General features: G+C 35.7%; 1 long non-coding RNA gene across 2 annotated transcripts; it reads right to left on the bottom strand.

Moving 5' to 3' along the window:
* Positions 1 to 43,692: 43,692 nt before the first annotated feature.
* On the bottom strand, positions 43,693 to 59,638 carry LOC131088355 (uncharacterized). Of its 2 annotated transcripts, XR_009115103.1 has the most exons (3): positions 59,400 to 59,638; positions 46,295 to 48,274; positions 43,693 to 45,004 (listed from the first exon to the last, which is right to left on the bottom strand). It is a non-coding gene; the product is annotated as an uncharacterized LOC131088355 (long non-coding RNA). The 2 variants fall into 2 exon arrangements; XR_009115096.1 differs by lacking the exon at positions 59,400 to 59,638 and having other exon boundaries at positions 46,295 to 49,517.
* Between the last annotated feature and the right edge of the window lie 12,451 nt (positions 59,639 to 72,089).

Below are 72,089 nucleotides of genomic sequence, written 5' to 3'. Positions count from 1 at the left end.
CCCTATTGAGAGAGTTCTAAGTGAGAAAAAGTCAAGCTAGCTGCAAGTTTGAGGTATTCTTATGGCCAAAGTTTTTCTTAACTCTTACTTGAGCATGTGCATCTGGGGGCAGAGTACAGAAGATCAAGGAGAGCAAGACTACTCCTAAGGTTCTTACAGTAAGCAGCTTAGAATTTCAAAGAGAAAGTTTGGAGGAGCTGGGTTTTATTAATCCTCTCCCACTGTGCTGCTTCAGACAAGTGAGCTGAGAAAAGCACATGATTCAGCCTTAAGTCTTCAAAAGGAGGTGCTCTCTCCTCCATCCCCAACTTCACATATCGCTCCTACTTTGAGGGTAGCTCTGCAATACTCATGAGAATGTGCTTTTACTCTTTATAGGAAGGGATCATCGACATAATGGGTGTGAAAATTTTTAGCTTAAACCCATGGATAAGCATGAAGAAGCAGAGGTCGCTTTTGAAGATTAGAAGCAGTTTGATTGTTAAGTGCTACCTTCAATTAGACTAATCCTCTTTTTCCTTGGACCATGTTGGAACATTCTGGATAATAAAGTTTAAAGTCATGTTTGTCAGCTGGCCTTCACAGAAACCTTTTTTGCAGGTTTGCTAACCATGGGCAAACAAAATAGTACTTTTTGGATATCTGTAAGTATAGGAGAATGCTACCTAAGAACTGCATTTAACAAATATTTGGAAAAAGACCTCTTGATAATCTTATTGGAATGAGAAGGGTTCTAAGATGAAGGACATAGAATAGCAGTACATCTGGAATAAGTATTAAAAGAACAAATACAATTATATAATGTATAAACTAGACTGCATTGCTTGGTGGATAGGAGATATTATTCCATCTGTTGTTAACTAGGCAGGTACCGAGTATGTATGAGAAGGCTTGCATTACCTAGATTTTCAAGACAGCCCAAGTTCTTTCTTCTGACAGACTTTCATCCCTCATTTAACTGAGTAGAACTGTGTGATTTATTATTATTTGGAGTGGATTTATGTATTTTACTGTGTTCATGAGATTTTGTTTGGTTACAAACAGACCTGAACAGCAGGTTATCTAATACTTTCCCATGAGTATAAGGAATAGTTAGAATCAAAATAAATATAAAATAAAAGATCCCAGCTAGGGGACACAAATTAAAATGAAGTTATAACATTTTTGGATCATCGTTTACTTAATTAAGTGCACTATTTTTCCATTTCCGTGGGGAAAAAAAGATCCAGACTATTGATATACATGATATTCATAAAATTTGTTTGTTGGTTGGTTGGTTGGTTGGTTGGTTGGTTGGTTGGTTGGTTGGTTTATTTGTTTGTTTTTTTATAGGGTTTTTGTTGCAAGCATACCACCTAAGTATAATTTTGAGAGTCAATCAGTAGAAGGTCTTTAAAACTTCAGCACTGATTACTAGACTGGACTTTGCAGACCCTTGAAGAAATAAGTTGCAGCTGATGCCATAGGTATAAGCACGCATGCCTCATTATTACATCTTCATTTTAACACCATGTTCTGATTTCGCAGGCTAGTATCATTAAATGCAATTAGTGATCTTCTATGATTTAAAGAAAGAGAAAACTATATCCTGACAGTTCACATTGTAATACTGGTGCCACACAAGACAAATTGGAGTTCTGAGGACAAGGAATTTAAAGAAAAAATTCCTAATTCAGTATTTTTAGCTTCAAATTTCAAATTCTCAAACACAGAATTGTAATTAAGGACTTTTTTTGCATTAGATATCTGTAGTTGTATGCTACCCAAATTTTGGATATGGGGAAATGGCTGTGAATAGAATTTGATAAAATAACAAAAAGATTGGTTTGAATTTATTTTTTCCTTGGACTATGTAATGTGCAGAATGAGATGCAGTTGAACTACTCCCTAATATAAAGTTATATCATTAAAAAAAGTTTTACAGGCTGCATTTACAAAATGTAGGTGTGAATATTTACCAAAAAACAAACCAAACCAAACCAAGTCTGTATGGTTTGAAGATAGTCAGATGTTTATTGGAACAGTAGTTTGCACTATGAAACTGTTTTTTACAAAAAGCAGTAAATACTAGGGAAAGCTGAGTAAGAAAACTGAGTGCTCTGTGTATCTTGCTATTCTGGTTCCAAAGGAAATACTCTGGCTTTTTGTGTCTATGCTCAAAATAACTGTATTGAAAATTTAGGAGGTACAGAGAAGAGGCATTAGTTCAAAAGGAAAAAAAAGAGAAAAAACCCCCAACTTGGTGAGTTCAAACTGCCTGGGTTTTTTGGGGGCTTTTTGTGGGTGTTTTTTTTTTTTTTTTTGTTTTTTGGTTTTTTTTTTTTTTGTTTTTTTGTTTTTTTTTGTTTTTTTTTTTTTGTTTGGTTTGATTTGGGTTTTTTTTTTTTTTTGTTGTTGTTTTGTTTTTTGTTTTTGTTTTTTTTTTTTCTGAGAGAGAGCTGCTCAGTGATTGGTCTACAGGTAGTTCAGTGTGAAGTGATCTTTTGGATAGCAGTAAAATATTGTGAATGCCCACGTTTGGAAGCTAGACTAAGACAAAGTAGAAGTAAAATATAAATATGATGAGTACATTTTAACTGTGAATCTTTGATTAAGTATGATTTTGGTGGATTACTCATCATTTGAATTCTATAATTGAAGATGGTATATTCCTCTGCCAGACAGTGTTTAGTCCAAAGGAAAATTACTTATGATTTATTCTTGTTACAGAAACTCTTCTGATTATCTCTGTACTTGAAAAATATTAATACTTTCTTATACCTCTAAAGTGGAAGACACTTTCTGAAATAGGACCAGGAACGAAATATTCAGCCCAATTAGGCTTAAATAAATTAATAGAATTATTTAGAATTATTTAGAATAAATGTAGCTCTTTAACTTACTGTGAGGCTGTGAGGTTTTTTTGTTTTTTTTTTTTTTTTTTGGTACTATATTGTCCTGGACAGCTTTTGTATCTTAGGCTGATTTTAAGAACTGAGAGAAAGAATAAAATAATCAGGGATCCCTGTGCCAATCCTTACAAAAATTTATAGGAACAAAGCAGACTGGTGTTCATTGTATAAAAGAAAGCTCTTTATGCAGGTAGTGGTTATGTGTGAATTTAGTCACATTTGCTTTGACCTTTGGTGCAAAACACTTTCAAAACAGACACAGAGAACAAAGCTTCTAGGCGGACTATTTTATGTTAAAAACCCCATTAAAGTGCTTCTCAAGTGCATTTTTAAGAAGAAAAATTAAATTACAAAAAAACTTTCTGATTAAAAAATTATTTTCCTGGGTCTTCTGAAGAAATTTGAGTGGATTATTTTGAAAAACTGGCCAATTTCAAAGAAGTAGTTATCACAGTGGGAAAGGCTATAACTTGTAACTACAATAATATCTCTACAGGCATGATAAATGTATCTGTGATTGGACCAATTGGGATTTCATGCTCTGAAGCATTATGAATTTGTCAGTTCTGTTCAATTGTTTCCAGCAAAGTGACTCCATCATATTGTTCGTATTATTTGAAAGAAAAAAAAATGTAAAAATCAAAATGAAAGGGTTTAAAATTAGATTGTGTTCTGACTCCAGGCAATCAGTCCTTGTCCAGAATCATTTTCCTATCTGTTGATAGATTCTTGCTGTAATATTCACGATCCATTTGTGGCTAGTCACAGCCCATTAGCCATCTGTTCTCCTATTAAGCAACTTTCTTTTTGTAATGTGAGTATTTAATTTTAATAAACTCTATCTGCTGAGCATCTATCTTACACATAATAAGGAAGTGTTTCAAACAAGATTACTGGGCCTTATAAAAGAAATATTTTTTTATGTACTTCCTCAGATATAGAATGGAAAGACATAATTAGAATACCTTGAAAATTGAAAATATTTAAAATACAGATTATTGTAAATAAATGCTAGCTCTTTAAAGAGTGATATGAACAACAAATTTTGCATGCTGAAACATTGCTAGCTGTAACTTTGATTTTATTTTGATTTTATAAGTTTGCAACAGGCAGCAAAAGATCTCATAACAGCAATGTTTATAAAACACTTCAAACATAAAGTATAGATGACTAGTATGTTTTTAAAAATCCAGTTACCTGCCTTTCTTTCTTATGACAGTTTGGCAAATATAATGAATAATATGAACCAACAACTATGGAATTATATCTATGAAGTTTAAAAAGCATAGTAGAAAATAAGAGGATTCTCAGAGTGATAGTTTCAAAATGTACACATGGGCATTGCGATAATTTCTAATTACCTAATTATAATTAATTTCTGGCAAATTTCTGAATGAGATAGGACTCCCACAGAAATTCACATATGGGTCAACCTATAAGATAATGGAGGAACACTTGGCTTCAAGTGTTGAATTTTACAGCAGCAATAAAATTACCAGTTTTAGTGGAAGTGTTGTTACTAAAGGGGGAGGGAGGGAAGTAGAGGGTGGGGTTTTTTTTGTTTTGTTTCTGTATTTATTTGGCTTTGTTGGTTTTGTTTTTGTTTTGGGGTTTTGGTGTTTGGTTGGTTTTTTTTTTGTCATACTGTTTGTCTTTGGTTACAGTGTAAGGTGTAACCAAAGTATGTGTTCTACCACCATCCTTATTACCTTCTGATGAGCTGTTAAAATGGGTGGAGAACTGCTTCTTTATCTTTACCATGACTCAACTGTGATAACTCCCTCTGGGAAAGCAGCCGCCACTCTGAAGGGGCCATCTCTGCTAATGGACCTCCAAGGACCCCCTAGAACAACTCACAGAATTACACCACCCCATTGTGAAATTCCCCACCCTGGGGGAGGTACCAAACATTCCTGTCTGTAGATAATCTGGGGCTTGGGACACCAAGATCCCACCATTGGATATCTAGAGGACAAGAGGTCCTGACAAACCACCACTAGACCTCCAGAGAAGAACCAGACCTTTCGACAGAATCACTGCTTCAAACAGATCACATTCCATCACTCCAACAGGACTGCAGCCACCCTTCAATCAGACTGCTACCACCACACTGACCAACAGATTGTCAGGTCGTATTCTGGCTTGGGCAGTTTAGGCCAGTGTCTCTGTGCTATTGCCTTTCTTGTACTTGTTCTATGAAATTGTAGTTCTGACTTTGAATCTATCAAAGGTGTTTTTGTGGGGATAATTCCTCCTGCTCGTTAACCTTGAAACCAGCATACTGCATTTTTTTAAATTGGGTTATGAAGTACAATAATAGAACTCACTCAAGCTGTGAAGGCTATAGGTCCTACCTGTGATTTGGAATTTCAGTAAATAGTTTGTGGGGAAACTTGGTATTTTTTGTCCCAGTCTCCCCCTTTTTTTGGTTGTTTTTTTTTTTTTTTTTTTTTTAATAGTATTGAAATCATCTGCTTACCAGTCATCTTGGAGAAAACACTGGTTACCCTATTCTTCAATTCATTAGTGTGTTGGTTTCTTTGTTTTTTCCTCTCACTCACTTTGTTTCTTGGTTCTTCATTTCTTTCACTTAGGTGAAAAATGTTCCCCTGCAGTTGGTCTGGTTAGCATAAATCTGAATGTTGCTCTCACTCCAGGAAGTTTTTTTTGCTTCATATTTTGGATTTAACAGGAAATAGGAAGGTGATGGGGATAATGTTATTATTGTGCTATGTATAAAATAATGAAGTTTAGACTAAGAAGATGTACTTTAAAGATAAACAGTTTGGTTTAAGTAAAAGAATGTCTAAAAGAATTCCTGTAGCAAGACAGAAGGATCTTTCTTGTAGAAAGAACTGAGGAAACTATGGCATTCATGTTCTCCAGAAATGTCCTGAAAATGCATATGCTTTTAAAATTTTCTCTTGAAACAAAAGAAAAGTTTTCTGTGAGGGAAAATTCCAGAAGACTCTGCATTTAAAATTAAAATATGTTCATATGTTTTTAAGTGTTTGGACATATCTAGGAAAAGAAGTTACTACAGCAAAATTTCCTGAATAACTGAATTTTGTTCCACTCTCTTTGTGACATGGAACTTATTCTTCTGTAACTTCTGAATTCAAGTATCCAATCTGGATGGAATTGAACAAGGGATAGTCTTAGTCTTGAAGGCTAAGCTCCAGCACATTTTATTAAAGGGCTGCCAGAGAAGCTTCAACAAAGATACTGCCTACAGAGCTTATTGCTTTATTTTGGTTTCAACTGTGATAGAGTTATTGTCTTCTTACTAGCTGCTACAGTGCTCTGTTTTGGATTTGGTATGAAAATAATGTTGATAACACATTGATGTTTTAGCTTTTGCTGCGTAGTAATGTACACAAATCAAGGATTTTTCAGTGTTTCATGATCTGCCAGTAAGGAAGTGCACAAGAGACTGACCTGAACCAGCCAAAGGGACATTCCAGGGCATAGGACATCATGCCCAAAGTGTAAATTGAGAAGTGTTACCTGGAAAAGGCTGATCTTTCCTTGGGGCCAAGCTGGACATTAGTTAACAGGTGGCGAGAAATTGTATAGTGCATCACTTGTTAATAGTATCATTGCCATTATATTTAACCTTATTTCAATTATTGAACTCTTTTTATCTAAACCCATAGATGTTACTTTTTTACCCTTATTCTCCCCCTATCCCACCAGGTTGGAGGATGTGGAGAGAAGTGAGTGAGCTTACTAAATGACATGCTTACTTGCATAACAAGCTTGCTAAAAATAAAATAATATGGAAGATTAACTGTATTCCACAGAGGAATCCAATCTCCACTTGTTTGTTGCTAATGGAATTATTAAGTTGATTGTTTTCAATATTTTTGCTTTTTACTATTGCCAGTTGCAGTGCCTTCAGAAAGTACAGAAATTGGATGGAATTTCAAGAAGCTGTGCTCTCAGCTGTAAGACCATTTAGTGGTTTAGAGATTTTAGTTTCTTAAATTTCATCTAGTGTACAACAAGTTTCAGAAGAAAATCCCTGTCATTTAAAGCTGAATTTCAGTATTTTTAAGCTTGTATAGACTTTCAGCAGTGAAACATTGGTGTAGTCTGATTTAAAGGTTACATGGCAGCCATAAGATTTTGAGTTAATAGCAATTAAAAATACTAGGAGAAACCAATAATACATTGGGAAAGCCACCATATCTGTCTAAATTTCAGAAAATATTCTCTCCATTCATTGTTCCTGACCCCATTGTATTGTGCTTTTGTGTTTATTAAGAACTCATGTCAGACCCTTTATCTTCTCAATGCATATAAACTTGTGAATGTAAAACATTCTTCTTTACAACTGGGTACTCTGGTCAAAATCACCTGCCTATTTTGCTGCCCAAAAATTTTTGCATCAATTTTTCACAAAGGTACAATATACATTGCTAAAGAAATTTTGAAGCTGTACTGCTATGCTCATTCCATCTCTCTTTCTCTTCAACACTGTATTCAAAAAGAAAAATAAAATAAGTTGCCATCTCTCAGCTACATTTAGATCAAAGCAATACAGGTAAGAAGGAACATGATACAAACGGTAATTAAATATTGCAAACAATTTCAGACAAAAGGTGAAAATGGATGGGTTTGTGAGTATCTTTCCAGCTCTCTTTTTCTTACCTTATATATCATTCCACTAAGAGGGGAAGAAAGCTGAAAATTGAAAAGACAGAGTGCACAGTATCTGGCCTAATCACTTTTGACATCTGTGGGAATATACATGCTTCAGTTTTACTTGGCCACTGAAGGTAATGTTGGAAAGTTCTGCATTGGACTGGACTGCCAGCAGTTTGGAAACCAATTCCGAATCTGTAATTGAAGTACTATGTGTTTGGAATTAAAATCCATAGCTGATGCTAAAGCCCACTTCTTATATAGATTTTTTCATGAGGAAAACTATTTTTAGCAGCAAGGCATAAAAATATGTCAGCTAATTATTATCAATTCAACATAAAGTGTAAAATAAGTAGTTAGATAGTTTTGTTTTTTGCTTTTTTGATTTATTTTTTTTATTTTTTTTTTTTTAATATATATTCAACAATGAGCCTTGACATAAAATATTTTAGATCGCAGTTTGGAAGCTGAGCATGTAGATGTGCATTTATCAATGTCAGGACAGGAACTTCATCTTGAACATTCAACAGGAAAAAATGTTATGATCCAAATTCAATTTTACTTGGGTTAATATTGATTTAAACATTTGCCATCGTCTTGCTTTCAGAGTTGCCCATTCACTTCAGAGAGTGTGATCAAAAAGTTCTCTCATCCTGAACGAATGTACTATTCATCTCACACAATATGAAGGGCCCCAGCAGGTGTAAATTGGCTTTGCTCCATTGAATTCAGTGAAACTGTGTCAGTTTTCCATGACTGGAAATGTGGCCATTTTAACTTACAGAATAGGTTACGTTCAAAGAGGTCTTTAATCACAAAGTTTAATGAAGAATTATTCTTTCATCTGAATGTTGCCCTAACTCCAGCCTTGACTGTCCTTCCCCTAAGCTCTATAGGCAGCACTGGCTTCATGATACAGGCAAAGATCTTTTATTGCTTTATGTAGTTGTTATAATCAGGTATTTAACCACTAAAATAAGAAGATCTTTTGCTTAATTTAGAGAGTGTTTATAAATGAAGTAGAGTTGTTTTTTTTTGTTGAAGGTTGCTTAATAGACTTCTCCTGGGAGTTGCTATAGTAACAGAGTACAATAATTGAACCTTAAAGGCGATGTCTCATTTACGTGGAAGATAATGCATACAAAGGGAGAGAACATAGAAGTTTTTTTACTAAACCATTTAAGGTCTGTTTAAGAAGGGGTATTAAAATGGCAAAATTCCTAAGTTGTTTTTTATTTTTTTCCCAGGTTTTATTTAAGGAAAATGTGAAAGATAAAACCCTGCTCAATCTTTTTTTTATTCTCTTAGGTGTTCAAGTGAAAAGGAATGCAAATATTCCTTTAAACAGAATTTAAAATTTTTATTTAACCTGTAAATGCAATTCAAATTTGACTAATCAAGAATTAAATCTGCTTTCATTATAAATGCTGCCATTCCAAAGGACTGCATTTTCATACAGAAATCTGTAGTCATTCACTTGTTCCCAAGACCATGAAAGAAAGAACTTTGTGGGGAATGGTGGTATTCAGAAATTTCTTGAATTTTGCATAGCTGGTATCAGTGATAAGGCTTAAGCATCATTTCTGGCTCAGCTAGGACACAGCTGAAATTATTTTCCAGGTTTGACATCTAAGGGTTACACTGTGCATTAACATCAATATCAAAGCTAGGCAGTAGAATTCTGAAAGAATGTTCTGTCATCAATTATTCTCCAGCTGAATTACAGTAATCTATATATCTTGGTAAATTTAATTAATATTTAGTAATTCCTGTGCAAGCCATTAATTGATTCCTTTCCATAATCTCCAGTGTATGTAGTGCCAAACAATACTAAACTTTGTTAAAGGAAGTTTGAGGATACAATGACAGAAGAAAAAGCGGATTTTGTTTCCTGGCATTTCACCTGCTTGAGCCATTGCTGAGATAGAAATTGCAAGTTTGGTTTCATTTAGCTGCCTTTCAGACGTGACATTTTGGATCTGGTGCGTGCTAAAGGACATGACTGTATGGTTCACATCATTTAGAAGCACTGTCAGAGAAGTGAGGTTTCTATCCTTGCAAGCCATGAAACTAAAGATATGAATTGAGGGATATGCCAGGTCACAGCTGGAAGGAAGGGCAGAGCAGAGATACATTAGACGGTGTTAAAGTTGTGAGAAACATGGAGTATGAGGCATCAATTTATGTCACTTTGAACTTCTTTTTGCACTCAAAATTCAATCATCCACATTCAATAAAGAATCATGAGGCTGCAACTCATACACCTGTAAAAATAGGAAATATACAGGTCTTCTGAGAGGAAAATCACAGTGTTTTACTGTACTATTTCATAGATTAAGGGTATGAGTGGAATCTCTAAGGAAGTTAAAAGAAGAAAAAGGAATTAAAATACTTTTGCTGATATAAGAATTATCTGAGAATAATATTACGAGGTTAAATCTTTCTCATTCTATTAATTTAAACCATGATTCCTATATGTGAATGGGATTTAAAATTAATACAAGAAGATATGAGAATTTTAATAAGGCTGATACTAAGGTGAAATGATGTGGAGACTCTAAAACTTATCCCTAATAACCTGACAAAATCGTCATTTTTTTTCTACAACACGACAAAAATGATAATGTATTTTGCTTTGAAATTGGTTCTGATGGATGCTACCTGCATACAGACAAGATTTTTCTCTTCAACAGAAAGCTTCAAGTAATTTTGTGATTTTTCTGAGTTGTGTTTGTTTGTTCCCAGGCTTCATTTAGGTGCTGGAAGATTGCTATAATTTATCCCTAGAGCCTTCTCTTCTCAGGGGTTGAACAACTCCAAGTCTTTCAGCCTTTCCTTGAAGGAGAGATGTTCCATGCCTCTAACAGTCTCCATTACCCTCCTCTGGACTTGCTTCATCAGGTCCACAGCATGATACCAACGTCCATCAGGATATGAAGCTGTTGACCACAACCCCTTTAATAAGAGCTAAATTGCCAGTGCTGTTTAAGTGCCCATGTTCTATTTAGAGTCTGCTCACCATTGATTTTCAGTGAGATGTGGGCACCAAAATTAGAATTTTTTCCTCGTGAAGAAGGGCCTAGCAGAAAGCTTTGCCACTAGCAAGACGCTACAGGCATCAGAACTGTACCAATAAACTCAGTTCAGTAAGGTATTTAGTAACAGGAATGCAATGGTAGATAAATGCAGAATGCATATGATGTTGAATGTCCAGATGTGGCATTTCAAGTTGATTGCACAGTAACCCTTCCTGGCCAGTTGCTCTGACTAAGCCACAGCTCTTCTGAATAGACACAAGGAGAAATTTAGCCTGAAATTTTGAAATTTTGAATTTGGCATGAGAAGGAAAAATGAAGTGGTTTTGTCTGTGGTTTTGTGTTGGTTTTTTTTTTTCCCTAATGTATTTTTATTTTAACACAGGCACAGCAGCAGGTTGGTCAGGACATTAGAAATATGATGTAGGTCAGGAAGGAGATGAGCACAGTTCTGCAGCAGAATGACCCCACGCAACTGCACACACTGGGACTGACTGGTGAGTTAGCAGTTCTGCAAAAGAGTAGTGGAGTTTGACCTGAATATGAGAGGGCAGTGTTCACTGTAGAAGACAGACTGCATACTGAACTACATTGCTGTGACTAACAGATCAAAAGAAGTTATTAGCTCTTTTTGCTCAGTCTTACTGAGGCTGCATACTTCCTATGCCTTTTATTCTCCCAGTTCAAAAAGCTGTTGAGAAAACCAAGTGCAGTGGTGGAAAAATCAAGATAATCAGAACCAACTAGAATAAGAAGTTGAGAAGATTGGACTTTTTTTAAGATGATGTAGTTTTTGGTTAAGGGTAATTGGAAGCTACTTGAAGAGGAATTACAAAGGTCACAGATAATTCTCAGTAGTGGCAGGAGAAGTGATAAAACAATGGCCATGAGCTGCAGCTTGGAATTAGATATTGGCATATTAGATATTATCCTTCCCTAGCCAAGTTGAAGGGGATGGGAGTACAGATATATATATATATTTATAGATATATGTAGGTATGTGTGTACATAGATATAGATATATAGATATATATACACATATATACATATATACATATATACATACATATATATATATATATATATATATATATACACGTGTAGCATTGTGTCAGTTTACCTAGAGATGTCATGGAATCTCCTTGGAGATTTCCAAGACTTCAGTAGGCAGAGTCATGGCTGATCTGACCTAGTTCTGAGAAAAGTTACTCTTCAAGTAGAAATAAAATTAGGTGACCTCCAGAGACCTTTTACAGACAAACCTTTATGACTCCATCAGCTGCTTAAAGTTCTTACATCAGCTGCTGAACTACATCTGAAAGGACTAAAATATCACAATGGGGAAATTGCCAGGAATGTAAAAATGGCTGAGGAAAGAGTAGCCTCTCCCTGTGTACTCCACCTACTTAAGTAGTACTAACCACAGGAGTGTGTCCTTTCCCTCTGAAATGGCACTCAGTTTATGTACAGATGCAACACGATGTAGTACAATTTATATAATGGATAATTTTGCCCTCTTACAATTTTTAATTTATTTTTTAACTGGCCAGTTGCTTTAAAATATATGTGAAAGAGACTGTATGGTTAATTATTGCTTCTTCCAGCAATTTTCTTCCTGTGGGACAAGTAGTCTCATTTTTTCCTTTTGAATGTTGAACCTCCTTGAAAGAGAGAAAAGGATGTAAGTGTAAACTTCCTTTAAATAAGCTTCCCCTAAATAAACTCAATTACATTTTCATTGAGAAAAAAAAATCAAACTCTAATAGGTTTTGAGCTTTTCTTATTAATTTATAATTCCATTTTTCTTGTTAATCTAGGCCTGGCAATACCTGGGTTTGATAGTTCAAGGAAGAACTAAAAACTTTTGCTTCCTGTATCCAGAGACAACTGAATGAAAAAAAAATTAAAAAGAAGATTTTCTGGTATCTACATTTCGACTTCTCTCTGAAGGCTGAAGACAAAGGCTTTTTTCTCTCAGTAATTCTCTGACTGATATTTCCATCTGTACTGTTAGTTTGAAATACTTTTAGGTTTTATTACATTGTATGTCTAGTGTCTGGTCATAATGAACAAAGACAAAGACCCATTGAGGATCAGATGATCAGACACATTAGAAGGAATGCTTGTGCCTTTCTCCTGAGGCTATCAGAGGAGAACAGTCAGCCCCACTGTGACCCACCAAGAGAGTTCCATGAAAGACCCTTCTTTCCTGGACCGCCTTGAAGACTACAGTAAGCTACTGATACAGTAGCCAGTATGGGGCAGAAAAAGATTTGGGGAATGTGTAAAATTCATTAGAGGATATTTTAGGCGGGAAACTGAATATGGGGTTCTTAAGTGGGGGAGCAAAGGCAGGGAAAGGGACAACCAGAGGTAGATAAAGAAGGAATGAGCACATGAAAACATGCACATTAACAAGAATATGAAAAGGCACAAAAGAAAACGTTACTGCCAGTTGACTGTAAGCAGATGGCTAGCCAGCAAATTTATCCACATTTATACCCTGTGGCTGTGACTGTACTGTGTCATGTCTTCTTTTTAAACCCTATCCTTCTTTTCCTGGGTGGAATATTCTGTGTTTGCACAGCACTAGTGAAATAATGAAGAGACAGATGTGAGAGTTAGCTGCTGCAGGCACCATAAATCCAAAACAGCTCCCAGAAAGACAAAGGGACCTGAAGGTCAACATCAGCAAAGATCATCAGTCTGGACAACTTATTGGAGAGAATTGTTGAGAGAAGGAAGTGTAAATGCACTGTCTATGTATATGTTGGTAATGACAAGAAATCCAAATACCATCAGCTGCAGTGGGGCTGCAAATCTCAAATTCTTGCATGTCCTGGTGAAGGAAGCCAAGGAGACTCAAGATGTCTGGGGGAAGGCCATTGGATAGACTTGAGCACCTAAGGCTGCTCAGCCTCTGGAGTGGTCCATATTGTCTGCTCACTTTTGTGCAGTAGCTGACCTCAGTACTGAACAGATGGACAGGAGGAACAGGATTTGCCCATCTGTGCCATTCACATTTGTGGGAATGTTACTTTTATTCTCCTGTGTGTTCTGCTAAAGTAACATTTGCTACATGTCCAACTGTGTAGCCACATATGGGTAGTACTTGAAGTGCAATTTTACATATATTTACTGTCATCCTCACTATTGGCCAAACCTGGGGACGTGTAGCTGCAATGTCATTGCATCTTTTAGTCCATCATTTTTTTTTTTTTGTAAGATACAAGATGACAAAGTAAATATAAAATGCCATACTTCCTCAAGTTTGAAACAAGTTAAAATGAAACCAAAGCAATAAAATATTAGCTTGCGAATGCTCCAAAAATTAAATACCAGCCAAAGACGACTGTCAGAGTTTGAGACTCCTGAAATTTGTAATAAGAAAAAATTTAATCTCAGAAGAATGAGAGGGAAAGGAAAAATAGAAGTCACAATCAAATTTTCATCTATTTTGCCTAGATATATAGACTATTTATAAATACTGGAAGAAGGCAGGGGGAGAACCCTTTAATATTATTGCATACTACATCAAAGAGTCATCTTAGACATTGCAGAATCTTGTTGTAAAATTATTTCAAGCATATATGAACCAGGTGTGCTGAAAATAAGCAATGGACCAAATTATGCCTTTCAGAACCCCTGGACAGTTGCAACTTCATAATCAGAAACGGGAGTAGAGACTGTAGCCTCTGTTCCCAAAATATATGGGTAGCGTTTGATGTCTTGTGGGAAGTTAAGGAGTAGTTCCAGCTGAATGGCTGGGTGTGTAAAGACTCAGCAAGGACTCACTGAAAATGCCAGTCAGACACTACTGGGCAGTGGGGACAACAGACAGGGAATGACTCAAAATATATTGGCATTAGGCAATGTGGGCCAAATGCACACACTCTTTAGGTAAAAGACTCCAAAACCTCACATTACAGTTTCCCCTATGCTTCTCCAAGTTCAGGTGTGATGATGTGCTTTTTATTATCTGACAGTGGTACTGGCAAGTGACTCTAGTTGCCAGTGCAGATTTTATAAATTCATCTTTTCTGTGTGAGTTTCAGATTGACACTTTTGCTTAGGAGTAGTTTAATTTAAATGTTTGTTTCTAGAAGTTTATATTGTTTGCATCTCTCCCATTAGCAGCTACGCTAACCCAGAAGGTTTGTTCCCATCTGTTAACCAAAAATTAAGAAAAGAGAAAAACACTTCTCAGGTCTGAGTTCCTTGATTCCTGAGGTCCCTCTCTTTCTCTGTCCAGCTCACATAATTGACTTAGTTTCCTATTTTTTTACCTTATAATATGTGATTGAGGCCCTGGGTTACAGAGATAATTCCATTTATTATGGTTTCTCTCATGGAATGAAGTCGCAACTACATTCAATCCTCTTGACCAGTCCTTCTGGCTTGTATTATTTAGCTGTCAAAGTCATTATAAAAATATTGTCAAGGGCAATTAACAATCAGTTGCTGCATCCTTCTAGGAATTTGGCCCTGTGATAAACTGGTGAGGAAATTCCATTAGCATTTTGCGAATTTAATTTCTCATGACAAAGCAGTTCCAGTATTAGTCTCTTTGATAACATAAGCACTCTCAGATCATATTTTGGTCTGGCTCTAAGATTTTGTATCAGATTCCTACTACTGCATTAGCACTTTATTCTTGATTATCGTTGTACAAATTATATAGCCGTATCTGTTACATCTATTAAGCCTAGTTTGTAGTCTTAGGCATCATGGACGTAAAATGTTGATTCACTCTCTCTATCCTTTCATTGGCTTGCCAGGATGGAAGAGTATCTTTCAATACTCGGTTTTGTCACAATTACTTCTCAGCATGATTTGTCATGAAATGTTGCCATGAAATTCATAATGAAAATTTTGTTGGGTACACTTGACTCACAAAACTCCTAGATGATACTTCCAGTTACTTCCCTTAAATTCTATAATGTCTGCTATTGTTCTGACAATTAATGCAGTAATAAAAGGAACAAGTGTCTGAAAACTGAATATTTTGCATAGATGACTTAAAACTTATTATATTTACGGAAAGGATTTTTTAATATTATGTAAGTTTCAAGTTTAAAACACAAATGTACTTGGTTTCTCCACTTATAAAATTCAAAAGGAATAATAATAAAATAAGGATTTCAAGAGGAATAATTACAAAATTAATGAGAATTGTGCTGGGAACTACCTTAGCTGAAGGAAATACATGTTTAGCTCAAGTATTAGACATGAATATTATTTTGCTAATAAAAAATTAGTTTCCTATTCAGTTGAAGTTAATAGGAAAGTTATATTGAAATTCTTTGGATCATGACTTTCAAATGTTGTCATACTTAGAAAAATCCTGGGTCATGTTTTGGCGACATGTAAATATTTCTTTGCTTGTGCTGCTTGCTAGCCAGAGGCCATAGATGTGCACTATTTCAATCAAAACAGCAAAGTTACTTTTTCTGGTTATGTACACCTCTTCTAGAAGGAATTTCCCCATAACAATTCTGTAATATCAGCCTCCAAAATTAATTAAACAAAGCTTATGAGATAATCTGGGAGAATGAGAGAACTCTTAAAATTATAAGAGAAAGCCAGAGGAAAAGATATGAAATAATCTGCTACCAATTTGGAATTTCTTTAAGTGTTTCCTTATGTTACTAGTGCTTCATTATGTTATTATTTATGTGCATTATTGTTTAAATATAACTTTCTTAAATGTCTGTAACATCACTCTTTCATAATACAGCCATACCATATAAATTAAACACATGTATGGCATATTTCACTTTATCCTTACAATGGAGAAACAGAAAATTCTAATAAATTTTCATACAATCTATGAATTTTATAGATAGATAAATATCATATATATAACACATAATAGGTATATTATGATATGTACATCCAATTCTTATTTCTTAGTTGAACTTGCTGGAAACGACTTTTTAAAGATTTTGTGGTTAAATTGAAAAAAATAGTGTTGGAGAGAAAGAGGAGTAAGGTATTCCCAAATCTTTTGTAGTATTGCACTGATTCTGGACAATGATGTAAACTTAGACACTATTCATGTCTCAGAGTTCATAGGCAGTATTGTGTCATGCAATTTAACCTCCTCCTTTTACCCATGGAGGAGAATTTTACAGATTAATTAAAAAATCTTTCTACCAATTTGGTTATTGAATTACATGTTTATACAGTGTATAAGGTTTTTGTCACAAAGTCATTTGTAAAATAAATAAGTTTAATTTTTTTTGGCCAGTCCTTCAGGTGGGTAAATTAGTCATCACTCAAACCCAGTACTTTCAAATGAATTGCAGTGATTTAGACTTGTATTGTGGGTTACATTTTGAAAAGTGTAGAGCTGCATATTTTTAAGAGAGTCTGTGGGTGCACAGATTTCTATCTCTTATTGAATCCTTATAATAGGATTTATAACTGTGAGTCATGCTGGTGCCTTATGAAAAAGGTTTAATCATCCCTGGAAATATGTGTACTGTCTGACTATACAGTGACACAGAGGCCAGAGATTCAGGGTGAAGAGCAGAAACAGGATATGACCTGGTCAGATCTGCTACAGTTTCTGGTGACTGACTTATTCATTACTTTATCCAAGAGCACAGGGGCAGACCTCTCTGAAGTCAGGGGGCATTCAGGCTTTGTGCAGCTGCTGACCTGCCCCGAGAAGGAAAGGGTCAGAAGTGTGCCTTCTTCTGTGTTCTGATTTACAGAGTGGACAAAGAGGTGTTGGAGACAGAGCAGAAAGTATTTCCAGCATGCTCAGATGGGAATCAAGCAGTAGTTGAGGTGTATCAGGGCCGCATTGTTGTTCCAGGCCTGAGAACAGATTGCTCTGGCAGGACTCTAGTTGAAACTACAGCTCCTTGTGTGACCTTCTCAGCTACAGAGAGTAGTGCAGCAATTGCAGTTCATCCCAGGGACAAACCAGCGCTGCCAGATGAGGCCATTGTCTGACTGGCAATGTTCCTCTTTTGCTCGGAGCACCAGCTGTGCTCCTCACCTCTAAGACAGTTTCCCTGTTAGAACCAAGAAAAGGAGGAATCTTATGCTGAGAGACAGTCCTCTCATTTGGGAGCAGTGTCAGTGTAATGCTGGTGCATCCCAGCCATGCCCAGTGCTGAGCAGCTGAGCTGTTCTGCGAGGCGTGCTCCTCCTCCTGCCTGGCACACACCACCAGTAACCACCCCCTTTGCCTTCAGGCTTGAACTTAAGCAAGAGCTCTGTCTTTGACCTTTAGGTAGGCTGTTTTCAAGTCAGCATTGTCTACCTGGTACTTCTGCACATGGTCTGAGCAAGATGGGGCCGTTTAAGCAGGCTCTGACATGAAGACTTACTCTGTTGTCTGGTCAAGATACCTGTGAAGGTATCCCTTGCCAGCTACTTGGGAACTCATGGACAAAAAGGTATCTTGTTTGGGGTAAAAGACTGCAGAATTTTTCCTGAGGGATGGAAAGGTGTTCCAGCATCTCAGAACAAGCTTTCAGTTTATAAAATGTCTTTGCAGTAATTGTAGACGCTAGAAGGTTAGACAGTGTTGTTCAGGAAAAGAATGTGATGCATTCCACACTTGAAATAGAAGGAGTAATAGGCAAAAAATCAGAATTTACATGGCATAGTCTATCCTATTTTGGCACATGTTAAGAAGAAAATACAATACTAAAGAGTTATTCAGATCTACCATTAATAGCTACTGCTCCAGCCCAGGAGTTTAATTACGAATTGATGCTATGCAGTGTGGTGGTGTTCACAGGGATCCCAGGAAGAGGGAAGAGACGAGGCTCTGACTCCATGTTTCAGAAGGCTGATTTATTATTTTATGATATATATTATATTAAAACTATAGTAAAAGAATAGAAGAAAGGATTTCATCAGAAGGCTTGAAAAGAAAGAGAAGAATGGAATGATAATAAAATCTTGTGACTGACCAGCCCATCCACGAAAGCTGGACGGTGATTGGCCATTAATTAGAAACAACCAACATGGACCTATCAAAGATCCACCTGTTGCATTCCACAGCAGTAGATAATTATTGTTTGCATTTGTTTCTGAGGCCTCTCAGCTTCTCAGGAGAAAAAATCCTAGCAAAACGATTTTTCATAAAATGTGTCTGTGACAATGCAGGGGCATAGAGGGCCAGGACTCAAGTCAAATGTGGATTATGGTCCTATTATCCCTCTGTTTTTGTTTGCTCCTGTTTATTTTAGAGATTCCAATAAAATCATCTGGAAGGAGATGGGAAAATGCTCTTCTTTTAGAGGCTATTGAGGTGTCTCAATATGCAAAGTACTTAAGAATTTAAAGCGTAAGGCTAGAGAAGAATTTCTATTTGCAGTTTGAAGCCTGAAGCTCAAGGATATCAAGAAACTTTTCAAGACTGGGAACTGAGAACCAGACTAGGGATGACATGAGCTATGCAAGTATCTGCAACTCTGAAAACATTTCCCTGAACTGGCTGTGATAAAGACCTTCCCTCCAAGGCTGCAGTGTGCAGTACTTGTCAACCCTCTTGTTTCCCTGCATTGGCTGGTGTTTTGTCTATTTAAAAGTTTAGAATTTTTAATTCAAATAATCTGTGGGGCTTTGCTGCTTTAGAAACCTTTCAGTCTTTTGCAGAAAGTCTAGCCAAAGTTATCAGTAAACCTGCAAACAGCACAAGAACCACTTGTCAGTAAAATTCCCAGTGCTCGCTATGCTCGAAATTTGGGTAAGCTTACTTTTGTCATGAAACACAAATTTGTTGGAAGCAGCAGAGATGGAGCTCAGGCTCTTTGCCTCATAGAGAAATGTGTGATGCCTGGAACCAGAGTTCAGCTGAAGGATGCGATGAGATCAGAGAGCTGCAAACAGGGAAAGAGGTTTTATCTGCTTTATTCATACACACTGCATGCTCCTCTGTTATAGCTCTGCTGTCGTGAGTGATCCCAGTGGTACCAAAAATATGAAACCCACTGAGCTGATGAATATTAAGGGTTAAAACACTTTTACATCCCTCAATAAACTGTCATCTTAAACAGACACATAGAGAGGCTCTGTGTTGACTGAGGTTCCTCAGGGGTTGGTAACAGGACTGGTGCTGTTAAACATTATTGTCAGTCTCATGGACAGTGGGATTGAGTGCATCCTCAGCAAGTTTCACCATTGCTCCAAGCTGTGTGGTGCGGTTGCCACATTGGTGGGGAGGAATGCCAACCAGAGGGACCTACACAGGCTTCAGACAAAGTCCTATGCACACCTCGTGAAGTTCAACAAGGTCAACTGCAAGGTCCTGCACCTGGGTCAGGCTCTGATCTTCCCCACCAGTGATGGGAAGAGGACATAGCAGGAGAGGTTTTTGACCTGAAAATTTTCACTTTGAGCTTTGATTTCTTTTCTTATATTGATGTTGCTCTTGCACTCTTTGAAAGATGTGCTATCACTTCCAAATGTGCTTTGTAGTGCAGTTATAATTTCTTAGGATTTGTGTTATAGAATTAATTACATTTTGGTTAGTGCTATGTACTTTACATGTGATGTTCCTCAAGCAAATTTCCCTAGGTTCTCATATCCAATCTAATTAACAGTAAGCAAATTAGTTTAATCATAAAGATAGATAAGTAATATAAATATTAGTTCCATCTCTTCTGTTTTGCTTAGTACATAGTGGGATTGCACCTGCTTTAATTTATTCTGGATTTATCCATTTGCTTATGACCTTCCTGCATATTTTTCAGGTATCTTAGATTCTGGTTGGCATCATCAATGGGAAACTCACCTACACCTCCATGTAACTTTTAAGTGAGCCTTATTTTCTAATTTCTTTTAAAGTGCTGTCAAAAGTCCTGTATTCTCTTAAAATTTGTTCATTAATGTGCTAACAAATACAGTTCAATTTTTACCTTTTTTTTTTAAATTTAGAATGGTTAAACAGTAGCTGCACTTATGTTAGGTAGATGTTCATCAAACACATCCAGAGTGTGAATTCAGGTTTCTCTTTTCACACTCAAGTAAATGCACATACTATAAATGTGTACTGTGGGGTTTTGCCACTCTAACTGGACATATAACAGTGATTTTCCTACTTCTTTTTATGAAAAATCTTTTCATTAAGAAAATATTACCTGACAGCTGGATACTTGCGGTTGCTTAAAAAAGTTCAACCTGTCCACCTTATCTGTGACAGGTTTTAGTAAAAAAAAAACCTTTTGAAATCCTATCCTTGCCATTTAGAAAAAATTGCATTCCTAAGATTTTAATCACAAATTATTGAAGTTAATTAGGCCTCTAATTGCCCTGGTTTTCTAATAGCATTACAGGGTCAGATTACTTTAACATTCACTCCTAATAATGACAAATTTCAATCCAAAATGTGTAAAGCTCACTTTAGCAGAGAAATTTGGTTACAGTGAATATTCGCAGCATTTGACTGAGAACAGCCACGTTATACCAAGTGGCTTTCAAACCCTGGAGCAAAGAAAATTAAGTCAGGTACAGAGTTTGTAACAAGACAGAGAGAAATGAAAATAAGGAGACAATGAGTATCAGGAAAAATTTGTAATGCTGAAATAATATGTGTTGTGGATATAATGAAAGCCCTTTGATTTGGATTCTAAGTGCTGCATAATAGAAAAGCTGTGGGGAACTGTCCTGTGCCTGCAAACAAACTGACCCGACTAGCTAATAACTTGTTCTGCATCCAGCTTCCACGGTGAGATACCAGACCTATAGATCAAATAAGTAAATTTGAATTTCATGTTATTCAGAATCAGAATAGTCACTAAACCTAATGTTAATAATAATAATAATAATATATATATTTTTTTTAGTCTGCTTTTATGGAGTTCATTAGTCTCACGTATTTATTTTTGTTGTGGAGCACAGATCTGGATTGCCCATTAAATAATCTGGGGGGTCCTCAAGCTGATTTACAAGCTTGAGAATAATTGCATTTTAAGCAATACATTAGAATGGAAAGAGAGGTCTGTCTTTTCTGGTAGCTTTCCATTTTTGCAATTTAGAAGATAATTTTTATTTTTTTACTTGATCATACTGCCCTCCCAACAGCACAATATCAAGATGCAGTGCTACTGCCAGTCTACAGCCTTGAGACAATTGCTGGTGAGAGGTTAATTTCTAATGTCACTACCCTGAGAGGTTGAGGGACAGTCAGGTGTGGTACATCGTGTTACTACATCTTGACCTGCAGTTTAGGTGCATCTGGCATGTATTGTTTGAGTTCTTTATTCTAAACAATGCCAGTTTTTGTCAGCTTGTAGAAACCCCAGATAGTGTGAGATAAGGTCCAACTTCGTGTAATATAGCCGGGGATTTTAATTGTGGATCTTGTATTGATTCTTTCCCAGCTACATCTGAAGTGTGCATGCACCAGTAGAGAAATTAATTCTTCTCACAAGTTACAGTCTTCTGGGTGTCTGAATTGTACATGTTAATTCTGCAGCCACTTTAGTTTATTGAAAATAAAACTTAGAGTCTGTACGATCAGTCTTGAGGTATGAAAAGTACCTGTAGTGGTGCTATCTCATAACTTTCCACAGGAAACATAACTCTGCTGCTGAGTGTGCTGGCAATAAAAATTGGGGGAAATTTGGAATTATGATAGCTGTAAAAAAACAGTTTTACAAAACCAGTCAAAATCTGTCTTTTAACAATATATCCCTGATCTATTTGTTTTCTGAAGCTACATGAGAATTTTATATCAAGTAATATTGAAGTTTGCAGTCATTGCTTATGGGTAATACCGAGGGGCTTTTTTTATGTCTAAGAAATTATTTATACACTGTCATTCCACAGAAATCCAGCATTTCCTGAGCCTTTTCAGTCCCAGTGGAGATGAGAAGGTGTAGTTTAAGTAATGGCAAGGACGTGCCAGGAGTAGCCTGCATAATTTTGGCAAGCAATAGAGTTACAAGCAGAATTTAGTCTCGTGATGCTCAGGCAGTTTGTCATGCTACCTGAGCATTAATAGAATTGATTAGCTAAGGTAATGGTGCCCCTGGGGTGAAGGTGCAGGGCTTCTCAGCTACTTTTAATTTTTCATATTCACAGAAACTCTTGTTCTTCATTCAGAAACTTTGAAAGAAAACTGAAAAATGCAGTTTTCAAATTAAAAAAAATTGCACTGCTGCAAAACACTTTGAGGAAATTTAAAAGGTTAAACTTTCATAAAATAATTCTCCTTGCTTTCTGCTTCTTGTATGTATTACACTTACTGAGGCACTAGCCCCTAATATTCCATTTAGTTCAAGTCTTGAACCTGAAACTTTTTATCTAGCTAAAATGTTCCTTAAAGTAAGAATTAAGCATGCCTGTATCTAGAGTGTGTATGTTCCAGTCTCTTCTCAGCCTTTAAAGAAATACATTTTTATGCAAATCAAAGAAACTGCTCAAGGTAAAAGTTCAAGAGTATCTAATGTGTTTAAATATTGATGTATATTCTATTGCAATTTTTTTAATGTGCCTTGCCAGAGCTTTGGGATGCATGCACAAATCAATTTAAAAACACACAATCTTATGTGGAAGCATGGAAAGAGAGTCTTCAGAAGAATTATCAGTCAGAGGAAGGCTTATTCTCACTAGCTAATTGAGAAGGGTATGGTATGGTATAAAATATATATGCTCATTTGTGTTTTCTCTTTATAAATTTAAAATTGAAAAGGGAAGGTCTTCATTACTTTTGGCACAAGTAATAGAGCTGTATAGAAATTCACTGCTAAATCTCAGTAGCATTTTTGATAATTCATTTGCATTCATCTAGTATAATGCAGTATAATTAAATAGCTTATTAGACCAACAAAATATTTTACTTAAAATAATATTTTATGCTGAGGAAAATTTAGTAAGGATAGAGTGCCAGGAGAGGATGCAAGATTAACTCATTATCTCAATTCAGGGGGGAAGAATAGCTGTAAGACTGCAGCTGTAGGGGTGACACAGGGTTAGCCCAAATGTCCTTGTGTATATTGTCCCACAGAAGTCTTCCAGGGTTCAGAAGATAACTGGCATTTAGGGAGGAAAACTAATCTTTGCTCTGGAAATAATGTCTTCATCCAGAAACAAATGTTGAGAAAGCCTGGCAGTAGTTGTATTTATGCATTATACTGTTTTTATTTCCAAACTGTGGCCTTTACTGTTCTGGATCAGATGTTATGCTAAAATACATAGACTTCTTTTGTCCAACTTAAGGTTAGGTGGTTTTCAGTGTTATCATCCATTTAAAAGTATGTGAAAGTTTTTAGTTAAACCAGTGTGTTTTCACAAGAATTTTAACAGAACTGGTTTGATATGTATCATTATCTCTTGAAATAAGATGATATGACAAAATACATTGAAACTCACAGTTTAACTGGTGATGAATATCAGGAGAGTATCCTTGAATGTATTTCTTTTGTGATTCATATTTATAAAGTCCAGAGTCACTGCTCTGAATTAATTTGATGATTGGCATATACATGTCAATGATGTCAAGCACAATGATGTAATTTTTCCTTAACACTGAATAAAACCCCTATAGATCTCCCCTGTGTGCCTTAAATGAGGCAATTAGTGCACCTTAAACCTGTTCCAGGTTTCCTGTGACATAATATGCAGCTTTGGGAAGTACATCTCAATCAGCCTGTCACTAGGATTAGTTTCATTTTTTAAACCTCTACAGCTGTGTCTATGCTAGCAGATTAATCAACAAGCATTTCCACACACTGAAATATGACTGCCTAGTCTATAAAACTATGTTCCCTATGTTCCCTAAATACAAATTAGTGAATCCTAAACAGTTTATTGGAACAGCTTGAGGTTGATATAACTCCAAGGGTTGTTCCCAATGTTAAGCTCACTGCAGCATGTCCTGTGGTGGAGAATAAGAGAATATGATCATAATTTTTGAATACCAAAATCCGACAAGCTACTCCATGCTACTCATATTTGGGGGAAGTTCCTGGGCACACTCAGTCAAGTATTGTAGTATGGACAGTGTCCTGACAGCCTTCCTTATGCAAGAAACTGAAAGGGAAGTCTTATCTCTGCAACCTCTTTTTTTCTGGAAAGCATAAGATCCAAATAAGAGTGTTTTCTAACTTTTCCATTAGTAAAATCGGACTAAAACTCTTGCATGCTTACTGCTAAAATAAAAACTAAACACTTTGTCTGTAGAGTGAAACAATAGCAACTGAGATTAAACAGACCCCAAACATCATCAAATTCAAATTTTATCACTTCTATTATGTAAAAAAAAGTATAATTGGTAAAGCCAGTTTGATGTTAAACCATGCTAATTGAATGGCATGAAATAATGTTATTTGAATAAGAAGAAAACTAAATACAATAGATTCCTTTTTCTACAACAGATATTTTGGTTTTTACTCACAGAAAGTATAAGGCTTAGAAGAAAATCAAAGCTTCCTTCAGAACATTCTGAGCTTGTGAAAACTGCTTTTCTTACAAAATCATTCTGATTAGAAAACTGTCCAGCTCTTCCTTTGATGTATATGTACCAAATACTTGTCCAAATTAAATTTGTATTTCAAAATCTCTCCCTCTTCAGAGTCTTTCTGTAGTTAAGAGATTTTCAGAATATTAATACTTATATTCATGCTGCAATATCTGCAGTTATTACTGTGAGATTAAGCACCTTTTTTTTCTTTAGGTGGGCTTCCTAAGATAAAAGTGGAGAGGAAGTGATTTAAAGCCAGGATTACCATTACTATGTGTTTGTTTGTTTGTATATTTATCCATAAATTTTGTGTGTTAAACTACATGTATGTTTACATTAATTTAAAATAATGTATTTTAAATATAATGGATTTTTTTCCCTTCCAGCCAGAACTGGAGCTATTATCATGTAGTGATCTGAACAAAAATCTAATTGCAGATCTACAAAACAAATTATGATTCTTTAAAAAAGAAATATTTTTCAGTTCAAGAATAGAGAGATGCTTTATATCTACATACATGTATAAATAATTGGAAGCCAGTAGATGGTGCTCACTGTGTAGCATTATCTCTGGGGTTACCAAGACCAGTACAATTTGTCGCTGTGCAGTCAAACCAGTGTCTGTGCACTCTTTACAGCTACTCTGAACAGATGGTAGGAATCTTCTGTCTAATTTAGTGTGTAGTACCAGCTTGAATACAGATCCATATACCACATGAAGACTGAGAGACTCCTTTTGCTGGCAGTAGAAAGATTTCTGCTGCCCTTGCGGGTGACTGCTTGAAGTAAACATGCTGGCCCAACAAGTGAAGATAAATTGGGAGGGATTCCAAGGAGCAAGGGTGTGAAGGGACTCTCTTGAAACAGCAAATAACTAATGCCAAGAAGAAAAAATCAAAAGATAAGAGCAGTGGGTTGAGGAGAAAAAATAAAGTGATAGACAAGTGGTTACAATATTTAAGGAAATATTGATGAAGATGGGATAATAGCAATTGAAGTGGAATAAATAAAGCTGAATACAGATAAAATGCATAAAAAGCAGAAGATAATTAAGAAGATTATTAGAAAAAATATTGAGGAGGTAATATTAAGAGACAATGATACATACAAGGAAAAAGAGTCATGAGAAAAGGCAACATGTAGTGGTTACGTGTAGTACTAGGAAAGAAATATTATTGAACTACTGATTTCATATTAGCCAATACTATGTTGGTGTAAGATTTGAACAAGAAGAACAAGGATTAAATGCCTTTCAGTTCTTGAGTTCAATGTCCTGACTTTTGCTCTCACTTAAACATTTGGGAATAATAAATATCTTTTTGGTTATTTTGCTTGGCGTAAGTCTATGTAGAGCGTTGATATCTGTCTTTCTCCTGGTAGATTGTTACATTTAGAGCAATATTTCAAGTGATACTGTTTTCTCTGTGTGGTGATACTGCCTTTAGTTGTGATTTTGGTCGTAGGGAAGCTGCCTGGTGTCCCTGAGCCTTACCAGTGACTGGACTGTGCCATGGGACATGTTCTTTGGTTGATATTTTCTGCCAGGCAATAAGGCTGATAGATCTAGGATATAGCAGCTGGAAAACACCACTAGCTCATTCAGAAGGTCTCACTTCATTTTTCTGTGGCACAGGTGAGGACAGCAGGGTAACTCTGGGCCCAGAGGACGATTGTACAGAAAACTCCCACTGAGAATAGAGAAAACGGGGAAATGAGTAAAGCCTTCTTCCTCTCTTCCAGCAGTTAATCAATAGATCGAAGCAGAGATCCTTCCCCAGACAATCCTCAGCCAACCTGTGGTTCCCTGTTTTCATTTCTGTGGGGCTGAGGTCATGACATAAAAGCAGCAAAATGTCTTTGCACAGTGGAACAAGTGATGAAAGAGAGATGGGACTGCAGAGAGTAATATTAAAAGAGCAGAGAATGTCAAAGCTATTTGTTAGATCTGTGTAGACCAGTGCAACTTAATGGTGTGGAGAGGTAAACAGGGCTTCTATTTAAGACATCATTTGTGCACCTAGAATTCTAAAAGGTTTAAAAGAAGTTTACTTAAAAGTTAGTTAAAAAATATTCAAAACTCATAGATTTAATACAGTTGTAATGTATTTTTCCATCTATGTTCTGCTTTATATGAAATTAAAACACCTGTAAGAAGATACTAAAAGAAACGTAACTAAACTATAGAGCAAATAAATCTTTCAAATGCTATTACTATTGCTTATTAGAGATTCAGTTAGAATACATTTAAACCTACTTTATCTACCAGCCCTTCATTTGTCTTTGCTCTTTGTGTATATCTTGTAAGAATCACTAGCACCTAAATTTAGTGAACACAGCTGATTACACACAAATTTGAAATGCAAAATGATCTGATATACAATTCATTCTGTTTAAGGTATTTAATGCTGTTTAGCTTTAGCCTCTCCAGGAACGTTGGTTGTAGAAACAGGATAATCCTGCTCTGAACATGGAAATGGTGTTCCAAAGATATAATCTAAGATTGGTCATGCTTCAGCCGTTTCTATACCTTACTAATAAATTTTGTGTCACATTATTAATTGCATGCAAAATATTGCACTTCTTCTTTCATTTTGGTATTTCTTTAGCTGAATGGTTTTGCACAATGTTGTGCATTTAGAGATTTTATACGATGATGTTGTATAGGGGTGAGCATAGACGTACCACCAGCTAGAATAATGGTGTTTATCTGTCCAAAAGAGTGCTGCATCTCTCTGACAGCCTATTGTAGATTGGATTGTTGTGTTTGGGGCCTGGAAGCAGCAGCCTGGTCACCCTTTCACTCAGCCTAGGCAGGTGTTACAAATAGGTGGATGCGTGGCATGAAGTGCCAGTATACAAGCTGGAGAGAGAGTGAGTCCTGCTACAGCTCTGATTCAGCCTGACTTTCCCAAGTGTGCCTCTCATTAAAGATATAAATACTTCCTTTGGAATCAATGGGACGATTCACACACTTAGTCAAGCATGTACTTTAAGTAGATTGCTTAAATGGGACCATTCTGCACCATTGAAATGACTATACACACTTCAGAAGAATGGAAAATCAGTCTCACACAGTTATTTTAAACATGACTCAGAAAATGATTCAATTTGTCTTCAAATGTCTTCTGGTGGAAATGAATTAGTTGAAGCGAAATATGGAGAAACATCACTCACAACATCAGAAAAACAGATATAAAAATGTTTTCTCAGGTCATTTTGAGAATGTTACACCTGATTTGTGGTGCTGTATCAATAAAGTTAAGGAAGTGAATTGTTATTCTAACATTATTTATTTGAAGTAAGTGCTTGAAAGACAACTAAGGGATGATTATCATGTTTCATTTTTTAAACCACAAATGTAAAATTTGCACCCTCTGTAAATCCAAACACCTGCTGATTTTAAGGTTTTTTTTCTTTCCTAAAGAATATAGGGCTCAGTCTGTACAGAGCTCTCCTCTGTTTTCTTGAAATGGTTACTGTGCAATAGTTCTTAACAGAGATAAAATTTGATATATTAAGAAACTCATGAAGTTTTCACAACAGAGATATTTTGTAAGTAGAAGAAATAGAAGAGTAAATAAAGATAAATAAATTTTAAATTAGAGTTCACTGTTATGATGACTTAAACCAGCTAATGATGGTTTTCAAAGGTCCTTGATCACCCTTGCCAAATGTAGCTTAGTGCACTATGTCACTGGAACCCAGGTGAAGCAGAACAATGGGAAACATCTAAAGTTAAAGACAAATGTGGTCTTTCAGCACATATTGAACTCAAGGTACAGTTTTTGTTTTAGAGTAGCAGAATTTACTTGTTCTGTATGCTTGGATTTTATGACTCTGAAATCCCTTTTCTGTTTCATTCCAGATTCTGCATTTTTCTCATCCAGCAAATCAACCTGCATAATTGCAGAAAGGTCAGTTTTTGTTTTTATTTTTCTTCAGCAAACATTAGCTCTCTATTTATGTAATTTTACTTGGTAGCTACTGCTTTCCATTATACTCGAAAAATTTTTATTTATAAAATCCTCTTGACTTGTTGAACTGCCCCCATCTCTTGCCTTAATTGCCCAAATATAATTAGAGGTCTGGATGAAATTAATCACCTTGGCAAAAATTCTTCCAGTTTTATTGCCAAATTCAAAGACTGAGTGAGGGGAAAATGCTACACTGGCACACTTGATTTAAAAATAATTCTAAATGTAGCTGTGTGTAGTATTAATTCCAGATGAAGCTCTGGAGACTGATTAATCAAAATGTATTGTTGTAAATCCTTTGTGATGTGCTGTGATACCAAGTGTACCAGGCCAGACTGTGGTTCAGCATCTGTATCCTAGAAGAGAGTAAATTGTCAGTTGTCTCCTTGCATGGCTTTCTACCAGAAGGAGAAAATGGGATAGAAGCATTAAATGTCTAGCTGCTATTTTTTATTTTCTTAGCAGTGGCCAAACAGTGGCAGGAAAGAGTAAGGAGCAAAGACTGATAGCCAATATGTCTAGATTGACTCAAGAGCGACCTGAAACTGCTGCAAAGTGGTATACAAAGCACTTCAATTAATTGATAAAATAGGAAGGAGATCAGAAATCACCCATTTTTTAATTTGTGTGTCATTCTTTCTGCCCTCAGAATGTCACCTGAGGAGGTTGTTTCCACTGTCTGAAACATCTGCCATGCCTTTCAGAGTATGGGTCCATGGCTCATGTTTGGAAGAAGATTGGGGTGCAACAGCTGAGGTGCCCAGGAAAAAATAGGTACCTGCTGGAGGTGTGGTGGCATGGGCTGTGCCAGAAATTGAGGTGGTGGAGGCAGAACAAGCAAGGACAGCTCAGCAGCTTTGGCTGTTACAGAGGGTGTGTTCTGTGGAACGTGGAAATGGGGAAAAAGGAGTAGGTGGAAGAATTGAAGGGGAAAGAAATGGTAACTTTGCTATGGTTAGGAGAGTCAAAGCAGAAGAAAAACTGAAACTCAGAGATATGTGGTAAACTTGGAAAGTTTTGTGAGAAACAAAGATTTTCTGCAGTGGATGGGAGATGTAGGGAATGGCTCCCTAGGCCATCTAAAGACAAAAGAAGCAGGTTATTTGAACATTCAGGTAGAAGAGGCATGGGATACCACCTGATTGCTTCTGCAGGAATATTATTCAGGGGCTAGTATCTTTTTCACTTTGCCTATTCCCTTGAAAGAAATATGAAAATGGTAAGTGAAGAAAGAAAGTGCCTTCAAAAACACAATTGTTTTCCTGAGGCAGTAGTTACCTCCACATCCACTGCTGTGGTTCTGTCTAGCCCTCAACATTAAATTCCAGTTGTCCCTAAAGCAGGCTTCTTTCACAAACAAAAGTGATTGGACACCCATGCTTGATCACTCATGCCTATGACAAAATTCCTAATGCTGATCTTACTCTTGATAGTTCATTATATTATCATTTACATATACAAATTTCCCTGTGGCTGAGCTTTTTAGCATTAAAATCAACTCTGGTAAATCTAGGTTATATTTTCATACTACCTACCATCACCAACTTATTGTTTAAACTTATACTCTATTACAGTTTCTGTTTGAATCTCTTTGAACAATTAGTTCTCAAACAAATAACTATTTCTAGCATTCTGTTCCTGGGAACTCGTCACTCCTCCTTTACATCCTTTTGTCATCGTTACAAGACCAAGCAATAGCTGCTCTGAACTTTTTAGTGGATTTTTAATTTCATCTGACATCATTCTCCCCCCTTTCCAAAAGAGATCCTTTTGGGTTTGTTTATTTTTTTACCCCCTTTAAATACATACTTCTGTGTTTCAGTTATCAAAAAGTCATTTTTCAGTTAATATTCAAATGTCTTCAGGCTAGACACTGACCTGGACACAAAATGTGGACAGCACACCTTGAAATCCTTGAAATATCACTCACTGAAGGGTTCCCACTGAATTTAACTTCATCTTTCTCAAGATGTAAATGCTCAACCAGAAATTTGTAAGTGTGAGTTTCCAACCTGGAAAGCCAAGACACAAATAGCAAACATGACAGTGTTTATAGGATGGATTAAAAAAACCCAAGACACTGCTATCAGAATATTTATCCAGAACTGGTTCAAAATAGACCTTCAGCTTTCTGTAGGTTTTACTAGATTTTTTTTCAATAAATGTGAACAAAAATGTTTTAAATATTTTCCCCATCTTTTTATTTTTACTCCTTACTTACAGCTGCTTCCTTCACACTTCTCCTTTTCATAAACATGACAAAAAACCCATCTGATTTGATAATTTTCTTCCTTCTGCTAGCTTCCTTAGAGGCTACATTCATCTTCCACCATTTTTTATATTCACAAGCTAAAAGATGATTGTGGGAGGTGTTTTGACTGTGGAGAACATGCTCTCCCATCTGTGGCAGTATACAAGAGTGTCTACTTACAGAAGGCTTGTTTGGGGTTCTTTCTGGATAGATACCAAGATGTGTAAGTTTATTGATGAAACATGCTTAAGTGAGGAGAGATTGTAACATAATTGCATATTTTCCACATCCTGCATAAGAGATATGCTTCAATAGTATTCCACCTGCTCTTGGGTAGATTTAGTTTCCTATGACAATTTCATCTGCAGCTTCATTGAGAAGGGTTTGCATATGGAATACAACATTAAACTCCAAAATTAAATTTCTGAGTTTTATCTATCTCTGTTACCCATTAGGAAAGCAAGATGCTAGTATTTGCTCATCTTTACAGAGGTTACTACATATGAGACAAACTAAAAGAGTGGAAGAAGAAAGATTCTCAGACTAATTTACACATATCTGAATTCACTGTTAATTCCATTTATCATTAAAAAAATTATGAATTATGTAGGCGAGGTAATGAATAAAAAGGAGAAAATAGAAAAATGCTCTTCCACATACTATTTTGTAAAGTTTTTTCAAATTGTTTCATTTTCTTCATACTTTTCTCACACTCAGAAAAGAAGGAAAATGGCATTACCTAGATGTTGTTCTCTTTTCAATAAAGTGAGGCTAAATTGCTGATCTAACTGTACCATAGGTAGGAAATTATATTACATGATCATTCCTTAAAGATTGTAAAAGCTAGTGCAAGATCATTAATTCAAACTTGAGCATGCCACTTTTACATATTAGCCAATGTCTGCATATTCACAAATGCAGATCCATGATGAATGTCCTAATGGTTTAATCTTCACAGTATAGAACTGAAGTAGGAACTTCAGGTTATCAGCTTACAAAATCTGCTTCTGAGATGAGACTCTGAATCATGTATGTCAGTCGTTCATGAGCAGCAGAAAAAGAAAATTTAAGTACAGAGAAACAAAGATACCCTAATTAAGTATTGGGGATAAAGTTAGGATACGAATCTGGCATTACCTTCAACACTTTGTGCCCCTGCACTGTATTCCAGAAAGGACTGTCATGGTCTAACCCCAGCAAGGAACCAAGCCCTGCAGAGCTGCTCTCTCACTCCCCCACCAGTGAGGTCAGGGAGAGAATCAGAAGGGTAAGAGCTAGAAAACCCACAGCCTGGGATAAAGACAGCCAAATAGAGAAAGCACAAGCTGTGCACACAAGCAGAGAAAAGCAAGCAATTCATTCACCTCTTCCCTTGGGAAGGCAGGGCTTCAGCCAACCCCAGGAAAGCAGGGCCCCATCACACATAGCAGTGACTTGAGGAGACAAATTCCATCACTCCAAAAAACACCCTCTCTCTTTCTCTCCACTTTATGCATGAGCATAATGTCATATGTTCTGGAATATCCCTTTGCTCAGCTGGGGTCACCTGTCCCAGCTGTGTCTCCTCTCAATTTTCCTTGCACCCCCAGTTTCCTCAGTAGCGTGGCAGTACAAAAAGTGGAAAATACCTTGGCTCTGTGTAAGTCCTGCTCAGTGAAGGGGAAAACATCTCTATGTCATCATCATTTTGTTCAGCACAAATCCAAAATGCAGCTCCATGCTAGGCACTGTAAAGAAAAATAGCTGTAACCCAGTCAAAACTAGCACATCTGGGTCATAGATGTGAGCATTGATTGCAGTACATCTTGCAGCAGTCAGCGTCAGTTTAGGGAGTGTTCTCAAGTTCTTCTTGAATCTGTATTTTTTGGAGTTGAGATCTGTGTCCTGACTGGTAAGAGTATTGTGGGAGTTGGGGTAAATGCAGTTCTGTTATGTGTGAGTTTATTGTAGACAAATTTACTTTCTTTTTTGGACTGATACTTACTCTGGTATTGTTTTTATTCTTTCAAACCAGACTACCTTGACTTCATCAACAAGAGAGAAAACATCTTTCTTGACTTGAAATTATTACCAACCAATGTTAGCAATCTTATCTACGATTACAAGCCTCTGGAGAGACAGAAATCTGTAAAATCTAGCTCACGTTGTTGATAGTTTTGTTCCATTGAAAATTAAGTGTGCATATCAGCTACTTTGTTTGTACATCTGTGGAAATGCCTCAAAAATATTTATCTGATGTTAAAAAGTCTTAGAATTGATAGAACAACAGATATTTTGCAGCAATAATAGTGACATCTCAATGCATAACAAGGTAGAATATTGGACTCCCCTGACAGTCTTATTTGTCTATAAGTATCAATAAAATAACTTGCTACGATTTATGCTACAAATTGTATGCTGCAACAATGTATGAGCATCATTATTTTTACAAGCAGCTGGAAAGGTATTCTACTTTAGCAAATGATTAATACTAACAATTTGGATGTGTTTTCAGTTCTGGAGGCACATAACAAGTATCAGGAGCAGATTAAAGTGGAGTTAGCCACTCTTGGAACACCAACAGGACACTATTTCACAGTTGTTGGAAAATGAACACAAAAAAACACTGGCAGAAGAATGCTTACCAGCCTAGAATAATTACTTCTGAAGATCTGAAGAGATTGGGTCCTTTCAAGACCTGGCCTGGACGGAATTTCAAGAACTAGAGTTAATTTACTGGTAAAAACCAGTGTTTTAAAAGCTGGGCAAAACTCAGGCTGCCATATTCCCCTTGCAAGTGTGCCTTGTGGTTGGTTCTCCGCTGATCTGTTTCCTCAAACCTGCTTGTTTGCTGAAGGGAGGAGGTGGGAGCAAGGGGAGGGAGTGATGGCAAGACTGCAGCTGTGCCAGTGTAAATTACCTCAAGAGAAGGAGCCAAAGCCACAGTGCCACAAGTGGTGGAGAAAATTAAAACTTGTGGAAAATTCCTATCTTGGCGGGGAATTAAATGCTCCTTGGAAGTGACTTTGTGTGGTTAATTATACTCGGCAATTTAAAAGGATTGGGCATTTGATTAGAAAACTTAGGTGACATAACTTTCATCCTAAACACAAACTAAGAATAAAATTGAAGTAAATAAGAGAAGTAATGATTAATAATGAGGGAACTAAAAAAATTTGAGAGAAAAGAGGTAAGATATATGATTTGAAAAACAGCATAATTTTGTGTGAGGAAAAAAATAGCATTTCTATCCTGCTTGATCTGTGAAATAAATAGCAGATAAGAAAATCTAGGAAAATGAATTCTTGGGGAAAGCTGCAATTGACTGCATGAAGTAAAAAAAAAAAAAAAAAAAAAAAAAAAAAAAAAAAAAAAAAAAGAAAACAAAAACAAATTAAAAAAAACCAAACAACCTCTTTTTGGGGGGATTTTGTTTTGTTTTGTTTTTCTCTAAACTCTTTTTTGACCAGTGCTGCAACAAAGCATAATTTGATTCTACTTTATGGCATTTTGAAGCCATATTAAGACACTAAAGAGGATCCAAATATTTTGTTTTTATACATCTTCATGTAGACCTTACTTTTACTATGCATGCTTTGTCCACTTGAAGAAACTGGAAGCTCAACTTAAGTTAGAAATGTTTAAATACTTGCTTCTCTCCTGTTCACTTTAAAAAATAAAAAATAAAAAAAATCATGTTACTTATGTCTGGATTCTTATGTATTTTTATTCCTGCAGCTCATGCTCCAAGATTCAATCAGTTTGTGTGTCATGGGTTTGTAAAGAAGTATTTTCAAGGAAAATTTACTATTGTGAAACCAGATCATGTTTTCTTATGGAGTATAGGATGGCAAGCAAGAATTGTGGTAAATATTAATTCTGCTTTTCCCATACTGGTTGCTTTAATAGGTTTTCTTTCAAAGGATAAAAGGTATAAATCCAGGGAAAAGCATATGAGAGCCTCTGGCAAAGCATAGGTTATGGAGATTCCTATATAGACTAATCTGCCATTGTAGATTAGAACAAGTCAAAATTTGCCCAGTTTTACAGCCTTTAATATGGTCTATATAATTGGTTGGGGCTTATTATTTTTATTAATTGTGTTAGAATTATATTTGTACTCCGACTGAGAGTAGCACATTATTTTGTTACTTTGTTCTTGAGAAATATGTAGCTCATCATTGTCCCAAAAGACTGCAGGCTGAATAGATCAACAAGAGGCTAGGAAGAAATTGGAGACACAGCTCTGAAGGTCACACAAGCATCTTGCTAATGACAGAATCCTTTTGTTCCGATGGGAATCAAAAAAAACTCCATCTAAAAAACATGAATTGCTGGAATCTAGGAAAAGCTGGAAAAAGAAATAAGTGTTAATGGTCATCTTATGCATCCATGAGTACCTGATAAGTAGCATGAACTAATTTGATTTATAGTGTTAAAAAAAAAGTCATAATTGCTTGAAAACATAATTGATTGCAGCACTTTGGTGCTGAAGTGGTGAGGTTTTTTACAATTTATGTTAATTGCTGGTTGGTGTTATCTGTTTTTCCTCGATTAGGAATTTTATTCATTATTTCTCTACTAAAGATAGAAAAGAATGGGGTAGAACTCTAGTAAAAATGCAGGATAAGATAATGCACACTAAGTTTGCACTGTGTATTTGAAGGGAGAATAGGTCTTTTAGTGTTTCATAATATAAAGACATTGAAGTCTTCATTATAACCATAAATATGAATATACATTAGGTTTTTTTATCATGATGGTGGTGAAACACTGGAAGAAGTCACCCAAAGAAATGTGGCATCTTGAATTGTTTCCATGCCTGGAAACATTCAAATTTAAGCTGGGTGAGGTGCTAAGAATCCTGATCTATTTGAAGATATAATTGATCATTGTATGGGGATTGGATGACCTTTAAAGATTCCTTTCAATACAAAGTACTCTATGTTTCTATGATATCGAATCCCTCATTTTTCCCTCATTATGACTGTTTGCAGAAAAATGTTTAACTGCTGTATGTGTCAGAATTACTCTTGAAATGACAATGATAATTTGACAAATAAATGTCACCTAAGCAGTAGTTAAATTAATGCTTTCAGTAGTATGGAATAAAAACTTAATGATAAACACTAGCTCCAAAATATATCACAATGTTTCAGCCTTGGAAAACTCTATACACCATAATATAATGAGACTATGCTTTATATATAATTTTCCAGGGGGAATTCAATTCTTTTCTGTGAAGTCTGTACATCATGAGTGTTACGCTGCCTGCTATTTTCCAACAGTAACATTCTCTCTTGAATCAAATGTATCTTTAAATCTTCTCTTCTTTCTTAGGGTCTTCTCATCATTTGAGCTGCTGTGACAGATGTCAAGTTCAGTGCATGGTGTGTTTGTATGTAGGAATTTGGCACCAAAGAAAGTCATGGTTAGTGCTGGTCTATAGCATGCCTTCCAGTCTGTAGCACATGCCATCACTTGCTAAAGTACAGAGATACAACTCAAGTCATATTTCATTAAGGTGTCTTCACACAGGCTGCATAAATTCACATCAAAGCTTAGCAACTGTGTGAAAAATAGTCATTTAGCAGATAGCATTTGTGTTAGTCTGTCATTATGAGGTCTTCTGTACCTTTCCTTGATAATAACTAGAGACAAAGAACAACTTTCATCTTTACCACCTCAAGCTGAAAACTCATTTTGCGAAGTGATGATTTTGCTTAGGTTTTCATATCTCTTGTGACATGTACCATGCAATTAGAAACTGCTTTTTTGGAAAGCACTTAGTGTTTCCAAAGACAGTAGCCATACATTTCTCATAGAAGAAATTCCATTCTAAAGTAATATTGACTAACCTGAATTCTTGTGTCAGAAAAACCATCTCAATTTTGAGGATTGTTTTTCCGTGTAATATTTCCAGTATTAACTCATTTACACTAGAGGGGAAAGAATCATCTCTCTGACCATTTGTTGCAAATGAGTGTTTTAGGTTGTTCAAAGGATCAGCAAATGCATCAGCAAAAGTGAAAGAGTGACAAGTTCTGTAGTAAAAATTCACTCTACCTCTTACTAAAGCATACAGAGAAAAATCAATCAATCTAAAATTAAAATCAACCAAAAATTATCTGTTTGGAGTCTGAGGATGTAAGAACGGTGAGGACGGAAAAGGGTAAGGATAAAAAGGAATAAAAGACTCTCCCATTGAGTCACAAGGTTCAGAGTAGACCCCCTTGCCAAACTTCACCCTGGACTTGACCAATGGTTTAGGCCTAAAGGTTTTAGCAGCACTTCAGCTTAACAAAAGTAAATTTATAGCCTGTTTTAAATAATTTAACAAAAGATTTTATGGAATTTATTATAAGCACAACAGTAACTCATTTAAAGGACTATATTACTTAGGAATCTAAGTTACTTAAGAATCTATGAGAGCAATGTTCATAATACATTTTCTATTGCATATTCACAGCCACACACATACAGACCTAAAGAAGCATGCATGAGATATATACCTGTGAAAAATTCCCCTCAAATTCAGTGAAGTACACACATTTTTGCATCTCTACAATGGACAAAACGTAGAGCCTCAAGGAGTGGGGGTATCAGCTCAGTTTCTGTTGTCATTGTTCAGTCCTCCAAGCACAGCAAACTTGAGAGTTCACTGTCTCTGAGAGGCCTCACTCAGAGAGAGGTTGGTGGTCACAGCCCACTGGAGTCCAGGAGAGCTCAGAGCATCTCATTTAGAATGGCTGTTCATGTGGTTGCAAGAGCGTTGGATTCAGACATGGTAATTTTCCATCCTGCCAGCAATTTGGGTCCCTAACTTTCTTTGAAAGTTTAATAACAAAAATGTTGTTCCACTTGGCTTGTTTTTCAGGCAAGAAATGTAAGTTACCAAAGCTGTAACAGGAGCTCATTAGACAGAACTAGTTCCTGGGAGCTGACAGTGTTTCTGAGAGGCTCAAGAGGAGCTTAATTCTGGTGCTATTTGTCAAGGCCAAGGCCTAATGAGCATTTCTGAAATCATTGTGGGGAACAAGGAAAGGATGTGGGTGGCATGCACCATCACAACCATCAATTGTTCTTTCTGCCCTAACAGAAACAGAGAACCTAGCAGAACATGGACATAATACCAGTAATTCAAAAATACATTAAGGAGAAAGGGTTCAACTTCATATGGAATATGTTCTTATCAAATTGCATCATCCATCCATCCATGCATTGGAGGAAAAAAAATTGTAATACTCAAGAAAGATTATATAAAAGTCTTGTGAAGATCTCAAATGAATCAGCATTAGCTCTTATAGAAGCAAATCAGCATATCGTTACAGTCCTTGCCAAATTTCAACTGCTGCTATCAAAACAAATCTATATTAATTTATTCAAGTGCTTACAGTAAATTTTAATAATTCACTGCAACTGTTTCCTCCTAAATCAAACCATTGAAATCAGAATGCTTCAAATTCCTGCTGTTTTGTAGAAGCCTAAATTGAGATATATTTGAAGAAAGCTATTTAAAAGGTAATAGTTTCAAACTTAAATCTTTCCTTTAAATAACATTTTCATCAACTAAAACCTTTTCCACTAGTAGTGAAAAATGCAGATTTTTCTATCTGCATTTCTTTCCTGTTACCATTGCTGGATTAGCCTGTTCAACCAGGAAGAACTTAGCTGCAGGGTTTCCTTTCTTGCAATAATTTGTATAAATATTCTTTTAAAAGTTTATATTTTTACACCTAAATACTGAGTTTGCTTTCCTAAGAGTAGTCAGTAATTAAAAGGACAACATATTTCTGTATTTAATTAATACTTTTAAATGTAATTAGACAGTGTATTCCAAACTGAGACACTAGATGATTTTGAAAATAGTTACACTTTCATGTTCATGTACATTTCTTGCTTTTATTTTTGCAATGCTTTTTCTCCTGTCTGAGTATCCTCTCTAGTACTTTAGGGCGTATACCTAAACCACAGATATTTTCTTCCCTCAGCCCTAGAAATTGAAGGAGAGGATGAGATGAAAATGGAGTCCCTCTGTCTACAGAGGCAGTGGCCTGAACAAGGCTTTGGGCTGCACTCATAGCAGGAAAGGGGTTAGTGTTTCAAGCTGAGGGTGTCAGCAAATAAACCCTTGTTTTTAAAGGTTTTTTTTTATTCTTGTTTACCAGAAGTGCTTACAGATTTTACATATTGGCAGAGAACATTAGTTTTATGGTGGTGCAGCATGGTCTAAACAAAAAAAAAAAAAAAGGCTTGAGTGGAGCATATGAATCAGTTTGCATCTATTTATTTTTTTTTTAAATAAATAGTGATTGTTGAATTTTATCTGCTATCATATTGCCCTTTCTTGAAAAGTTATTTTAGAGCTCTTCACCTTCTACCTTTATTTTTATGACCTTGAATAATGCATTATCAGGTTTACCCCCTCTCTATTCACCAGATTTTTATCATTATCTTAGAAATATTATTGACGGCAGAACTCAGTGGGCTTTCAGTCCTTGCTTTGTAAAAACTGACTTTTAATTCCCATATGTTGTTAGCCCACCTTCTACTAGTTATTTGTTCAAGGGAACAAATGCCTGTCCTAAAACTTCTGGACAGCAATTTAAACCTACTTCTTCTGCATGTTTCTAGTGAATACTGAGAACAGTTTTGAATAGTGAGATCAATTTAATTTTTTCCCTGACTGCATCATGACTTTGATTTTGTTTATTTGAAAGAATGACTGGTCTTATAAAGGGTTTTCCCTTTGATTAAGAGATCTACTGTCCTTATTCTCCTTCATTTGACTGTTTTCTGATTGTTTATATTGTGGAGAAAGCAATGGATTTGCTGCATCTACATTCTCCATTCTTTTATGCCCATAGCAGGGAATAACTCACACAGAAAAGTAACAGGCAATTATATTCCCTTATCGGACTGGAAGTTAACCAGCTCACAGTAAAGTCCTTAAAGAAAGAGAGCAGTTACCTAAATGAGTTCTGTATTTAATGTCTTAGTCAGTCTCCGATTACGAGTGTATCTCAGATTTTCCGCAGCATCAAAGGAATACTGATCCATTTAACAATGCAATAGTCTATAAAGCAGCTGTCACAGCAGTAAAGACAACCATTTTAAAATCTAAGTTTGTGTATGCTGATTTGAGTCATTAGTCTTTCAGCCCATTTTATATGGTTTAGTAAGTACTGACCTCAAGGTATCTTTAATTGGTGAGACTGCAACTGTCCCTTACACTGTGCTTCCTCTCAAGTGCTTACGTGAATGCTTCATTTAATTGCTGACCTTGATTTGTTCTCTTCTGGCACTCTTCCTGTCTTAGGAGCCAAGGGAAGGAATTAGAGTTCTTGAGACCTCATATGTTTGGTGGTACTTCCCATTCCCTGAATTTACCTTTCTTTCCCTGGTAATGATGTTACTAATGGATAATGATGTCACTAATGGATAGTCGGTGCAAAGCTGCTAAACCAAGGCAGTCTTTGTTTTCCTTCTCAGCTGAGAAAATATCAGTAACCAAATAGAGTGCATGGAAAGCAGTTGATCAGTCATGATGTCTTCCTGCAAAAGTACACTACAAGCATGAGGGAGAACAGGAAATTTGCATGCATCTGTGAAAAGGTGTAATCCATTTTCATTGATCCAGAAAAGATTAGTTGAATGGCTGAAGAAATGACAGAAAACATCCCAGGGTTGTTTCCTCCCTGGCATCCTCCCCTTTTGCATCCAATTTAATGAGTGCTATTTTCCTAAATTCTAATTCTTTGTTTCATTCATGTCATTTTTAGTAAGTACTAATTTGCTAAAAAAAATTACACAGAATGTATCATCTCTACACATCATTGGATAACTAGGGAGTTCTGATGTATTCTGGGACATCCTTAGGGAGCTAAAAAAATGCTATAGGATTTCATGAAGAGAGCATTATAATTAATACATTCATAATTTGGTCCCTCTTTGGTTTTAATCAGAACTGTATAGATATTGTAGCATATTATATTAAATGAAAATCTCCTAGTTACTTACATTATACTGCAGTGGGAAAATATTATCAATTTCATTAAATAGATTTTATTTTATTCATTAAACAACTAAGTTGTTTGCTTGGGTTTTTTGGTGTATTGCTTATTTATCAAATTTTCATTGTGACTTCAGGGACATCTTTTCATTAATGCAGATTTTATTTGGAACAGAACCATTTAGTTTTACTCCAGGGTAGCCTATTGCTAAATGGGACCAGATATAATGGAATTTGTAATAGCAGGAATGTTGTAGGTACTCTCTGGTCTGGGTCTCTGAGTATTTCAAAATTCCATGTACAAAACAGGTTGAATGGAACCCTTTGACTTGCATGACCATATGTATATGCAAAAAAAGATTTCTTCACATCACTAACAAGACAGGGAGAGTCTGCAGCCAAAAAACAGTGTCACAAGCAGCTGCCGTACCCTAGATATTGTTGCATCTGGTTTCATCATACAAGCAATACCTGGCTCTGCTAATGCTGGGTTGGGAAATCACTAAGATGTTTTGAGGAAAGCAGGGTTATGACTGTGATTGAACTGTTATTGAGCATGGAACTGAACCAATATTGTTGCAGAGCTTTAAAGCTCAATTTGCTTCCTCTGTGTGAAATACCTAGAACACCGCAAGAGTTACTCTGTCTTTTTGGTCATGGTGGAAAGAAGAGAAAAAGAACTCCCAAATCATTAAATCAGAAAGGGAAAAAACCCCACAATTGCTACAATACATAGAAATTCAACTCATATGAGCAGAGTACACTGGCTAAAATGGAAATGGGTGCCATCACTTCCAGGCAACTTTCAGAGCTTTTAATCTGGGCATTTATTCTTTTATGTTCATTTGTTCCTTGTTTCAGTTCCATACCTTTTCTCATTCAGGGTGTTTACACCATCATCCCTTCATTTTCCCTATTTGCTTTCTTTCTATGTTTTCATAGGCCTTTTATTTCTTTCTCTTCAGTTATTTTGTCCCTTTCTGTCTTCCCCTAATAAATTCCTTCTGTCCTGACCAAATTTTCACCACAGGAAATAAACAAGTACACACAGCTGCCAAAATAAAACAAAATAGAAGAAACCACACACTCCTGTGAACATGTCAATCTTTGGCATGATTTATTCATGTGACAATAAAAACAGGTGTCCATATTTTTCTTTCTGTGAAAATAGTGTTGTGCTAATGACAACCAAAACTTTGAAAAATGGAAATCCAGTTCCTTTTTTTTTTTTTCTGTTTGTGATAAAGTGATATGCAATCATAACCTTTAAAGCACATTCTTGCTAGATATATTGAGTTCTTAGCAAGTGTGGTGGGGTTTTGTTTGTTGTTTTTGGTTTTGTTTTGTTTTTTCGTGGTGGCAGGGACTTAAATTGATAAGTGGTACCCAATTGCTAAAGAGTTAACATTTTCTACACAGTTTTGTTGCCTTCCAATGCTTCCACTGTAGTGGTGAAATGGCAGTTGAAGGTTGGCAAAGATTCTAAAATTCTTTTTCTTCAAGAAGTGCATCAGTTTTTGATAAGAACAAAGGGGTAGCTATTGGTTAAGTTTCTTGGGTGTAAATATTCAGCAGACTAAAAGGGAGAGAAGACACCTGTATGCCAATAAAGCAATCTTCTGATTTTGAATAGGTTCTGCTGGTTTGGACCAGATAGAACTAGAGTGTTGTTTAATGACAGGAATGGATAGAGATGGGCTGAGTTGGCTGAAACAGTCTGACTCAGGAACAGTCTTGAGCTGCCCAATATGCTCCATTCGCTAAGAAGTGACAAGAGTGAACGACACGGCACTGCAAATCAAGAGTCAATCTCTTTATTGTCAGAGAACTAACATTCTTCAATGGCATCTTAGCATTCAGAATAATCTCTCACCTGAGCCTCACTTAACTATAAGAAGTTAAAATATACTGCCAAATATAGCTTTGTACATGAAAATAATCAAAAATGTGTGCTGTAATCTGAAATCCAGATGCTCAGCATGCTGGATCAAGGGCTAGACCTGTGTGCATACTTTTAATACAGGAAAGCACTTAAGCATTTATCTTTTGTATCTATATCTCTTCACATTTGTACATCTATGTACAGAAATTATTTGTTATTTAACTAGTCAAAAAGAGTGTGAAAATCTAAAGATAATTCTTCATAAAATACACATAATAGTAGTGCTATCTCTTCCTTTTGATTTGAGTTCAATCCTCTAATCTCCTAATATATACATTTTTGCATTAGACTATGATATTTGATAGCAAATAAATCTTCATAAACTTGTGCTATATATCTGTGGCATTCAGAACTCCAGGAAGTATAATAATTTAACTCAAAACCATAGTGAATCTTGCATTAGAAATCAATTTTGACCATTGTGATGCATTATGACTAATAAATAGTAGGTCTGGGAATCTGAAAATATATTCACAAAATATACATTCTTTTATATCTTAATCTTTAAAGAGAATAAACAGAGGTCAGTCTTTCTAGGGCTGCAAGGTGGATATTTATTCCAATGTGATCAAGTACATGGGCTACAGGGAAATAATTTGCTCCAGCAAGAGTTACAAAGGACTGTCTGGTACATCACCTGGAGCACATCCTCACTCTTCTTGTCAGACAATGTTGCTTGCAGGATCGTTTCTCACACTTTCTCCTTTCTCTTATCTCTTTAAATATACTCTACCAGTTGTGGGTCCATTGTGGAGAAGGCTGAAACCAGCTGAGTCTGGGAAAAGACTCATTCTGATCTCCTGCCAAAGCAGCCATCCCTGTAGCCCTCATGTTGCTCAAAATCTTGCCACCTACACACAATACAAGCGGAATTTCAGAGATGTATTTAGTTTCTCAGGCTGTTTGCAGCCATTAGAATTTGGACATGCAATGTCTTTGATCATAGAATCATAGAACTCTTGGCTTGGAAGGGACCTTGAAGACCATTTCCTTCCAACCCCTCTGCCATGGGCAGGGAGAGTTTACACTAGACCAGGTGTCTCAATCCCCATCCAACCTGGCCTTGAACACTTTCAGGAATGGGGCATTCACAGCTTTTCTAAGAAATTTATTCCAGTACCCTCACAGTAAAGTATTTCTTCCTACTATCTGTCTAAACCTACACTCTTTTAGTTTATAAACCTTGCCCCTTGTCTTATCACTATATGTCCTTGTGACCAGTTCCCTCAGCATTCTTGTAAGTCCCCTCAATATAGTGGAAGGGTGCCATAAGGTCTCCTTGGAACCTGCTCTTCTCCAGGCTGAAAAACCCCTACTCCCTCAGCCTGTCCTCACAAATGAAGAGTTCCAGCCCTCTCATCATCTTTCATGGTCCTCCTCTGATCTTGCTTCAGCAGGTTCACATCCTTTTTATGCTGGTGAACCCAGAGCTGGATGCAGCACTCCAGGTGGGGTCTCAGGAGAGAGGAGGAGAGGGAGAAGAACACCTCCCTCACCTTGCTAGCCATGTTACTTTTGATGCAGCCCAGGACATGATTGGCTTTCTGGGCTGAAAACACATTGCCAGCTCATTTTGAGCCTCTCATTAACCAACACCCACAAGTCCATCTTCTCTGGGCTTTTCTCAATCCGTTCTCTACCCAGACCGTATTTGAGCTTGGAATTGCTCTGACCCAGATGCAGCACCTTGCACTTTGCCTTGTTCAGCTTCATGAAGTTCACATGGGCCAACTTCTGCCTGTCAGGGTCCACTTGGATTGCATCCCTTCCCTCCAATATCACAACCAGACCACAGCCTTGGTGTCATCAGCAAATTTGCACTCAATCCCACGCGCTGTGTTGCTGAAAAAGATATTAAACAGCATTGGTCCCAATACTGATCCCTGAGAAACAATGGCTTCAGATCACGCAGAATTATGATAAAGAGAAGAACTTTGGATGTATTCTCAGTCTCGTGTCCTTAGCTACACTGAGTGACTGTTTCTGAAATTATGTGAAACTCTACCAGTAACACTATTCTATGGATAGTTCAGTGCTTTCAGAGATGGCCCAGTTTACCCCAAACTTTTCTCGATATACAAAATTATGAAGATTTGTTTAAAAACAGGAATCAACTTCTCCTTTAGGAATTTTTCAAACTGACCATTTTCAGATTGAAAAATTGAGCAACTAACTCAGAATTGCTAGAATATGCACTTAATATGTGGGATAGTCTGGTACAAACTCCAGTTCTAATTGCAGTTGGAAGTTGGTACGAGACTGTGGGCTATTTTGCAGTCTATGTCCTTCCTTCCTTTTTGTAGCAGTTCTAATTTTAGAAAAGATATATGCCTGTGTATGCCTGTTATCAAATAAAAGGAGAGACATTATCCCAAGATATTTAGAAAATTTATACATTTCCAGCATTCTGTCATGATTTTGGGTACATGCCACAATCAGTAAAATGTATTTTACTTTCTTCATCATGCATACTTGTTTCACATAAATTCTAAGGAGAAAGACTGTCTTGAGTCTGAGGAAAAATCATTTATTGGATTTTGTTCATTTAGTATTAAAAAAATGGACAATGGCCAAAACATTATATATCGAGAATGACTATTTTTAATGTCTGTAATTTTCAGAGACTTTGCCAGGGTATTGGCAGCAATATAGAATGCTTTGAAGCAAGGCCACTATTAAAAATACAGTTGTTGGAAACATTTGATAGTGATTAGATTGTTACCAGCATTTGAAGCCTAAATGAAGGAGAAAATACAATAACAAGATGAACAACCCTGAGAAAGGATTTCTTCCTCAACTGAAATCATTAAACTCTGAAACCTACCTTTTCAAGGTCCTTCATTCTAATCCATTATCTTTCATTCCCCTTTGTGCTACAAAATTGTCAGTTTGATGATATATTACACATAACAATGTCATTACATTGGCATAACATGACAACTGGGACTCATTTGAACTTTTAGAAATTTCTAATCCCTAAAATAAATTATGAACTGAAGACATTTCAGACATAGAAAATAAGTCACTTATTAGAAAGAATAAGGTTCTCCATACGTTTTGGAGAATTACACTTTTCTGAGACATTTTCTTTTTCAGTTTTTTTATTTTCCTTAATGCCTATAATAAACTTACCAGGAAATATAATCCATAGATGTCCTTAAGTTTCTTGTCCTTAGGCTTACTGAAGTAATGAGTCCTCCTGTAGACGACAACTCATCTACATCAAATCTCACCACATTTTAATTCAATTTCCTGGAAGTAAAATAAGAATTTTACCATAATTTTGATCAGAAAAATTGTTAACTGACCCCTTAACTGCTCTTACTTTAGATTTTTTCTTACCTTTAAAAAATTTTGGGTGCTATTTCTCTCTTCCTTCTCTGTTGAACTGTTTTGATTCGTGATTTTGGGTATTCAGTGAGACATACAGCAGACAGGAAATAGCAGACTAAGGAGTTTGGGGTCAATTGTGACCAGATGCATGCAGCCTCATATTTCCAGCCTGCTCAGCAGCTGAGTATTCAAGCACAACCCTTGAAATGCTGGCATGTAACCATAGTGCCTTCTGGTCAGTCACAACTTTTGGACCAACAATTTGCAGCAATGGAAGATGCTTATCTTGAATCTTCTAGGCATATTTCCCTACTGAAGGAGAGCCTATGCAGACAAAATACAATTTCCAGGAAGAAAAGTCAAGGAAGGCTCATCTCTTTGTGCTGTTAGTGAAGAAGGAATTCTGTGGATCAATTTCAGGTAGAAGACAGTTCAATTCCTCTGAATTGTTTTCTGGAGCAGTATCTTCAACAAGGATGTCTTGTCTCTGGAGTTATGCCTGAATGCTCTCTGACATTTGGAAGGCTGAGAGTGTTTATCAGTTTTTTGCATGCTTTGAAAGCTGCAGAACTTGTCTGGAGCTTGCTGGTTGCATGTAGCAGTCTGTTTTGGGACAACACTTGAATGTGGTTGTATAGCTTCAACCACATTTGCTCTCTTGTGAGAAAAGGTGGTCAATGGGTTTCAGAATAGTGGCCAACTTCATTCAGGTGTTTTGGTTTATAGGAGATTGAAAACTAAACATGAAGCTGGAAGTGCAATTGTAGATATTTTTAAGGTCCTCTGCAGCTAGAATTCTGATGCAAGCTGTGTGTCTGTTTCTCTTACAAGCTACTTTTTAATGAAGTATGTTCTGAATGTGTATTGTACTGGAACATAAACATAACTGATGGCTCTATCAGGAAATGTGTATTTTCTGTACATTATAATAATGTGACATAAAGGATAGCCAATTCTATTGCAAATGGTTGTGACTGTGCCTCCTACTAGGTTTAGGGTTCATTTTAAAATTTTTAATATTATTATTCTTGCTCTGTAGTATATTGTAAAGTTCAGCAGATGTAAGTTTCAAATTTTTAATCTCTTGGCTTTACAAATAAATATAAAATGTGTTTTCATTTTGCAGCTAGTATTTTAAAGCTTCTCACAGATTTGCATGATGATTCAGCTCAGCTTTACCATTTTGCTGAATTAGCACAGTTAGTAAGAAAATAACACTTGTTTCAAACAAAGCTCATACTCTTTCAGATTTTGAGATCTGCTTGAAGTAGCTGTTACATGTGCGCAAAAAAAGTGAAAATGAGTGGATTTTTGGGATGCCTTCAGCTTGAAAGTTTTTACCTGGTGCTGGAATAGCTTCAACCTACTTTGCCTATAGGCTGCTTGTCTTGCAGAAATATTTCCATGGGGAAACCATATTCTGTGTAGTCTCTTCTAATGTTTTCACTTACATGATACTTTTTTGCATGTAGCAGCCAATATATTCTGGTAATGTGTAGGGTATACACTCCCTCTTTTTTTGTTTTGTTTTTTGGAAAGGACATATGCAAAAGTTTGGTTAAAAGTATTCATTTTCACTTGAGAAGGGATGATCCTAATATCACTCTGGTGTTTTAACATGCACTTTGTGCTGATACATTGCCCACTTTACAGTTTAAGGGATATGTGAACAGATGCTCCAGTTGATAGCCTGAAGTATAATGAAGTTTTGTCAGAGTAGGTTGTTATAGAAATAAATGCATTATATCAAGTTTTTCTTCCATTCCATGTTTCTTGAAACTGAAATAAAAAATGTTATTCCAATAGCATTCTGTTAGGATTAAATATCTTAGACATAGACAGAAAGTCATGAAAGTCTTTTTTCTTCAAATGCCTGAACAAATATATATAGCCCTGTGGATTTTTTTAAATGCAAAGGTTGGTACATACAAATTGGAAAGAAGGGTATGTAGAAGAAAAAAACAATGTGTAGAAGATTGTAGGAGAAGCTGTTCCAAATGAACATCAGGTTGCATGAGTTTAACTGAACTAGAAGGTTATTTCCTTGTGTTGAAACACTAAAAAATCTTTCAGTACCATTTTTCAGGGATCTAAACTTAAGTTTCTATCTTCCTAAAGGCAAAAATCCCCCAAATCTTATATATGTAAACAAAGTATTTTTTCTTTGGGTAATTTAAATCCTAAATAGTTATTTGAAGAATATTTATTCCTTCAAATAAAGGAATATAGGAAATGAAAGGAAAATAAAGAAAAACAAATTATCAAACTCTCTTTTATTGTGGAAGAATCAGTAATAGTAATAAAGTAAAATTATTAAACATGGACTTCTTTTTATCTACCCCTTTCCTTGCATTTATATTCACCCTTCTACTGCTTCTTGGCCTCTTGCAGTTGATATCTTCAGTTGGACATGCAAGTTTTCAGGATCCTGAATGCATTGACAAGAGCAATATAATGTTAATGGTAACTGCCTCTCCCTCACTGTAGGAGCTGGTTTGGGTCATTTATTTGTTCTTCTAACACACCATGCAAACTTTGCTCTTTCTTTGCAGGGCTGTAGGTCCATGTTAAAGCTGAATTTAGTATATAGAAAGTGTGTTGCATATAGTGGGCACTTCTTGCTTTTTTCCGAGTTACTCTGCATTCCTTTAATTGTCCATAGTTAAGTTTACAGGTCTAGGCCCTCTAGAGCCAACCCTGGGTCACTTCTCTTACCATCCCATGCCTGGGTTCCTCTACATTCCACACAGTTTCCAACCCGCTTTTAAATCCTCCACTGCCATAACAAACCTGCATTTATCTGCTTTACACTATTATGTCAGAGCCACTACTATTTTGTTCTACTTGTTGCAAGAGTATGTACAGGATTACAGTTATATAATACAGAGCTGTAGAAAAATAAAGCAAACCAGTCATAGACACCTAGTCAGGCTTTTATAGCTGAACAATTGAAAACAAAGTTCCAGGCAGGTCAAGAAAAGTACAAGTTATTCCTGACAAAGCTGATTTCTGAGTCCTTGCAACACCAGTACAAAACATATGGCCTAGTCTTCCTCTGTGTAGTGCACTTGGAGGGGAAGAATGCAGTTTATGAATTCCAGTAAAGGAAAATTTCATATTCTGAAAAGACAGAACTCTTAAATGTTTTTAAAGTCTGTGAGTTGTTTTTGTTTGTTTGTCTTTCTAAAGTTTTCCTGAATTTCTTTTGTTGGGATGAGATATATTTAGCACCAAGCAGCTTTTGTTTCCTTAGCTCTGGCATTCATATTCCTTACTTGCCTTCTGATTAAGGTGCCTCTTGAATTTATTAGGCTGCTTTTTATTATATATATGTTGCATATGAAAAAAGTCTTCTGTGTAATATTTAATACGCCATAAAATCCATGACAAGGATTGATTATATATTTTTTCCTTATTTAAAACATCTTAGAAAATAAGTAAGGCAAAAACCATGAATTTTTCTTTTAAAGGATGGAATTGATCAATTTGTATTTACAAGCCTGTGTATTCACATTGTACACACCAAATAATATTTCCAGTACTCATCAAGTCACAAATATATAAAAAAAAAAACTGTGTGATTCTTATATTTCACAATGATTCATCAGAGCTGAAATGATTTGAAGTTGAAAAGATGCATTATAATTTTCTAACTCTCTCAATAATCAGTATTGAAATACACATTCTAAAATCTCTATTGAGAATTCACTATTTTGCTTGCAATTCCACCAAAAATATTAAGAACATTTTAAGTGGTCTTGGTGATCTATCTCTTTAACAAGAGGATATAGCCAGAATAATTGCTATAAGGAGAGATGGTTCTCAGCCTCAAATAGAAGAGCTGGACATTTAGATGGAAATAGCCCATTATTTATACTTTTATCTCAAAACATATGCTGTAATTAGGTACTTAAAGACAAGACTGTGTACTTTAAAACACCACAATCAGTACATGAGTTACTCTTGTTTGTGAGAGAGACCTGTCTTAATCTTGAAAGCTCATCTAGATTGCAGTACAGTGATGTGCATCCTGCTGATTCAGACACCAGTTGTCTCTGTAACAAACTTTCCATACCCACCTAGGTCCTTGAATTGGTTTAAGTGTCTGAACTGGGGGTGGAGGTGAAAAAAATAAACAAATTTATACATGTACACACACACACACACAGAGATAGATAGATAGATAGATAGATAGATAGATAGATAGATAGATAGATAGATAGATAGATAGATAGATACTAAACCAGTGAGTATTTCCTTTAATTTTTCTGTCACCTAACAGTGGATGGATGATTTATGTGTTTTCCTCAAAAAGCATATAAATATGTAGTCAAATGCTTGAGCAGCCTCACTGAATGTGGGAAATAAATTCATGTTTGCAAAATTTCAGGGTGCAGCATGAGAACATACAGACCTTGAGGTTTGAAATCAAATCAAATAAAACATCATATTGTGTTATTTACAGCTACAGCCTCCCTCTGAAGGTGGTAATTTTAAAGCATTAAAGTGACTTAGCTTGCTAGCCCTGTTTTTCTGTGACTACAATTTCTTAAAAGAAAGCTTGAAAATCCATGTTTAAAATATTCTAAATGGCATTTAATTGTGCACATTTTACTGAATAATTTATTACTTTTAAGCTCCCTCCCCTAAAAAATTTCAAAGACAAAATATAAAGGACTCTCATGTAGGAGTTTTTTTAGAGCTAAAGGGTTCATCATCTCTCCTTCAGCTTCCCCATGAAATCTGACTTTTTAAGTTGCAAACAAGGTGGATGAAGAAGTTATTAATTACTGAAAAAAAATTGAGATCTATAACTGTTTTTGTAAAACATATTCAATTTGCTGTTGTATACCAACAACCACTTGTATGCAATAAAAATAAATAAGAAATAACTTTTTAAAAGAGCATATGATGAAGAACTGCTGTAACTGCTTATTCTGTTTGACTTTGAGAAGATGTTGAGTAGATGGCTTACATAGCTAATTCTGTTTGCCAGATTTACCAGGTGAGTTAAAGAAAAACATATATAAAAACCTGAGGCTTTGGATGTTATAACCTTGTATAGCATTTTATCTTACAACAGAACTTCTTGTCTGAACACCTAGATTCCTCCGTAATGCCGCTTTTATGAGTGAATTTAAATCAGTCTTTACTCTGCATGCAATTAATTCAGTTTTGTACTGAATGCTTGTGGCCAACTCTTTTTTGTTTTTTCTGATTTTTGTTAGCATTCCGTAGATATTCCTATTATTCGCATTTATCCTTTTCCTTTTTGTTCCTCTTAAAAAAAAAAAAAAAAAACAACAACAACAAACAAAACGTTGTCTCCTATGATCATGCTTTGCAGAGTAGAAGAGTGAAGGAAGTTTTTGAATGCTGGGGATTTATTTTGATTTATTTTTGTTGTGGAGTGCCAGAAATGCAGTAGGTTGCAGCCAGTCAGATTATATTCTATTATACAATTTCCCTGGGAGTTTTAAGTGCCCACTGGGGATCTAAGAGCACTCAATGAAGGAATTGTGTGGAGTTGTGCTGTGGCAGCAAAAAGGAATGCTGTAAAGTTAAATTGACCCCCACAGTGACAACCACCAGCAATAGATACGGTCGCTGAAAATTTTGCCCTTTTACAGAGCACTGAATCTTTGACCCGTGGTGAATCACCCTTCCTCTTTATGCAAACTAAAGCTAAATTTGACATGGGTAATGGAGACACTGACACATCCGTGGTGACAGAAGCTAGTCTTTTCACCTTTTTGCATGTGTACTTCTCAAGTAACAGCCACCTGAAATTGCAAATGCTTCTAAGAATAACTTTTTTCAGTTATGTCCAAAGCATGCTAAAATTTCCTAGGGAACCGTCTGTGAACATGTGTCAAAATCCACATCCATTTTAAATAAGGATGAAGGACTTTGTGGACTAGGCACTAGATTTTGTGAAAACTGTTCAGGGAAACTTTAAAAGTGAAAGTATTTTATCAATATATTTATTGCAAGGAATTCAATACGGCAGGTTATAATTTGTATTGTAGAAAATCCCAGCTAATGCTCTTCAGGAGCTAATATTTGATTTTTGTTTAGGCTACAACTGATTTCTTTAACCCTTTTGATTTTTCATAGATCAATTTACAAGACATGAACCAAATATTAAAATCATAGTCTATTAAAGAGATTGCAAGGGAAGAAATAAAATTAAAAATTCTCTGCCATTAAATATGTTGTGAAAGAACTTTAATTAATTTTAAGCTAAAAGTACTTTAGAAAAATTAGAAACATTCTTGATTTTCACTTAATTCATCATTATGGGCCTTACTTGATAAAATATTTTACAGTTAAACTTTATGTATATCTTGAACTCCTTATTCAGCTAAGCACTCTGGCCTTGCCAAATTGAGAGTGTTGGTACCCTGTAGTCCCCAGTCTGGAAGCTATTTCAATTCTTAATGCTTATTGATTTTATTGAAGGTTATTCGGTGGCTAGAGTGTGTTTTAGTGTGCTTACAGGAAAGCCATGTTGTTAAATTAAAATTGCACTCCTCTAAATTTTTGCTTAGAAGCAGTGTAGGCAATATTTTACGTCCAGTTTAGTAGGTCCAGAGACAGTTTGTGAAGCTCACAGCTGTTCATCAGCAGTTGGATTGTTTCACTGGTTAATGTATTTTGTGGTAGAGCTAAAATAAGTACCGGTGAAGAGGCACAGTTTTTATTTTGACTCTTCATTTTCCTGTGTGAATATTTATCCTACCTTGAGCAGGTGCATTTGTGTTTTATGCATTTGAGGAGTCTATCCTGACTTTATGTCAAAATGTCATGTGTTGAGTAATTGTAATGTTGTCCAAACTTCTAAAAAGTACCCCTAAATAAATACATTCATTAGTATTTTATACTTTGCATTATGATTTTCAAATCTGTACTTAAAATTAGGCCAGTGAACCTTCATTGTATTGAAGTAGCAGACCATATGGTATCATATAAGTGGTACAAAAAAAGGTTACAAAAACATCTCATATTCTTTATCATTCTCAACATGCTTCTTCTGCCTGTTTCATGGCTTTTTAAATTCTGTAATTTACCACAGTATTTTCCACTAGGAAATTAGGTTAAAAAGCTATATCTGATGTTAAGAATTTATTTGTTAATATGAATACACATTTTTCTGAACTGCATCATTATTTAAGGGTAGTGTTTTAATCACATAGAAGTTTCATTACTGTTTTCATTGATGGAGGAGATCCAGATTTGACTTTCTTTAATTTTTTCTTGTCATCATTAAAAATTTAAAAGGTTCCATATTTTATCATATTTTTAAATGCATAAATAAATAATTAATAAGTTAAAACACAACTATAAAGTTCAGATCTGCACACAAATGTTCAAAAATACTTTTAAACTACTTGGTATTTTTGCAATAGAGTAATCTAATCACTGTTTCAAAAAAATCACAATAGTCTTCAGGATTTATTGAAATTATGTAGAGAATGGAAGTGTTTGTCATGAACATATTTGCTACATATAAAATACTAACTATTGGTTACTCTGTTTTGTGCACACATATATCCTGCTTATGAATATTTTTTTTCTTTTTGTTTGTTTGCTTGGTTTTATTTGTTATATTTGATTGTTGCTTTGTTTTGGGGGGCATTGTGACTAAGGATCTGCTTAGTACTTTCTGACTAAGTAGATTCAACATATAGTTGAAAACCAAAATGTTTTTATTTTTGAGTTTACATTTTCCGGTTAAAAACAATTAATTAAAACAACACAACACAGGATTTGGACAGTGTTTTAAATTACAGAATTTGATAAATAATATCAAAATCCTTTTTATAATATAGCACAAGTGTCAGAATCTATCTTGACTTTTTAGAGAAGGCTAATGCAGAATGGATATTGAAATCAGGAAAATATTTTATTTCTTAATATAAACCTTATGATGTGGTGGGTGAAGGAAATGATGATTCCCTTTATGATGGGGAATTAAATTTATGATGGGGATTAAATTTGAGACAGACATTTTACATTTTGAAATTTAAAAGTGATATTCCGTTTTGGGTATGACAAATAATATGAAGATAAATAGATTAATTCAATGTTGGTGCACTTGTAGAAAGTGTCTTAAATATCTGCAGCTATTTAGGGAATGATCATTTGCCACTGTTCAAGTGGGGTGGGGGGGAAAGTCTTATGAAAGTTAAGCAATTAATTTTTTAAAGAATATTGTTAAATTATGTACTAGGACTAGTATGTAGCTGTAATGAGAATACTTAATAAATTATGTTTGGAGGTTTAAGACAGAAAAAAATACTCAAGACCACTAGCAGGAAGAGTTTACTTAAGCTTTAGCCATCTTTTTTCAGTTGCTTCCCAAGCCTGAGTTTCATTTGTTTGCTGACTTCTCTATGTTTTCTTTTCATCTTTGGTTTGCATCTTCTGAATACCTCAGCTTTTTCCATCCCAAGGTTCACCTAGTCTTTTCTTCTGATTAACTTCTATTTACAGTCATCAAAGAGAAATCCTTGCCAAGGATCCATAGGCAAATCCTTGCTTTTTGCAGAAATTTTCTGCAAAAGGAATTTTGTCACATAGGAAGTGTTGAGATAATGCTCTTTTGTCCTCAATCTATTCAAAAATGAAAATAGAGAACTCCCTTTCTTCTGATTGAAAATTGTTTCAAAAATATCTCTGCAAACATTAGAATATTTTGCTTGAGTAACATTAATAATAAACTGTATGTTAACCAGGTATTTCTGATGACTGTCTCTTTTATCTCATTCTCTTTTATAGCTCCTGCTTTCTTTTACCCCAACTAAATGGGTAGGTTACACTGAACACATGCCAATTTTTCATTTCACCCTGATTTTTAGTGGGAAATATTCTGTAGAAAACCCCCTCCAGAAACCTCTTTCAAATAATGGGTTTGGATGAAACAGATTTTTCTTTGAGGGGGACATTCTATAAATGCAATACAGCTAGAGTATATGGAAATTCCTGTGGAGATTAAAAAAGAAAATAGATTCTCAAGTCTGGTTATGGCCCTTTGGCTCCACTGAGACTCTGTAAATGACTTTATCCAACCATAAATAACCAGAGGAACATTTTCCTGCAGGCACATCTGTGCCACTGATGAGCCATTAGTTTTTCCCCTTCAGGTCCTGCGCTGGTAGGAGGCATGTTGAGAGAGATGTAGCTGACCTTCATCACTGCAGATGAATCCTATAGTGGGACTGGCTTCATTAAAGACCAGTGTCACTAGCATTACAGTGGCCATGGAGCAGATTGTCAGATGAAGAATATCTGCTCTCTAAAGACCATCATCATTTGTACTGAGTGAAAACTGTGTAGTTGAGTCGTAGCTTAATTCTGAATAGTCCTATGTGCAAGAGTTTGTGGCCTAATCTGTAGCTGCAGTTACCTTAGTACTTACTTGCTCAGGTCATTCTCAGTAAGGAAATCTGCCACTTCAATATTACTCCACGAATGCTTGAACAATACGAGTTACATTTATTAGCAAAGAATGCTGCCTAATGGAGAGAATAATTTTTTTTTTTACGTAAGAAATCTTCAGATGAAAATGGCATTTATGCCTTTGGCTGCCTCATATGAGATTGATTCTGTCCACTTACTTTTCTAAGAGCTTTCTGTCCTTCCAAAACTGTAATGCAGAGCAGCATATGCTGAAACACTGTGCCAAGTGGCTCGCAGCCGAATTTGCTGTTGTTCCTTTTTCACCTGTCACAGTACAGAAAGAGTCCTCTCCCAGACAAATGAAACCATCTATCAGCATGATTGATTGTGAAGTTCCCCAAATAATAATTCTTTTGAAATGTCTTTTTGCTAACCAAGGAACTCTTTTAATGGAGTGCTAGGTTAATCTGAAGGAGTCTGCTGGTAGATTTTGCTTAGCTGTCTTCATTCTCCAGCCTTCCTGAACTTTGTCAGCTGTGCATTTTGCAACGATATTTCAGAAGTTGGACATTTAAGCTATTTTTTCTCTGCTCAAAGTGAGTCTTTGAGGAAGAAAACAATCAGTTAATAGTTCGATTTGAAATCTGTATTCCGTAATATTGCCTGATCTTTTCGTCATCTGACCATTGACTATCAAAAGCGTCTTAACTTCTACACTGTCAAGACTTTCTCCAGTTACCTGAGTTTTTTCTCAACTAGGGTGTCCTTGAAGATATTTGGTGAATCAGGTTAGGTTAGAGTATGTAGTAGCCCCTCAGAAATAATGTAGCAATAAACCTTATTTTCACCAAAAGTTAAAAGAGCCTTTAAACTGTTGTCTCTGAAAGTAAATTACCTCAGAATCTGCAACTGTAGACATTTTGGCTGTTTTCTTGGGGAAAAGATTAATCAGCCTCATAGCATTGCAAATCCATTTTTGTTTGAAGAACAGAAAAATATAAAAGTCAGATGAGCTAAGAGAATCCCTGAAAAATAGTTTTGTACCAAGACAAAGAGTGTGTGCTAAAGAGCGAGATGGTGAAGGGTTCCTTTGGATCTTGGTAAGAAATATCTGACAACAAATGGCTCAATAAAATAGCTGTTTTAATAAGATAGAGTAAAAAGAGGAATGCAGACAGCACGTAAATCTTGTATCCCTCAAGAGGCTGGGACCCCTGCTTTTATGCAGCCCTGGATTGACCCCAAATATGTTTTTGCATTACATGCTGTGCAGATCTTATTTGTGGATGCAAATCCTCTTTTTGGTCATTCAAACAATTATATAAATCACTATTTGACATACAATGGTTTTCCAGTCTGAATCACTAGAGAGATACTTTTTTAAGATCTAGTACTGTCAGGAACAAGCTAGAAGGAAGCTTATAACTCAATACAAACTGGTAGAATTAGTTTTTTTGAAACACAGGTGTTCAAGTCAAAAAGCTACAGTATACAGGAAAATAGTGTTTTATATATTATTGAAGATTTTATGCATGAGGAGAAAAGCAGTTTTGAATTCCCTATGGTCTAATATTTGAGAGGTTGTGAAAGGAGGGTGTGATTTTACTTTTTTTAGAGACAATGACAACCACCCATGATTTATACATGAAGTAAAATTTTTATAGAAAAGGCTGACAAGCTTTCTAAAAACCTGTATTTATTGAACTTTAAGTCCAAATTTGATTCTTAGGCTTAAATGCTTCTAGAATTTCTCAATAAAATCTGTTACAGAGTGATTCTTTGCTAATGCCTGTTCAATTAGCAAATATGCAAATATGTCCTAGAAAGCAGGTGGACATAATTTCATACTGTGTTGGTGCTTTTTAATATTTATTGTAAATGATACAGAAAATTATCGACCACTAGTTGGGAACAGCTGGTGTTCATAGCAGGTCATGAGGCTCCAGCTTTCATGACCACAGCATATGCTGCACATTGGGGAACTTGCCCAATGACCTTCCACTCCTTGGCACTGTAGTAATTGTGATTGCTGATCTAGACAGTATCCTCCTTATCCTCTGGTTCATTTTAAGTGAAGATTGTTTTGAATGATGGCACTGAAAACACATAGGAGTCTTTTTTAAAATTTTTCTTTCAGGATCCTTGGTTGGATGTGATCCTTGGTTGGATGTGATAATATTTCAATAAAAATTGCATAATACTCTAAAGTCTTCATTTCTGAGCCAAAACCCTTTTTTTTTTTTTCCTATAATGTATTAGCGCCCCATGATTGTATGCTTCTTTTTGGATCCACCACTTGTTCCGCTGACTTTGAAGAAACTCTTGTGAGAGCTGTGCTCCTTCTCAGTATCACCATGAGTATATTGTCACTACAGGCTGTGCTTGCTTGTTGACTGATGGCTGTGAGTTCATTTTCATGATTTACATGTGGACTTATCTGTGTTGTTTCCTTTCTATACATTCAGAGATACATCATCTCACATATCTCAGTTTGTCATCTGCACACAAGCCCCCCTGTGCTAATTGACATGATAAGGATGGGACATCTACAGAGGAATGACAGGGTTTTTTCTGTGCTGTGCAGTTCACTAAGCTGATTTTTTTGTGGGTGAAATGCATGACATCACATCTTCCCTTCACAGCCCTTAAAGCTGATATGATTTTGCCGTGTATATGAAATATATAATGTATACCTTATATACACAATCATCCTGAAAACCTGAAAACTAGTTTTTACTGATAGGTCATATATGTTAATTAGACCATGGAATCATTAGATAGGGACATTAATTAGAGAGTTAGAGAAGCTTTAGAGAATATTTTAGATCTTTCTACCCTGTGTAAGTGCGTTGAACTCTCAAGAAAAAATGCAGTATATTAATTAAAATTTGGTTTGACATTACACATGAGGCAGGTGTTACTTTTACCAGCTTGAACATCAGTTTCTGAAATTGCAAAACTATTATAAATTTGTGGGGTCTTTCAGCCTTGCATATATGTAATGACTATTGGTTTTTACAGAATTTCTGAATGGGAAAACACACCATCATGAAGAGTCCTGAGATATTGCAGTAGCTCTATGATTTATCCCATGTTTGTGCAGAAATAATTCACTAATCATTATCTAAAAGCTCGTTCTCCTAAACGTTTCGCAACCTTTTTCATTTGATCAGTGCTTGTGGTTCATATTTAGGCAGCTGTTACCAGCAAATTACATTGGCATTCTAAAAAGAAAGTCACAGAATTCACAGAATGTAAGTCTGTAGGAGTGGTAATAAACACCAGAAAAAATTAATATATTCCAGTAAAAATTTCCCTATCATGCCACAGCTGTTAATGGAACATCAACACGGAATTTTCTCTCTAGAAAAACAGGCAAAATTTTCAACCACAAAAGAAAATTTTTCTTCTGTTCTACAGAATTAAGTGCACCAGTTGAATAGATTGATGATCACAAGGGGAGTGCAAGACCTAAGAAGCATATATTAATTTATCTACTTACCCATAACATAATGCTGACGACGATCATGGTGGCCTTTAGTGGAATCTGGGTATGATGGTGCTTCCTTCACATCAGTATATCCATTCATACTGGGGGTGTCTTCTACAAAAGAGTAGAAATTCTTCCAAGATAATTACCAGAATAAGAATCAGCGTTTGGGGAACCTAACTCTTGATGGGGAGATTCTTTGAGAGTTGATACTCCGACTCAAAGAGTTAATTTTTCTTCACAGTAAAAATGCAAAAGTATGTAAAAGAACCTCATATGAATAGATCATCAGAAGACTGCCAGAGCTTCTTGTCTCTAGAATTAAGAATGTTGTCACATTGAATAGATGTGTCAGAGCTGTAATTCATAGTCAAATCATTTACAACAAAGAAAGAGGAAATGTTGTCTATGTTTGCAACTGATTAGCAGAAGAGCAGTTTTAAGCAAATATATAAATTACATGCAAAGCTTTTAGAAAAAAAGTTTTGAAAACGCTTCGTGCTTCTGTGTCTAAACTTTTTCTTTGTCTGAACTGCTTAAATGTCTTCAAATGCTTGCGATTGTGAAGAACTTGAGGAAGGGAAAAAGCAATCTAGTGAATTGTTCTACAGCCTATGCTTTGAATAAAGCTTGCTATACATTGGGTACTCATTGTGACTGTACTGAACACACTGGGTACTGGCCTGCTGCTCAAATAGTTGGATAAATTATTTTTTATCCATTCATATATTCTTGTTTCATTTTTTAAAAGGTTATCTGCTCAGCCCTGGGGCTCCTACAACCGCTATTCATGAGTGATTGCAATGGATTTGCATGTGATATCAACAGAAAATTCACCATATGTCAGTTGACCAAGAAAAATTCAATTTCATTTTCTGTCTTCCATATTTTTCATTGTTCTGCTAGACTGAGTAGAATAGATATATCAAAATTATAAACTAGTTCTGAATTTTTAAAGACTGACTGCAAAGCGATGTCTGTTTCCATCTGCAAATTCAGATAATTTAATAGGTAAATTCCATGCCAATATCAAATAACAAAATTATCTCTTTCAAGAAATTTAATCCTTTTTTCACCATCTGCTATCCATAAGGGAAAGTATTTCACATAGATTCTTGTGAGATAGTCAATAATTGCAACTATATTGAATTTCTTTAGCTAAGTTTACTTCCAAGTTTCTGTGATTGTAGGTCCAATAGCCTGGGTCTCTCTCCCAAGCCATCCTCCAAAATGACACTGGCAGGTGCCATGGCGTATGGAAAGTGCCTCTTTTTTTGATGTATGATCTGGTCCAGCATTTCTGAGGAGGGTGATTGCCATATCAAAGTATAGAAATCAGTTTAATATTTTGCTTCATCTATTGCAATATAACGGAAACTCATATAAGTTAAATGTATCTATAGATCCCAATCTCTTTATTACTAGTTAAAGTGATACATTTAGAGTTTAGCTGAGAAGAGCTAAGAAAATCTCTTGCTTTTTCCATTTATGTTTCTGTTCAGGAAATACCACATTGACTTTTATAACCCACTTGCATTCAATTTCTGTAGAAATTACAAGGCAATAAAAGAGGAAGTTGTGATATCCTTCTACTGTAGTATCTGTAGGCAGTTGCTTAAAATAAATAATTATTCTATTTTACCTGTGGTTCCTGGGGCTTCCTTTTTTCATAAAGCAGCAACAGAAGAGGTCTTCACAGTTTCAGAAGAAAGGCAGAAAGCTTTTGTGAAAATGCGGTGGACTTTTTTCCTAAGACTCTGTCTGTTGAGTGAAACGCCTGGAATGCTAGCACATTATTAAAAGGCAGCAAGAGGAGCATACCAGCTAATTGTTTGCAGTAGGACCTGTTGAACTTCAAGAACACCAGGGAAAAAATGAATATTGTTCCTGCTGTGCTTGCTTGTAATTGTTCAGATTTACCAGCAATATACCAGTTCAATTAATCAAGTTAAAACATGTAAATCCAAGGGAGTAAAAAAACCACCAAAACTTTGAGCTCTATGTAAATGAGAGATAAAAATCAGATGTAGAAATGAATGATTAGAGAAGATATATTATAGATCTGGTGGCAGAATATGCAAGATATTCGCTGTTCTAAGATACAGGATGCATAGCCTAAGATGAATAATACAACTTCAGTAACATAAAAAATCAAATAGCTGTATTTGTACTGTGGCAGAAGAGAGCATATTTCATTGTTATAAAAAAGGATCTGGTAGGTTATGTGGAAGGTTGTAACTTCCTGCACTTGCCCATGGTAACAGCTCCATAACGCACAGTCATAGGTAGTCTTAAAAACTGGCTCAGCTGGCGCTAGTGTATGCAGTCAATGTCACCAAAACCTTGAGTGTCTGCAAAATCCAAACTATAAAAGCAAATTAGAAGAGGCTTTGTTTACAGTGATGTTGTCAACTGAGCATCTAGGTGTTTTAATCTTGCAAGACCACACAAAACCAGAGATGATAGAAGCAAATCAGAGCTTGAAATTAGCCTGGGCCTTTCAGGAGGCAGTCTCACTCTAAACTCTAAATGACTGAGAAAGAATGAGACTCTAAGATTGTAATTTGATACTGTTCAAATGGATTCAGAGTTGCTCCTGCTTATAGCTGATAACTAGGCTTGGGACTCACAGACCATAATATCAATTTAATAATGTGTTTTTGTGTAATCCACAGGAAAAAACAAAGCCACCCACAAAGTAGCACAGACATATTATAGGATAAAATGTAGCCTATTTTTACAGGTAAAAATAACCCCCCCTTTGCTGTCACATATAGAAGTTACAAATCTGTTATAAGAAAATCTCTTTTCTTTGAAAAAGCACTGTTGAAGTCCCCTTAATTACAAATGGAGACTTAGGTGAGCAAACCTTGCATATAGGTAGAAGACTGAGTTCTTTAAATGGAATGATATTTTAAATATGAAACTTTCACAAACATCAGACGAACCATACTGGTCTATGAGTGCTAGCCAAGGTAAAACAGGTCTCATTAATTAATCTTGTTATTTAATTAATAGCACAGAGAGTTCACCCTAAAAAATAATAACACGGAAACAGCATGTGAATGATGATCCTTCTATCCTACTCTCTTTCTCATCAGTATACTGCCTATGAAAGGCTAATATAATTTCAGTACAGAATTTATCAGTATTATTCAGTACAGAATCACAAGAGTGTTGGGAGTATACATAAGACAGAAAAGTAAGATTTGAAGAGGATAGGGATTCTCCCCTAAATTCAAAGATATTTCTCCTGAGTACAGTCATCTAAATATGATATGACTTCTCAAAAAGAATTCTCTGCATATTGTTTTTATCTGTTCCATTTCCTGTATGGTGATCTGCAGTAGAAATATGGGAAAAGGTAGTGCTGGCTAACAAAATAAGTATTCTACTAGTATTTAAAATGTTACTAGGATTTCTCATAGTCAGTAAAAGTCAGTAAATAACTCATTTAGAGAGTAGGAAATAATGGCATGCCTCTAAGAAATGTTTTTATTAAAGAGACTGTAAAAGCCCTGACATATGCTTTCAGGAATTAACTTTATTTTATTTAACAGCTATCTTGGCAGAAGGAAGAAAATTTTTAAGTCTGTCGAGCCAAATGACCTATGTGCCTACTTGATGCTCCTCTTACCAACCTTTCTGAAACTGTTCCACTTTTCTCTAAAAGCATACACTAATTGTTATAAATTGTTCTATTAATATTGGAATTTATAGCCAACAGTATTGAAAGTTGAGCTGCAGCAGACAGACACACTATGTGGACAGACAGGTTTTTCTGGGGCTCCTTGGCAGGATGGTCCCCGGGGTAAGGAGCAAGGGGTACCAGTCACACAGAGAGAAAATATCCTGGGCAAATAATGAAGGCTCATTTTGCCTGGGGGAGGAGGAGGGGAGAACCACACCTTTACTACATGAGGTTGTGTGAAGCAGACATCTGCAGAAGCTCTCCTCATTTGTGAGTAGAGTAGCAGAGCTCACACAGACTTCAAGAGTTCAGTTGTTGGATTTGGATGGAATTCTCTAAGTCGGCCTTGTTACTTTACTTTCAGATCTTAAGGTGAATGATGCGGCACTTCAAATGTCATCAAGTTTTTAAACACGAGAAAAAAGCCCCGCAAAATTAGAAGGAATGAAACAGTTATCCTTTAGTTTCACAAGGAAAAGTAGTGGTGTTTAATTGAGCAGTCCAGTAGAAGAAATTGCAATTGGCCTTTGTACTTCAACAGGCCTTTGTACTTCAGCATTCAATAATATGAAATAAATTAGAAGGGATTATGGAAAGGACTAATGAGTAAGTGACCGATTAGGTGGAATTTTATGAATACGACAGTAAAAATAAAATATACTCTCTGTACCTCTGGTGATTATAAGTCTGTTTCTTTTTCTTTGCTTTTTATCTTTTTTTTCTTTTTTTTCTTTTTTTTTTTTTTTTTATAAAAGTCCAGGAGGCAAGCATACGCTGAAATGAGGAGGTAATTTTCTGAAGTATCTGTAAGAATCAGAAAGGTCATGGTTTTCTTTATTTTTGCCCTGGCATTATTCAAAGGTTCACAGAAAATTGGGCATATTTTCAAGGGCTTTGTGACCTTTCTTGAAACAATGTCAAATGAGTAGTAATAAAATATTTCTGTAGAACTACCTCCCTTACTATTTTAAGATTCTATTTTTCTCCAAGTCCCTTTTTGTTGCCACTGGTGGTGCAGCAAGAGATCCAGAGCATTGGAATGAATATTACATAAGATCCTTGCAAAACAGATGCCTCTAGAAACTCTTTTCCATCCTCTCATTATCATGGAAAGCAGTCTTTCAACCATCTTTGAAACGCCTCCCAAAAATGTGCTCTAAGCTCATCTACTCGTGTCTGTGAGCCACCTGCATGTACATCTGTACAGGAAATGCTGGTTATATTGGCCATCATTACCAATTGTTCTTCTGTTTTCCATTTCCAAGGACTTAATATTGCATTATTTTCTTTCTCTGTTTACATTGCATGCAAATATTTGGCTTGGTAGTACTAAAGTGAGCAGTGAAAACCATTCCATATGATTAGTGTTATTCCACATGGTAGCTGGAATCTATTCAATTTAATGACCTTAACTGGTTTTTCAAGTGGGATTTTTTTTTTTAGTCAGGCTGCCTAATTAGATTTCTGGATTAACACTAGAAATGCCCTTCAGGATGATAGCTGAGGGAATTTTAGCACTGCATTTTGTCTCTGACCTTGGCCACTCTCAATGTGTTTGCATTTTAAACTACCATGCCTGAATTTGGGTGGGTTAAGGGATGATTCTGAGCAGCTTCAGGCAGTATTGCACTATACTGAGCTACCCTATATAATATGTACACTGTGTTTTATAACATTACACTGTATCACACTAGACACTGTTTTGCCTCATATTGTTCTGTTCCATGGCTAAATTTGACGTTACCTGTAAATGTTTAGGAAACTGGTGGGTCTAAGTTTGATGGCTGTTAAGGTTCTTAGGATGGAAAGAGATGAAATGGGCTTTACTGCCTCTAAATTAAAGAGAAGGAAGTGATGACATGAAAACACTGTTAGAAATCTGTTATCAGCAAGACTTTTGAATCCTCTGCAGCCTTTCAGGTTTTGAATGTCTTTTGTGGTGTCCTATTATTTTTTTTTTTTTTCTGTTCTGTTTAAGGAATAGCTACTTGGGAGGAAAAATTCCTATTGTTACTTCAAGTATTTTACCTTTTACAGTGTATTCAGATCTTTCTTCACTTTGCCTCACAGTCCTTTGTGTATGGAGCAATAGAGAGGGGAACGAAAATCAAACAATGTGCTAAAGGTTGAAATATCCTTGATAGGATTATAGAATGTGTTACACATTGTGTCTGAACAAAACAGGATCACAGAAAAGAAGGCAGGTCAACTTGTTGCTTGCTTGCTGCAGAAAATTTAGAGGCAATGGAAAAATGTCTATGCATGTAAGAGAAAGCAAGGGACTCAGATTAAGAAGCTGGCAGAATCAGCAGTGAAAGAAGCCAAGAAAAACAGATGCCAGATCTAAATACCAATTCTGTAAGGACTGAATCACTTATTCAGCAGCCATACATTGACTGCCTACAATAATTGACATGGGTACAATGCTGTTGTCTGCTTGGGGAAGAGTTTTTGCAAAGTCAGATTGAAATTATTCAGAGAGGTCAAAAATGGCTGTGAAATCATCTCTCTATTTTTTGTTCATACAGATACTATAATGATCCAGATGTCTGCCCTTCTACAAATCATTGAGCAACTCTCTGGGCTATAAACATAGTGTTCAAAACATATTTCACAACTGAGACTACACATTGCTTTCTGATACTTTTAACGTATGTGTGGGTCCAAATACTTTCAAATGTATTTACATTACCTATTAAATTCACACTTTTGCAAATTATGGTCTAATAATGAAAAATATTGCAGACTGTAAAAACATGGATTAGAGTGATCAATGCTGTATTGCTTAATCCTGTACTGTTTGGAACTTATTGAAAAAGCTATTGTTGATATGACAAGGCGATTGTTCATGCTCAAAAATGTCAATGTCTTCTTTCACTTTTGAGTTTGTTGCTAAATTTTGTAAAAGTCTAGCACTTAAGATGTAGGATCCTTGAGAGCCACCAGTTTCATTTTGCTGCTCCCATACAGGACAATTTGTACAACAAAATTTCTGATCACTGTTTGTCTAATCTGTTTCTTAAAGCCTCTAATGAAAGAGACTCTCTGATCACATTCAATAAATCAGTGAGAAACTAAAGAACACTGTGGAAAATGGGCTTTAAACTATCCAGGTTCTGCAGGTAAATATTTATTTAGAGAAGACTTCACTGTACAGTGCACACTCTTTTCATTGAACCATGTTCTTGCTATTTATGTACGTAGATACAGTATGGAAAAAATACATTTAGAGTAGTCAATGGATACATGCTATTAAGCCATATTATTGCACAAATTAGGAAGTAGAAATAAATTGTAATTGTAATATTTGTGGATTATGGTTTTTGAAATAACTTTTGGGGTTTTTTTTTCCTCTTAGAGTTTGACATACTGAATAATTTTAATACATACTCCAATGTGTTAGGTTTATTTTAATTAAAAGCTTGTCTGTTTTTTAAGATGGAGTAGCAAATTGTTATAGCTGGTTTTCCATGTGGTGAACTTCATTGATTTTTATTAGCTGTATGCAGGTATAACAACTTAATTTGGATTCTTCAGCATTTAGAAGTAAGCAAGGAAGCAGGCAACTCTGTATCCTCTCATTTTGATCTTAGAATTCAGGAGACACAAATGGAAACAAGTCTTGCCTGCCACTTCAATGCTTAATGTTGAAAGCCAGATTTGTTTTGAAACTGGTGCAGAAGCTCTGTTACCAGAATGAATAAGTATGTTCAGTTACCATAAGACAGCATCTTAATACCATCATAATTCTCTAACATGAAAGAAGGAAATTAGTATGACATCTTATAAATGAGTGGTAAATATTTGCTCTTAAAAAGTGGCTTGTTTACTGAATGTTAAGTGATAAAAGTAAAATGCCAAATAATATTAAGACTTCTGCTTATTATAGGTCATTAATTTTTTCTTGGTGGTCTCCTTAAGTGTAAAGATAGTATACTGATCATTACACTAATTTAGTTACTTAGTGTATATTTGAAAACTTATCCTTGCATTTTCATCTTTATTTGTTGATTTCTTTTGCTGTGAAGGTGTTGCAGAAGGTTTCTAGACAGTTATGCTTCAGCTGAGATGTGAATAAAATTCAGTGTTGGATAAGGTGCTTCTGATGTAGAATTTATAAAGTATATTAGGACTGCATAAGAGAAAGAACTGGCAAGATAGATAGCTTGATGTATATGTCCAGCAAGAGATAAATTGTTAAGCAAGGATATATTGTCTAAACAAGCCAGGTATAGCAGACTGCTTCCTGTTGGGAAATAAAACTATGGAAATAAAATTTTTGTTTTAAACGGGAGAACTTTGTTTTTAAAATTTTACTGGCAGAATTTTTCAGGGGCCATCAAATCTTTAAAATATTTCTCTAATATTTGTAGAGATGGACAAGATTCTCCTTTTAGTTACCAATCTAAAATTTATTCTACATGATGCAGGGGACAGGATTAAAAAGAGAATTTGAATCCAAGAATAACTGTTCACAAATTAAAGTGCTGCCAATTTTCAACTTAGAGGTAGAAGAAGAAACAAAACCAGAACAGAGTGTTATTTCAGGTCAATTGTAAAACTCAGTGCATGTACATCAGGCACTCTTAAAATCTGGGAATGGTAGGAATAATAGAAAGGGAAAACTTTGTCAGAAGAAACAGAGGGAAGAAATATGGTCACAATAGAGGTTGTGGATAATACACACAAAATGCATTAAATAAATAAATATCCAGTAGGAATATAAGTAAAGCTTTCAGGTATTAAAAGAGTTTTAAGAATTCTTAGATTAGTTATTTAGACTATATTATGTTCATGGAGTCAAATAAATTTGAAGGCACATTTATGGTTTCACCTGGAGACATCGGTGACAGCAGTTATAGAACCTAACACACTTTTAACAGCTGTAGTGGCTCAAGCCAAAGGCTGAGTTGTGTTCTGTATCCCTCAACATCCACAAATGAATGGCTTGAAAAAGGAAGAGCAGGACAAGGTTATAAAATGACACTTCTGTGTAATGCTAATTTCATGCTCCAGCTATTTTCACATTGAAAATCTCCTGAGTCTATGTGGTCCTATTAATTTGCAACCCACCATGAATTTCTCTTCCATAAACCTTTTCAGTCTCCCAATCAACCAACCTACATGAACTTCTTGGATCCACATTATTTTTTACAAGGTCTCTTGCACCTACTCTTTTCTGTCCTGAAATGCATTCCTGCTGACTCAATTTGGCACGTCCTCTTTCCTGCACTGGAAAAGAAAATGAACTATTTCTGTCCATCTAACTTCATGCCACTTGTAGTTTTATTATCCTCTGTAATTTCTCCTTTGATTTTTTTTTCTTTTCCACAAGAAAAAGTGACAAGTCACTCCATAGGTCAGTATACAGAAATCACTGAGACATTTTCTAATGAAATTAAAACATCTATAATGTGCTGAAGTTTTCAAATGCGTAGGAAAACTTAAAAATATAATTAATTGTATTGAGTGATTACCAATTTAGCACTCATCAAATACAATAGTAGAGAGATGTGATATATTCACAGATATTTAGCTGGATCAACATACTTCTGTTGATTTTATTGGTTGTATGTAGAATTTTATGTGATAATTTCTGTTCCTTTACCATGCAGAATTGAGCAAGTGTTGAAGACTGCTTTCTCTTTATCTCTCTTTTCCTTTGGTGTTACATAGCTTAACCAGTGCCACAGAACAGAGGCAGTTGATTGTTGAGCTATTCAAATTTCTCATCAGATTAACTGGAATATTTTGTGTTTACTATTTGTGTTCTTCTAAACCATTTGTAATAGGTTTGTTGTTATCAGAACTTTCTCTATTTTCTTCTTTTTGTCCATTCACTGCAGACCATCTTTTTTTTTCCCTGTTTCACACAGTCTGAACTCTTCTTTTCATATATTTTCACCCTTGTTGGTCTGAGACTGATTAAGTGATCAGAAATCTTTAATGATTTCCCTCTATGCTATTTAAGACTATCATTATTGCTGCTCAGAATGACTCTGAAGAAAAGTTGAACCTCCTGTTAAAGCATTATGGGAGGCAATTTTCAAAACCTCTCATTTCTCACTACAAAATCAGCTTTAGAAAAAATTCTAAGAGAAGAATTTGACACTGAAAAGCCTCCTACCAGCTAAAAACTTTTATCACTACTGAAGTCCCTTAGCTTGCTGAGAGAAAACGGTACCACAAGTAGTCATTCAAAGACATGTGAATATGTGTTTCAAGACCAAATTCTAAATATATTCGATTTCCTATTTATTCTGAATGCCCATTCTTGACTAGTGATATTTTTGGGCTTTAGTAACTATTATTTTTAGGACTAGAAACATAATTCTTCTTTCTCATATCTTTCCTCTTCTCATGAATCTAATTCAGGTATTGATATTTATGACAAGGTGCCCTCATTGATAAAAAGCTCCAGCCTCTATCTGTTTTTGGAGCTCCCTGCTCACCAAATCTTAGTCCTTGAGAGATTTCTTTGACACTGTGACTTTCTCATTTTTAAAAGGCAGTATTCTAAAGAAAAATAGTCTTAATTTGTCTCTCTGGCCTGGCACTGACTGTTTTCCCCAGCTACCCATGCAAAGAACCTTACTCATTTCCATCTGGGGACAAATATTTCTAGTCAAGAGACACATCAAATCTTCTTCTTCCCTTTTCCTTGTCTTCCTTCCTACAAGAGACATAAAGAACTGCAATGAAAAATAAATGCATGAATATATAAGAATTCAGAGGATCCAGCAACAAATCACCCAGGAGGAAAGCAATGCAGAGAAGGAAGCTGAAAGAGCCATCACATATACCAGCAGGCAGAGATCATGGAAAAAAAATTACTTGTTTGAGGTAGTCACCCATGGCAAGTACAGGGCAAGGACATCTGGAGAAACATTGTTAGTTTGCTTCTGTGATGATTCCTTATAAAGGTTGAGTTTCACAGATGACCAGTTTGTTAACTAACCTTCATTCTACACCTTCTGATATTTAATCCTGTATATTTTGACACCAGCAACTCTCTTGAGGAAATTATAGAGATTTTGTAGGAGGATGAAAAGAACTATCTGTCCCCTCACCCCAAGCTGTTATAACAGAATGTAAGGAAACAAGAACCCAGAACCTGAGATATCTTCACTTTATGTGGTCTAGAGCTGAGTGCTCTAAACCTCTGAGTACTCTGACCGTGATGAAGGAGGGAATTGCCCATTTTGTTGTTGACAGAATGAGAATTAGCTCAGTCTGAGATTGCATCTGAATGCAAATTCCAGAACTGTTTAAACAATTCCTACATTTTCCTGGAATGAATCAGGCAGGGAGACAGAGCTTATGAAGTGTCTTATACTTGCCTTTGGGTCACTAGCCTCTGAGATCCAAGAATCCACTCCAGAAGATTAGAAACAACCAGTAAGAATTTGTTGAAATTAAAGAAAAATCAGACACATCATCCCACGTAGTCTGCAACTAAGAATATGTGAGAAGACTTAAATTTTTTTTACTTCTCTTTTTCCACTCTTCTTTTCCATGAAAGGGAAAGGCATGATATGTTTTGTCCTAGCTGGCAGGCAATCTCACATCCAGCTACTCCCTCAGTCCCCCTCCTCAGCAGGACAGGGGAAGACAAGAAAAAACAGGAATGAGAAACATTTTGGATCAATATGGAGTCAGGAAGATCACTTACTAATCATCATTGTCAGCAAAACAGACTTTATTTGAGATGAATAAATTTATTGTCAATGAAATTAAATATGTAATTACTTATTTGGGTATTGGAAGGAAAAGGACAATAAACATTTGCATACTTAGAGAAAACAACTTTCCTCCCCTTTTTTCCACACTCAGATTTACTCCAAATTCCTGTTTCCTCCCTATTATTGCCATGATTACACTCATTCCCTACAGGGAGGCAGTGCACCATGCAAGGCTGGGGCAGTGTGTGTGTGTGTATGTGAGTTATGGTCAGTACATAGCGTTTTCCTCCAGCCATTCCTTATTTTTCATTTTCTCTGCTCTTGTTAGGTTCTTTGCACCACTGCAGTAGAGAAAAGTACCTGAGTTTGGATAGTTTGGATTGAGATAGCTTGACTTCTTTTTTTTTTTTTTTTTTTTTTTTTAAGCAAATATGTCTTACAGTATGTACATACTTAAAATTCCAGCCTGGTACTTCTGCAATAAAAATCAACAGGATGTGGCTCATATAGGAACCAGCTATTTTTAGGTAAAATTCCTGAAGTGGGATATAATTTTAAGTCTTCTCTGCATTTTTATTTCTGACACTGCTTGCTTCAGGCTTGAATGATACATGATTAATAATTGAGCACATCTTATTTATACTTCCCTTTACAATAGATGCATGAGAAGAAACCAGAAAATTACGAGGGTAGGGGAGGAAAAGGCAAAAATATGTTTTTACGGTAGATCCTGCCAGAAAGACATGAGCCAGTAGTGATGGTAAATTTTATGCCAATCTACATATGTTTAACTTTTATGTATTAATTTTACATTCCTTCATTTTCATACATGTCCCATTCACACTTGCTCAAATGAATCAGAAAGATTGTTGCAACTGCATTAGGATTAAGGCTAGACTCTCCCAAAATACATGCTGGTTAATGGGGATAGAAGCCAGTTTAAAAATCAATACATGGTATGTTTCTTCTAAATGGGATTCTAGGTAGTCAGCAGAATGACCTAATATCTTAGGCTAAATTGATAGTTTTTCTTGGCATGTGATAATTATTTGCCTGTACTCTCAACCAGAGCAAAATAATATTGTCAATCAATTTCATTACAAAATCTTGTGAATTTTAAAATAAGAGTCTCAGTTACTCTGCCTTAAAGGATAGTACTAATGCTCTACTTGTAATACATTGAAGTAACTACCATATATACCTTTCTTCCTACTAAGAATTGCTGTCAGTAAAGTCACCATAAACCACCAGTGTCTTCCTTTTGAAGATTAAAAACTTCTACAGAGAAGACTATAAAAAAGCGTATTGTCTTCACCATTCTATTCAAAG

This window comes from Melospiza georgiana, chromosome 1, assembly GCF_028018845.1.
Source record: "Melospiza georgiana isolate bMelGeo1 chromosome 1, bMelGeo1.pri, whole genome shotgun sequence".
Taxonomy (NCBI): domain Eukaryota; kingdom Metazoa; phylum Chordata; class Aves; order Passeriformes; family Passerellidae; genus Melospiza; species Melospiza georgiana.
The sequence above is the reverse complement of the archived record's forward strand: the minus strand, read 5'-3'. Positions and strand labels throughout refer to the sequence as shown.